Here is a 71,827-nt window from a genome sequence, read left to right as displayed (position 1 = left end):
TGAGGATGGTAAATGCCAGCAACACCCCAGGAAGTGTTTCTAGCCGCATTTCTTCGATTAACAGGGCAAAGTTAGAGCAGCAACAACCAGACAAGGGCCAGGCACTTCCCCTGGGGCAACTGATGTAAACCTGGAAATCAGCCACCCTCGGTGTCACCATTTCATGATGAATCAAATATACAGAGAAGTTCATTGACGGGTTCGGCATCAGAAAGCTAATAAATAAAGCCAGAGTCCCAGGCATATACTGAATGCTCATTGACTGAGAATCAACCTCACCGGATAAGCGCAAAGAAACTCACTTTCCACATCCCTTAAGTATCCTCTCTGGTGGGTATTTGCTCTGTAAATTACATACGACAGAAGAAAAAGAAGAAAATGAAAACTCAGGAAAGTAAACACACTTCTAAACTCATGAATAGTAAAATACGGAAATATCCCTGAGAATCTATGAGACTATCCAAAGAAAATGCAAGATAGGAGGGTAAAAAGGCCATCTGGCAAAGCCTACAAAGTGAGTCCAAAATACGGTTCACAAGGAAACTTACCTTCCAATGCATCCAAGATAGAAGAATAGCAAAAGAAGCTCCCAATTCCTATTGAGGTGAGAACAGTATCAGTAGAAACAGAAGGAAATCAGGCCAAAAAAAAAAAAAAAAAAAAGTTACAGGCCAATTTCTAAACCGCTGTTAGATCTAAAACAAATGAGAAAGTCCTGCCCTAACCAATAAACCAGAACAAACACTGCATTTCAAACACTGGGGGAAGTGGGCGGGGGTGCGCCTGTTCTATGCAGGACCCTTCTAACATACGGGAGAGTCTTTGACCCCTCCTCAGAATTATGCCATCAACTACAAAAAACACAACTCATAGAATTTCAAAGGAGACCAATTACTTAGAAATGCAGCTATCAGGATACTTTAATTTTTCTGATATATTCATAGGCGTGTTGCTGTGGTAGTTTTAAATAATGGCTGAACATTTCTTGCCACTCCTCCCTTTGAGAGGCAGAATTGATGTCCTGTCTCCCCGATCCTGGGTGGATTTGCTGAGCTACCTCATAAAAGACCACTCAGCATCCGCCCTGGAGCCCTGTGCCACCTCAGAATTCCGACTACCCTGAGGCTGCCAGGCTCTAAGGAAGTCAAGGCCATATGGAGACACTACATGCAAGCACTCAATCCCAGCTGAGCCCCATCTTCCAACATCCCAAGCCAGGTATCAGCTGTGAGGGAAAAGCCTCCAAATGCGTCCAGATCCCAGCTGTTGAGTCTTCCGTGCTGAGGTCAGACATCACGGAACGGAGACAAGTGGGCTACCCTTGGCCCTGTCTCAAATCCTGACTATGAGCATGAGAATCCACAAACATAATAAAATGATTATTTGAGCCACTAAATTCTGGTGTAATTTCTGCCATAGTAACAGTGCCTGTAACAGCCACCTCAACACATTAAGTAACAACAATAGCAAGTAGCAAGTCATCACCGGGAACTGTTCCTTGGAACTGTCTTGGGAAGCAGTGACAACCACAAAGGCTATTTGGAGATGTTGTCAGATGACATGAAAACTGCTGTGGTCTCACTGCTAACAATGCCCCATACCCGAGGGGTCTACAGCCTATATTCAACATGGAAGGAAACACCCTATTTTGGTTAGAGGAATGTGATTTATATGTATATATATAAATCGGCCGGGTGCGGTGGCTCACACCTGTAATCCTAGCACTTTGGGAGGCCGAGGCGGGCAGATCACCTGAGGTCGGGAGTTTGAGACCAGCTTGACCAACATGGAGAAACCGCTACTAAAAATACAAAATTAGCCGGGCGTGGTGGCGCATGCCTATAACCCCAGCTACTCACGAGGCTGAGGCAGGAGAATCACTTGAACCAGGGAGGCGGAGGTTGCAGCGAGCCGAGATCGCACCATTGCCTTCCAGTCTGGGCAACAAGAGCGAAACTCCGTCTCAAAATAAATAAATAAATAAATAATCAAAATCAGTATTATAGTTCATAAAGGAAATCCCAAAACCTCCTTAACTGGTTGTTTCTTTCACAAAAGTTACTCTACATACGTGCTCCAAAAATAAGATTTCAAAGACACTGGGGAAAATACTACTACTAAGATATCAAAACCAGGAATTATTTCCTTTTAAACAATTCCAAACTAACTCGCTGTGCCTTTCAAAGAAATTTCCCACAAGAAATATGATTTTATAAGGCCGGGCGCGGTGGCTCAAGCCTGTAATCCCCGTACTTTGGGAGGCCCGAGAGGCAGGCCCGGATCGAGGTCAGGAGGTCGAGAGCATCCTGGCTAACGGTGGAAACCCGTCTCTACTTACTAAAAAAATACAAAAAAAAAACTAGCGAGGAGGCCCGAGGTGGCGAGGCGCCTGTAGTCCCAGCTACTCGGGGAGAGGCTGAGAGGCAGGAGAATAAGTAAACCAGGCCGGGCTTGCAGTGAGCTGAGATCCGGCCACTGCACTCCCAGCCTGGGCGGCAGGCAGACTCCGTCTCAAAAAAAAAAAAAAAAAAAAAAAAAAAAGAAAAGAAATATGATTTTATAAAGCCTGACAAGTTGCTGTTAGGACAACCACCAAAACTAAAAATTGGTTTAATTAGCAACAACAAAAAAATGCCATTTTAACTGACTGTCCTTATCAGAGACAGTCCACTAAAGAATACAAATGGCAAAAAGTGAGATTTGTTAAAGGTTGGGGTGCTTGATTATAAACATAATATAAACCAGGAATGTATTTTATTTAGTAAACCTCAACCTGCCGGTCACTCCCTCCCCTCGAGGCGTTCTGCAACAAAACACCTGCCTAGAAATACAAGGGCGTTTTACCCGAGTGAGCTGAAAAAGCCCCGTTTTTACCTTTAATCTCAAGACAATACGGGTCAGAGGTGAGGAAACTACATCAGCGCCAGTGCGCGCGCCCAAGAGTCCGGTGGACTGATGAGGAAGGGCCGGGACGCAGCCAGAGTCCCAGTTCCCGCCGTGGCGATAGCCAATTTCCCAGCCGCGGACGCTGAAGGCGAGGACTTCACGCCGCTGACCCTCCAGCGTCCCATGTCCTGCGGGCGCTTGGCCGAACAGCCCAACACTGCGCAATCACACTTCCCACTGTGCACCTGTACTCCACCTGCAGCCCCAGAGTCCGCCGGGCTTCCGGAAAAGGGAGGGCGGGCTTCCGTAAACGGTGACCAATTGGAAACGCGATCAGATGTTACTAGGCGGACACTTCGCTTCCAGGCAACACAGTAGGAAGGGAAGCTCTCAGTCAGCCCCAATTAGACGGAGATTTCAGCCAATGGGTGTGCAGGTTCTCTCCACATTAGCCAATAAGAAGCGCTTGGGGCCAACCTGCCTACAACCACAGCAAAAGTTTTCGTGCTCATTTCTGCGTGGGAACGCCTACCCGCCGCGCCAAACCAGAACTTTACAATCACCCTTGATGGTGTTTCCTGCACTTTCTTGGAGATTTGCAGCAGGTGGTGGAGACCCTCCCACCTGGCCCATGCCCGCCGCCCGGTGAACACCAAGACCCAACCTTGTGCACCACCAGTCTTGTTATCAACAAACAGGCTAGTAAATTATAAAAAATAAACTAAAGGAAATGTAGCCGGGCGTGGTGGCATGTGCCTGTAATCCCAGCTACTCCGCAGGCTGATGCAGGAGAATCGCTTGAACCCAGGAGGTGGAGGTTGCAGTGAGCCGAGATCGCGCCACTGCCCTCCAGCCTGGGCGGCAACAGCGAAACTCCGTCTGAAAACAATAAAATAAAAGAAAGGAAATGGGGCCAGGCGCGGTGGCTCACGCGTGTAGTTCCAGCACTTTGGGAGGCTGAGGCGGGCGGATCACTTGAGCTTAGGAGTTCGAGACCAGTCCGGCCGCCAACATGATGAAACCCCCGTCTGTACTAAAAGTACTAAAATTAGCCAGGCGTGGTGGCGGGCGCCTGTAATCCCAGCTACTCAGGAGGAAGAGGCACAAGAATCGCTTGCACCGGGGAGGCGGAGGTTGCAGTGAGCCGAGATCGCGCCTCTGCGCTCCAGCCTGGGCGACAGAGTGAGACTCCGTCTTAAAATAAAATAAAATAAATAAAATAGGCCGTGCGCGGTGGCTCACGCCTGTAATCCCAATACTTAGGGAGACCGAGGTGGGTGGATTGCCTGAGCTCAGGAGTTCGAGACCATCCTGGGCAACATGGTGATACCCCGTCTCTACTAAAACTACAAAAGTCAGCCGGGCGTGGTGGCGCATGCCTGTAATCCTAACTACTTGGGAGACTGAGGCAGGAGAATCGTTTGAACCCGGGAGGCGGATATTGCAGTTAGCCGAGACCGCGACATTGCGCTCCAGCCTGGGCGAGAGGATCGAAACTCCATCTCAAATAAATAAATAAATAAATAAACGGAAATGGACAAAGGAAACATTAATGCATGAAATCAAACAAATGCTTTCGCTGACGGGCTCCGTCTTTGCAAAACTGAACCTAGGACAATGTGCACGTTTCTAACTAGCAATTCCGGAGGACAGAGCTGGGAGGGAGCATGAACTTGATTTTCTGTAATTTAAAAGTCAGTGTTTGCAGGTATTTTCAGTGTTCTATAGTGGGCTTTAGTTCCGGTCGCAGTGTAGCAGGCCAGGTTTCCTTTAGCAACCAGAACAGTTTCCACTAACCCTTGACTGTAATTTTGATGAATGCATAAGTTAAACGTCAAAGAAATGGAGAAACTGGTGCCTGAGTATGAGGGATGGAATGCGAAAACAAACCCATTAAGACCCTGCCTGGGTCTTCTCAGACCCTAAAGTCTGATCGAATATTAGCATTCTTTTTTTCTTTTTTTTTTTTTGAGACGGAGTCTTGCTCTGTCGCCCAGGCTGGAGTGCAGTGGCACGATCTCCGTTCACTGCAAGCTCCACCTCCCAGGTTCACGCCATTCTCCTGCCTCAGCTGTCCGAGTACCTGGGACTACAGGCGACCGCCACCATGCCCTGCTAAATTATTTTTTATTTTTATTTATTTATTTATTTTGTATTTTTAGCAGAGACGGGGTTTCATCGTGTTAGCTAGGATGGTCTCGATCTCCTTACCTCGTGATCCGCCCGCCTGGGCCTCCCAAAGTGCTGGGATTACAGGCTTGAGCCACTGCGCCCGGCCAATAATAGCATTTTTACACATTCACCTCGGCCTGTCTTAAGATTCAGAAACTTTCTAAGACTCTAGAGAAATCTTTCCAGACCCTAGACCCTAGTTAAAGATTAGATGTTGGTTGAATGCAACATTCCTGCTTGTAGGTGCAATCCCACCATAGCATGGAGCTGAAGATGTCTATAAGCACTAGAAAAAAACTTGTAACTTTGAGTTGGTCTGGTGAGTTACTTGGCCCTTCTCCATGTAATCGGCTGCAGAAATAAACTACCTTCTTTCCCAGTCTGTCTGCATCTTTTTTTTTTTTTTTTTGAGACGGAGTCTAGGTCTGTCCCCCGGGCTGGAGTGCAGTGGCGCAATCTCTGCTCACTGCAAGCTCCGCTCCCTGGGTTCACGCCATTCTCCTGCCTCAGCCTCCCGTGTAGCTGGGACTACAGGTGCCAGCCACCATGCCCAGCTAATTTTTTTTTTTTTTTTTTTGTATTTTTAGTAGAGACGGGGTTTCACCGTGTTAGCCAGGATGTCTGTCTGCATCTTATCTCAAGGACTCCTCACGTGAAAGGTGGGTTGGTGGCGGGTTTTTTTGTGAGTTTTTTTTTTTTTTGCGGGGGGGGTAGGTGATGGGTTGACTTTTTCTTTTGGGTTTGGTTTTGACGCTTACAGACCACAGATACATGCAGCTTGTAGGAAGAAATTTTTGTCCGGGCTGTCGCTAGGTCCTTTGGGCCAAGCCATCTAATGGGAGCGAAGCTGACCATTCCCTCAGCGCGGTTCAGATCTAGACGGTCGCTTTAAGGTGTCCACATGGTGGCGTGCAAGTGGGTTGTGGCTTTGAGTGGCAGGTGGGCGGGAAGAAACAACTAAGACAGACCCAGGAGCGCTCCTCAGGCTGGATCTGTCACAGCTGGAAGAAAAGTCTCCCTAACCCATCAGGCGCCAATGGGAAGTGCCTCTGGGCTGTGAGAGGCTGGCGGAGGCGGGACCCCCCACCCAGAGTCCGGGCACAGAGCCTGTTACTGCAGGACGCTGAGGCGTTGCCGTGGGAACCAAGGGCCTTTCGGGTCAGGTCAGAGCCTTTCTCAGACAATTCTTTCGGTAACGGGAGCTCCTGTCCAGCGCACGCCCCTGTGAAGGTCTAGTGTGCCGTCTGCCGCAGAGTCTTCTTTGGTCTGAGCGCCACTTGTTTCTTACATCCCTGCGCTAATCTCGCCGTCTGCTCCTACCTACCCCAGGCATTTGCAGCATGCTGGTCCTGTTTCCTGACAGCCGGGCCATCTCTCCAGCTTCTGGGAGGACAGTTCAAATTACGGAGGAAGGGGCAGGTGCAGGGCAGCAGTGCCGAGGGGAGTAGCGGGGAGGTGGGGAGGCAGGGGCTCATTTTTCTTTGTAGCTCAGATTCCTAAGCCTGTGACTTTGAGAATCGGTGTCTTCCTTACAACGTTTCAATCTCAGGCTGCTGGGGAGAGGACAGGGTTGGAGCCGGATAGAAGCGTGGTGGGGAGAGGGGTGGGTGGAGGGGTAGTGGAGAATGTGTCAGGCGGTGTCTTTATTCCTGGCACCTTACTTTGCCTGCTGGAGTTTCCCAGTCTGTTCCAGGTGCACTCTCCCGACCCTGAAGCGGCCTGAGGGGTGATGTTGGTCGCCAGTGTGTAGCTCCCTCGGAATGGATTGGAATTGGTCCCACAAACTTTTTTTTTTTTTTTTTTTTAGGGAGTCTCGCTCTGTCACCCAGGCTGGAGTGCAGTGGCGCGATCTCGGCTCACTGCAACCTCCGCCTCCCGGGTTCAAGCCATTCTCCCGCCGCAGCCTTCTGAGTAGCTGGGATTACAGGCACATGCCATTACGTCCGCCTAATTTTTGTATTTTCAGTAGAGACAGGGATTCACCATGTTGACCAAGCCGGTCTCGAACTTATGACCCTAAGTGATCCGCCCGCCTCGGCTTCCCAAAGTGCTGGGATTATAGGCGTAACCCACTGCACCTGGCCTCCTCTCCTTTTCCTTCAGGGATTTTAAATGTTTTTCTTGCCTTATTTAATTATACAGGATTGCCTTGACGATTTCAGCTTGAATTAAAATAACATATTTTTTGCCTGTCTTTTTAAATATTTAAACATATTAAAATAATACATGTTCATAATGAAAATGAAACATTACAAATAAATATACAGGAAAGGCAGTATTCCCCCTCCAGTTCCACTCTTGAAATAACCAGTTAACAAGATGACAAACATCTTTCCATGATGTTCTCCAAGATTCATATAAATATTTGCAAGCATACAACTGCATATACAGGCCAGGCGTGGCGGCTCACACCTGTAATCCCAGCATTTTGGGAGACTGAAACGGGTGGATCATTTGAGGTCAGGAGTTCAAGACTAGCCTGGCCCACATGGTGAAATCCCATTGCTACAAAAAATATAAAAATTATTTGGGCGTGGTGGCAGGCGCCTTAATCCCAGCTACTTGGGAGGCAGAGGCACAAGAATCGCTTGAACCCGGGAGGCGAAGGTTGCAGTAAGCCGATATCACATTACTGCACTCCCACCTGGGTGGCAGAGTGAGATTCCATCTCAATAAATAAGTAAATAAATAAAGAGAAAGAAAGAGAAAAAAAAGAGAGAGAGAGAAAGAAAGGAAGGAGGGAGGGAGGAAGGAAGGAAGAAGGAAGGAAGGGGAAGAGAGAGAGAGGAAAAAGGAAGGCAGGAAGGCAGGAAGGCAGGAAGGCAGGAAGGAAGGAAGGAAGGAAGGAAGGAAGGAAGGAAGGAGAAAAAGAAAAGTCCTGTGCTTAGGTCACTAAAATCTATGGTAAGAACAATCCTCTAGAGGTGAAAGTGTAAGAAGGAAAAAAATTTCTGTTAGTCTTTTTTGTTGCACCCCAAGCTCTAAAAAGTACAGCCGTGTGTGTGATAAGTGCTTAGTTAAGATGAAAAAGGCATTAAATTTGTGTATGAAAATCATAAACAGAAATGCATTCTCATTGACAGCAATTGGGTCAGTGAAGTGACTAGGAGCTCCTGAAGTGCTGGGAGCAGGGATTACAGGAGTGAGCCACCGCGCCCAGCCTCATTCCTATTATTTTTATTGATACTATTGTAAATTGATTTCCTTAATTTTGATTTTGTGTTGATTGCATACCTACATAAATATATTTTTTTTTTACCATGATCACTAATTCTATATTGGTGAACAAATTTATTAGCCCTAATACAGTGTACTCTGTGTGTGTGTGTGTGTGTGTGTGTTCCTTGGTATTTTCTTTTTTCTTTTTTTTTTTTTTTTGAGATGGGCTCTCATTCTGTTGCCCAGGCTGCAGTGCAGTGGTACAATCTCAGCTCACTGCAACTTCCACCTCCTGGGCTCAAGTGCTCAGCCTCCTGGGTAGCCGGGACCAGAGGTGCATGCCACCATGCCCAGCTAATTTTTTTATTTTTGGTAGAGACAAGGTTTTGCCATGTTGCTCAGGCTGGTCTCAAACTCCTGGCCTCAAGTGATCCACCCACCTCGGCCTCCCAAAGTGCTAGGATTACAGGTGTGAGCCACAATGCCCAGCCTTTTTTTTTTTTTTTCTAAGACAGGGTCTCAATCCATTGCCCAGGCTGGAGCACAGTGGCACAAACACAGCTCACTGCAGCCCAGACCACCCAGGTTCAAGCCATCCTCCCACCTCCTCATGAGTAGCTGGGACCACAGACTCATGCCACCACTCCTAGCTATTTTTTTTTTCCTTTTTAGGTAGAGACTGGGCAATAGCCCAGGCTGGTCTTGAATTCCTAGGCTCAAATCGTTCTACCTCACTTTCCAAATTGCTAAGATTAAAAGCATGAGCCACTACGCTTGGCCCTGGGTATTTTCTATAGTCAAGATCCTATCATTGCCTAACAGAGGTACTGTTTGTTCTTCCTTTCCAATCTTCATGCCTTTTATTTCATTTTCTTGCTTAACTGCCCAGGAACAACCTCCACTACAAAGCTAAATAGAGATGTAAAGAGTGGACATCTTGTTTCTCATCTTTGGAGAAAAGCTTTAAGCCAGGCAGGGTGTGATGGCTCATGCCTGTGATCCCAGCACCTTGGGAGGCCAAGGAGGGTGGATCATGAGGTCAGCAGATCAAGACCAGCCTGACCAACGTGTTGAAACCCCGTCTCTAGTAAAAATACAAAAAAATTAGCTGGGCATGGTGGTGGGTGACTGTAATCCCAGCGACTTGGGAGGCTGAGCAGGAGAACAGCGGGAACCTGGGAGGCAGAGCTTGCAGTGAGCCAAGATTGTGCCACTGTACTCCAGCCTGGGAAATAAGAGCAAAACTCTGTCTCAAAAAAATAAAATAAATAAAATAAATTTAAAAAATAAAGGCTTTAAGCCTTTTCCCATTAACTATGTTAGTTCTGGGCTTTTGTAGATGGGCTTAAGGTTTGTAGCAGGTTAAGAAAACTGCTTTCTACTCCTACTTTTTCTATTCCTATTTTATTGTTTTCATCCTGTTGCATTTTCAGGAAATGTCTGTTCTGCATCTATTAGAATGATCATGAAGTAGTCGTCCTTTATTATAGGAACAGAATATGCTCCCTTGATTTTCCTTTATTGAGCTAACCTTGCACTCTTGAGATAAATCCCACTTGGTTACAATGTATACTCCCTTTTATATGTTGCTGCATTTGGTTTTCTAGTTGTTTCCACACCTATGTGCACAAGAAACATTCGTCTATATGTTTTTGAGTTTGTCTCATTTTGCTATCATTGAAATACTGCTCTTGAAGAGTACCTTCAGAAGTGTTCCCTCATCGGTTACTTTTGGAAAACTTTGTGAACCACTGGTGTCAATTCTTAGACAAATGTTTGGTAGACTCAACCATGAAAACCACCTAAGCCCAACCTTTTTGTTTTGTTTTGTTTGAAACAGGTTCTCGCTGTCACCCAGGCTAGAGAGCAGTGGTGTGATCATAGTTCACTGCACAATACCATGCCTGGCAAATTTTCTAAAAATTTTTTCGTAGAGAAGGGTCTTGCTATGTTGCCCAGGCTGGTCTTGAACTCCTGATCTCAGGCAATCCTCCTGCCTTGGTCTCCTAAAGCACTGGGATTACAGGCAAGAGCCACTGCACCTGGCCTCCACCTATTTTTTTTTTTTTTTTTTTGAGATGGAGTCTCACTTTGTGCCCCAGGCTGGAGTGCAGTGGCGCGATCTCGGCTCACTGCAAGCTCTGCCTCCCAGGTTCATGCCATTCTCCTGCCTCAGCCTCCGGAATATCTGAGACTATAGGCTCCTGCCACCATGCCCAGCTACTTTTTTCATATTTTTAGTAGAGACGGGGTTTCACTGTGTTAGCCAGGATGGTCTCGATCTCCTGACCTCGTGATCCAATCGCCTCGGCCTCCCAAAGTGCTAGGATTACAGGCATGAGCCACTGCACCCGGCCAGCCTCCACCTATTTTTATAGGAGGTTTTTGGGTTACTGATTTAATCTCTTTATAAGTAAAGAGAGGGGAGGTGAGTAAGTGCGAGGAGACAGAAAGAGAGAAAGGAAGCCAGATTTTCTCTTTTTTCTTTTTTTTTTTTGAGCATCCAGACTTTGTGTGTTTGTGTTTTTTTTGTGGGGGTGTTGGACGGGGGGGTATGGGACTGAGTCTTGCTCTGTCACCCAGGCTGGAGTGCAGTGGTGCAATCTCGTCTCACTGCAACCTCCAACTCCCAGGTTCAAGCGATTGTCCTCCTCAGCCTCCTGACTAGCTGGGACTACAGGTGCGTGCCACAATGCCCAGCTAATTTTTGTATTTTTAATAGACACAGGGTTTCACCATGTTGGTCAGGCTGGTTTTGAACTCCTGATCTCATGATTCACATGCCTCGGCCTCCCAAAGTGCTGAGATTACAGGCATGAGCCACTGTGCTCGACCAAGATTTTTTTTCTTTTTCAGATTTTCTATGTCTTCTTAAGTAAAATTTGGTAGTTTGTATTTCTGTTTGAAGTTCAACATTCATCTAAGTTTTCTAATTTGTCGGCATTCAGTTATTCTTAACTTTTCCTTATAATTCTTTTTATTTCTGTAAGTTCAATAGATATGTTCCTCTTTCATTCATGATTTTACTAATTTGGATCTTCTTTCTATTTTGGTTAGTATATCTAAAAGTTTATCAATTTTCTGTATTTTGACTTGTTGATTTTCTCTATTCTCCTTTTATACTCTATTTCATTTACCTCTGTTCTAATGTTTACCATTTCCTTAGTTCTAGTTATTTTGGGTTTAATTTGCTCTTTCCTTGTTTTTAAGAAAAGTTGGGTTTTAGAAAGTTAGGTTACTGATTTGAGATCTTTACTCTTTCTCAATGTGGGCATTTATGGCTATAAATTCTGTCTTAGCACTGTTTTAGCTATATGCCATAAATTTTAGTATGTTTTGTTTGTTTATCCTATACAAAGTATTCTCTAATTTTCCTTTTCATTTCTTCTCTGTCCCTTTGAATGTTTAGGCTTGTGTTGTTTACTTTCCACCTATTATAAAATTTCCCAAATTTCTGTTACTGTTTTTGTTTTTTGGTTTTTTTTGAGATGGAGTTTCACTCATCACCCAGGCTGGAGTGCAATGGCACAATCTCGGCTCACTGCAAGCTCCGCCTCCGGAGTTCACAGGATTCTCCTGCCTCAGCCTCCCAAATAGCTGGAATTATAGGCGCACGCCACCATGCCCAGCTAATTTTTTGTATTTTTAGTAGAGACGGGGTTTTACCAAGTTGGCCAGGATGGTCTCAATCTCTTGACTTTGTGATCCGCCGGCCTCGGCCTTCCAAAGTGCTGGGATTACAGGTGTGAGCCACCGTGCCTGGCTGGTTTCTCTTTCTTATAATTCCAATTTTACAAATTTCAAGGCTCACCTTTGAGAAAATATCAGTCTTAATTAAAAAAACAAAAACAAAAAAACTGTTAAAAAAAAAAAAAAAAGACAGGTAAGGAGAAAATGCGCCTTTCCTTACTCCCCGGACGTTACGGAAAACACCCTTCAGCCTCGTATACATGTTCGATGAACAGGATCCAATACAGTGCTAAATTAATGATAGTGAACCTTATTTTTCTGCAAAATATGGGCATTTATGTAAATACTTGTAAATATTACAATACCTATGTTTTACAGTATTTAAGCTATCTTTGGAAATATTATTCATACTTACAAGACACCTGGAAATCATATATAACTGCTCATTTTCCCTGAAGTAATCTTGCATCTCTAAATTATTCTTTTTTTTTTTTTTCTTTTTGAGACAGGGTCTCACTTTGTGGCCCAAGCTGGAGTGCAGTGGCGCAAACAAAATTCACTGCAGCCTGGGCCTCCTGGGCTGAAGCGATCCGCCCACCTCACCCCCACAAGTAGCCGAGACTATAGGCGAGTGCTCCCATGTCCAGCTAATTTTTGCAGTTTTTGTAGAGACAGGGTTTTGCCATGTTGTCCTGACTGGTCTCCAACTCCTGGACTCAAGCGATCCACCCACCTCAGCCTCCCAAAGTGCTGGGATTTTACAGACATGAGCCCAGCATAAAATATTAACTCTGGGAGGATATCTTACTTCCTAATTTGTGCCCTCTTGAGTGTTAGATGACGTTTTCAATATCTAAAAGGTGTAAATATGTGACTGTTTTTCACCTCAGGTGGTCCCTGGTACTTCCCTCTCCTCCTAAGATGCACAGATATATGGAAACCCATGTCAAAAGACAAAGTTACAATAAATTGACTTATAGATCTCATGAGCTTTTATTTGGGATTCACAAATGAGGCAGCTTCCATTGTATAAAAGAGAATGAGGGTCCCTGCCCTCATTACACACTGTGGTGGAACAGTGGGTTTTGTGTAAGGTAGGAACAAATAACAGAACTAGAGAAAAAAGAACTGAGGCCTGGTGACACATGTCTGTAGTCCCAGCTACATGGGAGGCTGAGGAGGGAGGAACGCTTGAGCCCAGGAGTTTGAGGCTGCTGTGAGCCATAATCACTCCACTGCATTCTAGCCTGGGTGACAGAGTGAAACCGAGTCTTTGAAACAAATTTTTTAAAATAAAAATAAAAATAAGGATTGGTGAACATCAAGTTATTTAGACTGGAATCTCCTGTTTTCAGGAAAAACAGGTTTGAGATTCATCTGCTCCCTTAAAGTTTCAGTTTGATAATGTGGCATTTAGCATGAATGACTTCATTTTGATTCAGTCTAGTCTGTTGGAACCTAATGCCAAAGCTCAGTCGAAAGCAATACCATACCATAATTTTGGTTTAACACCAACAATTGAGGGAGATTCTATTTTCAAACTAACAGCTGGAGTCTTCGTGTCTCTATTAATTCTCTTCTGCAATGACAAAACTACACACAAATGTTCATACATGAAAATTAGAAACACATACACCAAAAATTTTAAAGTGATTTTCTCTGGGCAGGGGGCATTTGGGGTTATTCTGTCTTCTTCATAACTTCCTTCAGTAATGAAATTTTTGCAATGAACCTGTCTTCATTTCATCATTACAAATAGAACATCAATACATTTCAAAGTATTAAACTATCATTACGGGAAAAGGGTACATTTCTGTCATTATAAGAAACCTAAATAGTAGGCCTAGAATTTAAAAATATCAGCGTGATAGAACCATGTAACATTGTGTCTTCTTGCATAGCCTTTAGCTGTGCCACTTCTACATAATTAGAAACATTTCACTATAAAGATTCTTCCCTTAATTAACAGGGAAATGGCCTTTGCACATTTAATGAGAAAAGATACAGAAAACAGACCACATGATTTTGCGTATATATTAGATGTTCAATAAATGTGGCCTCTCCCCTTCTATTCTTTTCTGAAAAACCAATTAAATGGTCATATTAGATACAATCCTTGCAAAAGGTTTTGTAAACTTCCATTTTTAAAAAATGGGCTGCATAGATAGTTTTTGAGAACTGCGACCTACAACTATGAATCCTGTTGAAGGTGAGATCATAGGCATTTTTCTGTGAATGACAAATTCTTATTATGTTTTGTTTTTCTGATACATGATATACAGCTATTCACAAATTCTTTATAAACATAAATTTTATTATCAATATAATGTCCAATCCCATGGATGTTGTATGATTTTCTTAACCATTCTCATAATCTTGATCATTAGTTTTCTGCAAAACCATTCAAAGGTATAACACTCTGATTCCAGATCTAAAGCTCAAGTCTAAATAATTTGGACGATAGAACCTTGGAAAAATGTAAATGAACAAACATGTATATAGAGCTTCAGGGGGATTGTTGTGCCCTGTATGCCCATAAAAACAGTCAATGGACCCAATGACTAAGAATTCCTATTTTAGGACACTTACATTCTGGCTCACTTCCTTCATTTGCAAGGACACATCACAACTGAGTTCATATTCCTGTTGCTTTTGATCTAAAGAAGTCCAAAACGGAATGATCAAAAACGCCTTAAAATAGTGTTTCTGTTTCCCCCTCCAAGGCTACAGGTGCATAATTTCATACACATAACCAGAAAGAAGTATGGTGGGTGGACTCTCCAATCATCCTTCACTGCAGGTTCTTGGGGTCAGAATTCAAGAAGGCCGGTTTCTTAAACACGTAAATGAAACTCCAAGAACCGGGAGATGGCGGCAGAGTGTACAACCCTTCCAGGAAGGAATCCTACACAAACTCTGCCTGACCAAACTTTACTCAGGCTCTTACACCTTCTCCTGGGCCCATCTGTACACTTCACTGTAAAATCCAAAAATAGCAAAGACCCCTTCTAAGCCAGTTTAGCAGGAACCCTCTGCCCCCGTATCTTCATCCCCCACCATCCCCCAGGTGATGATGTCTTATCACCCAGGTCTCTCTCTCCAAAAAGAATCCCAACAGGTGCGTTTATCCAGAATCCTACTTATCCCAGACATTTCCTCTCAGTATTTCGTCTTTCAGTGATCCCTAACCTGCTCCTTGACTATAAGTTCCCACTCCTTCATGCTGAATTTGGGGTTGAACCCAATCTCTTGTACCCATTGCAAAATCTCACTGCTGTGCTTTCAATACCTATCACGATGATCCTGAATCAAGTCTTCCTTTGCATGCTTTAAGAAGTTTGACTGAACGGCCGGGCGCGGTGGCTCAAGCCTGTAATCCCAGCACTTTGGGAGGCCGAGACGGGCGGATCACGAGGTCAGGAGATCGAGACCATCCTGGCTAACACGGTGAAACCCCGTCTCTATTAAGAAATACAAAAAACTAGCCGGGCGACGTGGCGGGCGCCTGTAGTCCCAGCTACTCGGGAGGCTGAGGCCGGAGAATGGCGTGAACCCGGGAGGCGGAGCTTGCAGTGAGCTGAGATCGGGCCACTGCACTCCAGCCTGGGCAACAGAGCGAGACTCCATCTCAAAAAAAAAAAAAAAAAAAAAAAAAAAAAAAAGTTTGACTGAATATTTTTTCTTTAACAGAGTCTATCACATCGTTTTTAGGGCAATTCCTGCTCTAAGCTTCCCATCCTATGTTTCTTCTCACTGGGAACCTTCATCTAAGGCTCAGTATCTGATTTCCCGCTTCCATCATTTCTCTGTGGCAGTCATACTAGGCTCAGAGGAGACAGGGAAACTGAGACCCTGGACCCACGGGTCAGTGACACCACAGAGCTACAGCAAAGCAGGCTTTGCAAAGGACACTCACTCTATGTCCCAGTCACACAAGAAACTCACACACCCTTCTCAGTCCCCACGTCACAAAGGAGACGTTCCCCACCTGTCTCCCTAGAGATGAGCCCCCTCCGCAGCTCTAACACCCCCGGGCCCTGAGGAGGCGGGAGACAAGCCTTGCCCGCGACCGAGGCATCCTGACTCTGAGCGCCTCCTGCAGCTCCACTCTCACCGCCACACAGGGTCCCACGCGGGCTGCGGGCTACGGGCTGCGAGCTGGGGCTGCAGAGGCTCCAGCAGCGACCCGTTCCGCCTTCTTCCTCAGATGGGACCAGGTCACCCGCAGCGCAGAGGTCAGGGAGGCGGAGCCAGAGGTCCGAGATTTCTCGGTCGCCGGTGGAATATGTAGTCCAAGACGGAACAGTCAGGACCGCAGGCACCTCTGAGAAGTGAAGTCCAGAGTCCTAAAACCAACCAAAAATACAGCAGTGACCACGAAGACCGCGCGCCCCGCCCACCGCCCGAGCCCCGGAGACTTCTGGGAGTGGCCGCCTGACCTAGGAGTACGCATGAGCAGATCGGCCAAATGCTGGGGCCCCTGACTTGATGCCAAGGATGGAGTCATTGCATTCTCAGGGCCAGTAGGAGGCGAGTCTGGGTGGAACCTGACCCGGGTAAAAGAAAAATGCTAGGTAAATGGACTCACGTCCTACAGAAGTGACTTAAGTCCTATCACATTCTTCAGTACATTATGTTCTTCACCTTTGGACACGAATACATAAGATTAAAAATTTTATTTAAAAACATCCGAATAAATACTTTCATTATTTTTGTTTTGGAATAGGCTTATTTTTGCTTTGTTTTTGTTTATGTTTTCAGACGGAGTCTCACTCTGTTCCCCAGGCTGGAGTCCAATGGCGTGATCTCGGCTCACTACAACCTCCCCCTCCCGGATTCAAGTGATTCTCATGCTTCAGCCTTCCGAGTGGCTGGAATTATGGGCGCCCGCCACCATGCCCGGCTAATTTTTGTATTTTTAGTACAAACGGGGTTTCACCATGTTGGCCAGGCTGGTCTCGAACTCCTGACCTCAGATTATCCGTCCACCTCGGCTTCCCAAAGTGCTGGGATTACAGGCGTGAGCCACCACACCCGGCCAATACCTGAAATATTTTAAGAATCCTGAAAATCAATAAATGAGAATGCAAAAAAAAAAAAAAAAAAATACAGCAAAGACATCATTCAAAAGCACAGTAAGGAAAACACAATTGGCCAATAAACACATATGAAAAGATGCTTGACTCACTTGTAATCAAGGTAATAATTTTTTTTTTTTTTTTGAAAGAGGGTCTCACTCCAACACTCAGGCTGGAGTGCAGTGGCATGATCACGGCTTACTGCAGTCTCGATTTTCCAGACTCAAGTGATCCATCCACCTCAGCCTCCCAAGTAGCTGAGACTGCAGACGCATGTCACCACACCCAGCTAATTTTTGTATTTTTTGTAGATATGAGGTTTTGCCATGTTGCCCAGCCTGGTCTCGTACTTCTGGGCTCAAGCAATCCTCCTGCCTTGGCCTTCCAAAGTGCTGGGATTACAGGTGTGAGCCACCGTGCCTGGCCCAGTGTAATAAATATTGAAACTTATAGCAGAGGTCGGGAAATATGAACATTCATATTCAATGATCGAAGGGATTCAAAACTGGAACAATGGTGGAGCCACAATTTGGCAATAAGCAGTGAAGCTGAATGTGTATACAGCCTGTAACGAACAATTTCATTTCTAGGTAATACCTTAGATTCTTTTTTTTTTTTTTTTTTTTTTTTGAGACGGAGTCTCGCTGTGTCTCCCAGGCTGGAGTGCGGTGGCGCGATCTCGGCTCACTGCAAGCTCCGCCTCCTGGGTTCACGCCATTCTCCCGCCTCAGCCTCCGAGTAGCTGGGACTACAGGCGCCCGCCACCACGCCCGGCTAATTTTTTGTATTTTTAGTAGAGACGGGGTTTCACCGTGTTAGCCAGGATGGTCTCGATCTCCTGACCTCGTGATCCGCCCGTCTCGGCCTCCCAAAGTGCTGGGATTACAGGCTTGAGCCACCGCGCCCAGCCTACCTTAGATTCTTTACTCTTTAAGGAAATCAGAAAATACACAAAATGATATTCAATATAGCATCTTTATTACCACAGAAACTCTTTATGTCCTTAATCATTGTTTAATATTATATATAAGCATGTTTAATACAAACATCAAGGATCAGGCTGGAATCTTTTCAATTCCATAGAAAAGCACTAACCATCCATTAAAGCAGGTAGCTACTTTCAGAGCATGATGTGAGCGGCAAAAAGTTGCCCTGACTTACTACCCCCCAACACAACCACTCACCATAATGTCTAAAATTATACCCTTGAAGACATTTATTATGGTTATGGCAGCATCTACCAAAGCAGTTCCTATTGCAGATATTGGGACTGAGAATCCCAATCACTCCAATTATTTTGAGTGTATCAAAAATAAATTTGAGATACACTCGGTTAAACAAAAATGTCTTTACTAAATCTTTGACAAACTGAGCATATATACTTCGAATTCCTCAAAAGTAGATTTTTTTTTTCTTTTTTTTTTTTTGAGACTGAGTTTCACTCTTATTGCCCAGGCAATTGTGCAATGGCACAATCTCGGCTCACTGCAACCTCCGTTTCCTGGGTTCAAGCAATTCTCCTGCCTCAGCCTCCCAAGTAGCTGGGATTACAGGCACCCACCACCATGCCTGGCTAATTATGTACTTTTAGTAGAGACGGGGTTTCACTATGTTGGTCAGGCTCGTCTCGAACTGCTGACCTCAGGTGATCTGCTTGCCTTGGCCTCCCAAAGTGTTGGGATCACAGGCGTGAGCCACCATGCCCGACCAAAAGTAGATGTTTTATGTTTTGCTTCATTTGCCTATTTTCCCAAGAAATCTTTTTTTCAAATACCATCAAGAATTAGTGTTCCTTGAAGCAAACTTCTGGAGAATGTTGAATTTAGGGGTCAAATACAGGCCTTCTGGAGGTATTTGGTGCTTGGGAAAAGAAACACTGACCTATTAGCAAAGATAGATTTTGTAATAAATTCTAAATAAACTTTATTTAGAATTGTGAAAAACAGAATCTTCATAATGAAAGTGGTCTAGATTTTGCTTTCAGAAGCTATCTTCATCTAATTTTTATTAGGATTATTTTAGCTGTGCAGAACTAATTGGTAACATTTTTAGGATATTCCTTAAAGTTTTTATAAGTATCAGATTTTTTACTTAAACAGGGACTTCACACACACACACACATTTTTTGTTAATCGATTTGGGTTCTACAGTGAGTTAATTATAACAACATATTCCTTTGGGGGGGAAAATGTAATCCTTCTACATTTTTACTTGTATTGGAATTAATATACATGTTTGTGCATGTGTGCATGTATAGTTTTACCATATTTTGTTTATTTATTTTTCAGACTGGGTCTCACTTTGTCACCCAGGCTGGAGTGCAGTGGCGCGATCTTAGCTCACTGCAACCTGTGCCTCCTGGGTTCAAGCGATTCTCCTGCCTCAGCCTCCCCAGTAGCTTAGACTACAGGTGCCTGCCACCATGACAGGCTAATTTTTGTATTTTTAGTAGAGATGGGGTTTTGCTATGTTCGCCAGGCTGGTCTCGAACTCCTGACTTCAAGTGATCCACCCACCTCGGCCTCCCAAAGTGCTGGGATCACAGGCATAAGACACTGTGCCCAGCCTAGTTTTGCCTTATAATTTAAAAAATCTCCTTGATATAATCTAGAATTGTGTCTTTTATCATCAATACTCTAAATGTATTATCTTTCATTTTCTCTTCCTTGACTATAATGCCAAAATCTAATCACTATTAACATTGAATCAAGTCTAATATTCTTTATTCTCTTAATTTCTACTTTCTACTGTACTTGACTGTTCCTTTTTTTTTTTTTTTTTCTTTTTTTTAAGACAGACTCCTGCTCTGTTACCCAGGCTGGAGTGCGGTGGCATGATCTCAGCTCACCGCAACCTCTGCCTCCTGGGTTCAAGTGATTCTCCTGCCTCAGCCTCCCAAGTAGCTGGAATTACAGGCATGTGCCACCATGCCTGGCTAATTTTGTATTTTTAGTAGAGACGGGGTTTCTCAATGTTGGTCACGCTGGTCTCAAACTCCCAACCTCAGGTGATCCACCCACTGTGGCCTCCCAAAGTGCTGGGATTACAGGCATGAGCCACCGTGCCTGGCCACTTGGCTGTTCTTTACTTGGGTTGGTTTTATTTTGTTGTTTCCTTTTTCTTGACGGAAATACTTATTCATTCCCTCAACACATTCATCTGTGTGACAGGCCTGGTGTTGCTGCTGTGGGTAAGTGAAGAATACGAAGACTGTATCCACAAATAAGATTGCCTTACCACATTACAGGGTATTAATTTCTCACTGAACAGAACTTTGATGATATCTGATAAGGTTAGATGTGCAGGCATCTCACTGTCATTCATTTCTACATATTCTATAATTTTGGTTTTCATTTTAAACATTTTATTATTGAAATTTCAAACACATACAAAAGTAGAAATATTAGAGCAATAAATCTCCACGAACAAACCACTCCACTTAAATTATCAACATGTTGCCAATTTAGTTCCCAGCTCTCTTTGCCAATTATTTTTCTTTTGCTGGAATATTTTAATCCAAATGTGTCAATCTTCATTTCATAGTATGTATCTCTAACACATAGGATCTTTTATTTTTTATAATCACATTGACATCATCCCTAACCAAATTAATATATGTAAATGTCATTTAATATTAATCCATGTCCACACTTCCCCCACTGTCTCCAAAACGGCTTTTTATGTTTTGTTCAAACCGGCTCCAAGTAATGCCAACATTACTGAATTTAGTTGACATGTCTCTTTAAGTCTCTTTTAATCTGTTAACGGTTGCCCTTCCGCTTGTATTTTCATGCCACCTGTTAGTTGAAGAAATCAGGTAATTTGCTCTGCAGAGTTTCACACATTCTGGATATGTTTGGCTTCTTCCTGTGGTGCCCTTTAAAGCCAGCCCTCCATATTTGCAGATTCAACCAACCTCAAATAGAAAATACTCAAAAAAAGAAAAAAAAAACAATAAAAATAAAAATACAATAAAAATAATACAAATTGCAAAATACAGTATAACAACTATTTACATAGTATTTACATTGTGTTAGGTATAAGTCATCCAAAGATTATTTAAAGTATACAGGAGGATGTGAGTAGGTAATATGCAAATACAGACAATGCCATTTTATACAAGGGACTTGAGCATCCTCAGATTTTACCATCACTGGAGGATCCCGGAACCAATTCCCCATGGATACCAAGGGATGACTATACACTATTCATCTAGTCCCCTTGTTTTTTATTCCAGCAATAAGGCTTTGTAGATGGTGGTATTGACTTCTTATTGCACTATGTCAGGAAGTGTGTGTGTTGTCTGATAGACCTATTTTTATTAAGGTTAAAATAGATCAAAGGGTTTAGAGGTGGCCAGCTTGATAAATCCACCATAAAAATCTCGCTATAAAATGTTTCACCTATTAGTTGCAGTACCCATTGAAGATCGTGTCTTCTGGACCCATTATTCCATTAAGGTCTAGAAAATGGTGATTTTTCGGCCGGGCGCGGTGGCTCAAGCCTGTAATCCCAGCACTTTGGGAGGCCGAGACGGGCGGATCACGAGGTCAGGAGATCGAGACCATCCTGGCTAACACGGTGAAACTCCGTCTCTACTAAAAAATACAAAAAACTAGCCGGGCGAGGTGGCGGGCGCCTGTAGTCCCAGCTACTCGGGAGGCTGAGGCAGGAGAATGGCGGGAACCCGGGAGGCGGAGCTTGCAGTGAGCTGAGATCCGGCCACAGCACTCCAGCATGGGCGACAAAACAATCCTAAGAACAAAAAAAAAAAAAAAAAAAAAAAAGAAAATGGTGATTTTTCTAATCCTATAATTCCTTCTGGATTTATTAGACTTCTTTAAAAAAGAAAAACCCATTCAATTTTTTTTTTTTTTTTTTTTTTTTTGAGACAGGATCTCACTCTGTCACCTAGGCTGGAGTGCAGTGGCGCGATCTCAGCTCACTGCAAACTCTGCCTCTTGGGTTCAAGTGATCCTCTCACCTCAGCCTCCCAAGTAGCTGGGACTACAGGCGCGTGCCACCATGCCTGGCTAATTTTTGTATCTTTAGTACACACAGGGTTTCACCATGTTGACCAGGTTGGTCTCAAACTCCTGGCCTCAAGTGATCCACCCACCTTGTCCTCCCAAAGTGCTGGAATTACAGGCATGAGCCCCTGCCTGTGCCAGGCCAAATCCACTTGAATCTGATGAACTTCTGGTGACCCTGAAATTTGGTTCACATGGGAAAAAGAAATGAAATATCAATTTTTCCTCCGATTTATTGATTTCAAGAATAATGAGTTGGGCTGGGTGTGGTGGCTCATGCCTGCAACCCCAGCACCTTTGGAGGCCAAGGAGGTAGGATCACTTGAGCCCAGAAGTTCAAGACGTGCCTGGGCAACATAGTGAGACCCTTTCTCTAAAAAAAAAAAAAAAAAAAATTAATTAGCCAGGCACAGTGGTGCACACCTGTAGTCCCAGCTACTCAGGAGGTTGAGGTGGGCCCAGGAGGAACAGGGTACAGTGAAGTATGCTTGTGCCACTGCACTCCAGCCTGGGGGACAAAGTGACACTCTGTCTCAAAAAATATATATATAAATTGGTGCTCTAGCATCTTCCATAGGTGACCAAATTATGCAGCCACAATCAAGTAAACTATCAAATTACTGGTGGGATCACATCAAAAACTCAACTTGAAACAACTCCTACTGGTTGAAGATACAGAATGATGTTTTCTTTCTTTTCCACAGCAGTTTTATACACACACATAAATATACACAATAATATGAAATTCCTAGGTGGTTCATTTCTTTTAAGCCACATTTTTGATAGTTCCTAATTAATTTTGAACTGTGGTCAGACAACAGGGATTGTAAGCCTTTTGCTTTTTGGAATTATGGGAAAATCATTTCCTGTTTCCCTCTAATTCTTCAACAGCTGTACTACTAATGACCTCACATTCATGAAATTCACAGGGTTTCTTTTTGGCATGAAATTTCTAATGCAGCTCAAGTGCTGAAGAACTTCCTACATTCACTATAATCTAGATTTTACCTAGAATAAATTATGTTTAATAATTTCTGAGAGGTGACAGGAGGCATTTCTACATTTATTATATCTACAGATCTTCCTTGTATGTGAATTCACTAATACTAATGACAGTAACAATTATAGATAATATTTACAGAATACATGCTATATGACTGTGATTCCTCCAAGTATTAACTACTTACTCCTTGCAACAATCCTATTCCACAGTGTGGCAGGCTGACTCTAAAAAGGCTCCCCAGTGATCCTGTCTTGAGGACTTGTTCACACTCTTGTATCATCCTCTTCTCTTGAGTGTGGGCTATCCTAGTAACTTATTTCTACCAGTAGAAGGTGAGGGAATGTTACTTCCATGATTAGATAACACATGATTGTAACTTCCATCTTGCTAGCAGACTCTCCCTGCTTTTGGCTTGCATGCCTTGATGAAGCAAGCAGCTATGCTGATGAGACTATTGTGGCCAGGAACTGCAGTCAGCGTTCAGCCAACAGCCAGCTAGAAACTGAGAATCTCAATGCAACAGGCCTCACGGAAATACATTTGGGTAACAACTGTGTTAGTATGGATGTGGATCCTTCCCCAGTTGAGCCTTCAGATGAGACCTCAGCCCTGGCTGAAATCTGTAGCCTTGCAAGAGACCCTGAAGCAGAGGACCCAATTAAGTCACGCCTATACTTCTGATCCAAATTGTAAGATATAAATGTATGTTATTTTAAGCTACTACGTTTGTGGTAATTTATTACACAGCAATAAATAACTAATACATATAAGTACTATTATTACCATTTTACAAGTCAGCAAAATGAGGCACAGAAGCTTAGTATCTTGTCCAATAAATCACACTGGTAATAAAGTGGAGAAAGGGAGATAATGACAGATAAGGCTAAAGATTTTCCTACATTCATTACGTTATTCTCATAGGAATTTGCTGAAGATAAACCATGTTTAAATGGTGTTGGAAGGCTTTTAAATCAACATATTCTTTCTCTAATATAAAATTTATTATGTTTGGAATTAAGCATGGAACACATTTTCTCAAAAATGAATTTTCTGATGTTCTGTAACATCATATACATTTGAAGGCTTTCTTCTATTAAATTCCATTATGAATCTTCTGATGTTGAGTAAGGTGTGAATGCTGTCTAAAGGCCTTCTTACACTCCTTACACTTGTAGGGTTTCTCACCAGTATGAATTCTCTGGTGTTGAGTAAGAAATGAATAAAGTCTAAAAGCCTTACCACATTCCTTACATTCATAAGGTTTCTCACCAGTGTGAATACTCTGATGTTGGGTAAGTTGTGAGAGCAGTCTAAAAGGTTTTCTACATTCCTTACATTCATAAGGTTTCTCACCAGTGTGAATACTTTGATGCTGAGTAAGTTGTGAAAGCAGTCTAAAGGCCTTTCCACACTCTTCACATTCATAGGGTCTCTCACCAATATGAATGCTCTGGTGTGAAATTAGCTGTGAGTAACTACTAAAGGTCTTCCAACATTCCATACATTCATAGGGTTTCTCACGAGTATGTATTCTCTGATGGCGAACTAGTTGTTGTCTTAATCTAAAAGTCTTCCCACATTCCTTACATTCGTAGGGTTTCTCACCAGTATGAATACTCTGATGAACAGTAAGTTGTTGGCATATTCTAAAAGCCTTCCCACATTCCTTACATTCATAGGGTTTCTCACCAAAATGAATTTTCTGATGTACTCTAAGGTCTGGACCACATACGAAGGCTTTCCCACATTCCTTACATTCATAGAGCTTTTCAGCAGTATGAAGTCTCTGATGGCGTGTAAGGTGTGTACACTGTCTAAAGGTCTTTCCACAGTCCTTACATTCGTAGGGTTTCTCACCAGTGTGAATTCTCTGATGTCGAGCCAGTTGCTGATGTACTCTAAAGGCCTTTCCACATTCCTTACATTCATAGGGCTTTTCACCCGTATGAAGTCTCTGATGTTGAGTAAGTTCTTGGAGCACTGTAAAGGCCTTCCCACACTCCTTACATTCATAGGGTTTCTCACCAGTGTGAAGTTTGTGATGTCGAATAAGATGTGCACGCTGTCTAAAGGCCTGCCCACATTCTTTACACTTATAAGGTTTCTCACCAGTATGAATTCTCAGGTGTTGACTAAGTGTTGAGCGACGAATAAAGGTCTTCCTACACTCCTTACACTCATACACCTTTTCTCCATTATGAACGATCTGATACTCCGTAAGAAAATTGTGCCTTTTGTAAGTGGTCATTTTTTCAGAGGTAATTTTCACTTGCCCAAAATATTCCTCTTGTTGTTGCTTTTCCCCCTCAATCTTGCTTTTGCATTCCCAATCATTCCTAAAAACAGAACCCTGAAGGCTATAGCTTTTAATTCTTTCCATTATATCCCATTGAAATGAATATATTTCATAAATGTCCTTTTCTGGAGATAAAGTATTGGTCCTATATCTGGATTCCAAATCTGAAAGAAAACAAGAAAGCAAATACATACTGTTTTCCTGTTCCAGAAAGGAAAAAACAAAGAACAAACAAACAAAAAAACTTCTGTAAAGAAATAAAAGGCACTAAAATAATGCCTGTTACAAGCTGAATGGATGAGACAGATCTCAAACATACACATTTCTGCCACAATCTTACATATGTGTACCTAAAAAACTTTATCTTCTACAAAAGTATACACTAAAAAATTACTGCGTTCAGAGGAAAAATAGGCCCGGAGCAGGAGAGCAGGAACACTTAATTCTATGCATCTTTTTTTTTTTTTTTTTTTTTTTTTTTGAGATGGAGTCTTGCTCTGTCACCTAGGCTGGAGTGCAGTGGCACAATCTGCGCACTACAACCTCCGACTCCCAGCTTCAAGCAATTATCCTGCCTCAGCCTTCCTAGTAGCTGGGATTACAGGCACACACCACCAAGCCAGGCTAATTTTTCTGTGTGTATTTTTAGTAGAGACGGGGTTTCACCGTGTTGGCTAGGCTGGTCTCGAACTACTGATCTCAGGTGATTCGCCCGCCTCAGCCTTCCAAAGTACTGGGATTACAGGTGTGAGCCACCATGCCCAGCCAATTCTATGCATCTTTAATCAGTAGAACACTAATAAATAAACTAGTTGACATCTAAAGGGATAAACTAAAAGGCAGCTCAGCATGGCTAAAATCCACTTCATGTGTATTAAAATGCACAAAAATAAAGAAGCAATGCTAGACTTCAGGTCCTGAGACACTGCACATGAAAATAAAGCCCAGAGCCAGTGAGGACGTCATTAAGGTGGGAGTAAGGTAAACTGAAGCCTGTCTTTAGATAAGAGGCCATGCAAGGTTGATGGTACATTCCTCTGGGGAGGGAGCCCTGGGTGCAGACATTTATTATTAATTTTCTTAAAACAGAGGTGAAAGGGCTCCTGATAATAAAGCATCATATGGAAGGCCTTTGTCTTTCCTACTGAACATTATAAATATACCTCTACTAAGCTAGCTCCACTGGACTAGGACAATTACTCATGAGCCAATCATCTTCTACATTATACACAATTCTTTTGTCACTATTCTGCTAATGTGTACCATGGGACAGATTGCAGTCTCATCATTTTGAAAAAGGGCAAGGGAAACATAGCAAATAGAGTCCAGGAGTGCAGGCAGGGCTGGTGATTAGGAAAGCAAGTCAAATCAGTGAAGGCCTGATTTAAGTGTGGAGAAGAATCACCTAGAGATTTGTTTAAACTATGCAGATGTGTTTTTAACTGACTGAAACCATCTTAGGACAAAGTCCTGGGCAAGTAATTGTTTTGTTCTTGTTTACATTCTCCAAGAAATTATTGGGATGCTGATCAATATTTGAGTCTTTCTATTTAAATGTTTTCAATGCTATCTCTTTGCCATTAGAATAAAATATAAATACCTGAGCATAAATAATAAAGCTGCTGCTTGTCAACAAATCTCTTCTCCCATTTATTCTCTCTGTCCATAGCATACTGGGCCTCTTTCAACGCACAAAATGCCCCACAACTGTTCCAAATAAATAGGACTCTTCACAGGCTGCTCCTTCTTTGAGGAATCCTCTGACACTGCATGGTTGGCTGGTTTTCATTCTCAGCCTCAAATCAAAATCACTTCTTCACAAAGGCTAGTCCTGCTGGCCCTATTTAAGTCTATGCACTTTACGCTTGTCTTAGTCCATTTTCTGTTGCTTATAACGAAGTATCTGAAAATGGGTAATTTATAAAGAAAAGGAATGTATTATTATTATTTCTACTCTACTCTGACAGATTAAGGAGTTTATTTCTTAACAATTATGGGGGCTGAGAACTCCAAAGTTGAGGGACTGCATCTGGTGAGGGCCTTCTTGCTGGTGAGGACCCGGAAGAGTCCCAACGCAGTGCACAGACCATCAGTGGGTAATGGGGGCTGAGTGTGCTAGCTCAGGTGTCTCTTTTGCTTCTTACGAAGCCATGTGTCCCACTGCCATAATAACTCATTAATCCATTAAGCCATGAAAGCCCTTGTAACCCATTCACCCCATATATGTCCCACCCATGGGGATTAAGTTTCAACATGAGTTTTGGAGGAGACAAACATTCAAACCATAGCAACACTCTTAGCAAACTCTCTTTTCTTTTCTTTTCTTTTCTTTTTTTGAGATGGAGTTTCTCTCTTGTTGCCCAGGCTGGAGTGTGAAGGCACAATCTCAGCTCACTGCAACCTCTGCCTCCCAGGTTCAAGTAATTCTCCTGCCTCAACCTCCCCAGTAGCTGGGATTATAGGCGCCCACCACCAGGCTCGGCTAATTTTTCTGTATTTTTAGTAGAGACAGGGTTTCACCATGTTGGCCAGACTGGTCTTGAACTCCTGACCTCAGATGATCTGCCCACCTCGGCCTCCCAAAGTGCTGGGATTACAGTGTGAGACACTGTACCCGGCCATGCACATTCTTTTTCATATTTATAACTCTTTCTCCGATTTTTGAATATGTTGATTAATTTTCTCATATTATTCTGTTAGCTTAGTCTGTTAAGTGTTATCCTTGAGTTACCCCTGGGGCAGAAACAATCTCTATTATCACCATTAATTAACAAATCCCAAATACATATTACCAGTTTAATTCTCATAATTATATAGTCATTAATTAATATGTTTATCTGCCTCAATCTTAATACCAGAGGTCCCCAACCCCCGGGCCACAGACCAGTCCATGGTCTGTTGGGAACTGGGCTGCACAGCAGAAGGTGAGCAGCCAGTGAGTGAGCATGACCGCCTGAGCTCCACCTCCTGTCAGATCAGCAGTGACTTTAGATTCTCATAGGAGCGTGAACCTTACTGTGAACTGTGTATGCGAGGGATCTAGGTTGCACACTCCGTATGAGAATCTAATGCCTGATAATCTGAGGTGGAACAGTTTCATCCCAAAACCACCTACCATCTTCTCCCGCCCCAGTCCATGGAAACATTGTCTTCCATAAAACCGGTCCCTGGTGTCAAAAAGGTAGGGACTGCTGCTTTATACCATATTATAATGATTTACTTATCTCCGCTAGAATTTATACTATTACTTATCAATTCTACACTTACTCAAACTTCTGTTGACTAGGTGCAGTGGCTCACACCTATAATCCCAACACTTTGGGAGGCCGAGGGGGGGCAGATCACCTGAGGTCGGGAGTTTGAGACCAGCCTGACCAACTTGGAGAAACCCCGTCTCTACTAAAAATAGAAAATTAGCCGAACGTGGTGGCAAATGCCTGTAATCTCAGCTACTCGGGAGGCTGAGGCAGGAGAATCGCTTGAACCCGGGAGGCGGAGGTTGGGGTGAGCCAAGATCGTGCCATTGCACTCCAGCATGGGCAATAAGAGTGAAACTCCATCTCAAACAAAACAAAACAAAACAAAACTTTTGTTCCTTCACATCCTTCCCTTGTGTGGTGCTATCCATTCCCATGTAGCCAACGCAAGTTAAGGTTTTTTTTTTTTTCAATCATGCTAACATTGAAAGGCTTATGAAATCCTGAGCAAAAAGTCATGGTAAATATCAAGTACAGCAGAATGACTATCAAAAATGGAAGGGCGTCTGGGGTCACCTGAATGCATGAGAGTAAAAATAAAGGCTATGTTGGATGTGGGCTCGAAGATCATGATCCAGATGGGGTACTTTCATGAAGAAAATCTAAAATGCTGAATGAAGTAAGCAAAGACATGGGTTGAGACAGTATAGGAGAGGAGGAGAATTTTTTTTCGGTGACTACAGTATAAATGTGTAAAACTGGTGAAATGACCCAAAGAACAGTTTGTGATCACTGTGAAACAAAATAGGAAAAAACAGAATGATGAAACCAAAAGACATCTTCACTTCAGATTTTAAAACTCTTTCCTAAATATAGAACAGTAATACTGAAAAATACTACATTATAGAGAACCTATGAAAATAGCTACAGATCTTAGAAGAACATTCATAGATACATTTAAATTCTTAGAGCAATAGAAATGAAGGAAAATATGAGTATCCCACTCAAAAGTTAGACAAAGAACAACAAAGTATACTGAGGAACAAAGAATGAGGAAATAGATTAAAATGAAAGCAGAATTTCATTGATTAGATAACAGAAATGAAAGTCACATATAAAAAAATCCAGGTTGGCCAGGCATGATGACTTATGCCTGTAAATCCAGCACTTTGGGAGGCTGATGCTGGAGGATTGCTTGAGCCCAGGAGTTCAAGACCAGTCTGGGCAACATGGTAAAACCCTATCTCTACAAAAAATTAGTCAGGCATGGTGGTGCTTGCTTATAGTCCCAGCTACTCGGAAGGCTCAGAGAAAGAGGATCATCTGAGCCCGGCAGGCAGACATTGCAATGAGCCATGATTATGCCACTGCACTCCAGCCTGGGTGACAGAGCGACAACCTGTCTCAAAACAAATAAACAAAAAACCCAGGTTGTTTGGAAAACAAAAACAAAAACAATCAGTGGAACACAACCATTAGCTAAGATAACAAGAGAAAAAGGAAAGCATTCAAACAAAATAAAAAATGGCCACTAGCTATTCAGTGACAACTCACCATAGAGCTCTTTTTTTTTTTTAAGACACAGTCTCACTGTCACTAGGCTGGAGTGCAGTGGCACAGTCTCGGCTCACTGCGACCTCTGCCTGCCAGGTTCAAGCGATCCTCCTGCCTCAGCCTCCCGAGTAGGTGGGACTACAGGTGCGGGCTACCATGCCCAGCTAATTTTTTGTATTTTTAGTAGAAACGGGGTTTCACCATGTTGGCCAGGATGGTCTTGATCTCTTGACCTCATGATCCACCTGCCTCAGCCTCCCAAAGTGCTGGGATTACAGGCGTGAGCCACTGCGCCCAGTCACTCTCACATTTTTTGTACATCTTGTTGGCAGAAGCACTACCTACCTTTGTTCTGGGATATCTTTTCAAGAATGTTTCTATACTATAACAAACGGCCTTGCAAGGTAGAGATAATATCTCTCTCTAGATCAATAGGCAGGTTTGCTTGCTTGCTCAGGATAATAAAGGTAATGTCTCCTTCCAAGCTAAGGCTACGTACACTTATTGCCCATGATGAATGATTTGGGTTCTCTAAGGTCAGTGTTCCTTTTCTATAAGGCAGCTCACTGCATGATCAGGAACTATCTAGACCCATCCATATTAGCCTCATGGGACTTGCAAGAAAGGAGGAACTGCTGGCTGTGCTGACAACAATCAAATCCTTTGTCTCTGACTGAGAGTGTGTGTTTCCTGCCAGCATCCATGACACTATGGCAAGCTACCTTGTCAGCCTGCAAGTAGGGTGAAGTTGTAGAAATAATATAGTTCTGGACACCAGTAAATAACAAAACAGAGTATTTTGAAAATCGTAATGGACTACTATGACAACCAAGGCTGATTACTAACAAAGTATAGAAAAAGTAATCAAGGCTGGGCACAATGGCTCACGCCTGTAATCCCAACACTTTGGGAGGCCGAGGCGGGTAGACTGCTTGAGGTCAGGAGTTTGAGACCAGCCTGGCCAACATGGTGAAACCCTGTCTCTACTAAAAGTAAAAAAATTAGCCAGGTGTGATAGCAGGTGCCTATAGTCCCAGTTACTCGGGAGGCTGGGGCAGGAAATCACTTGAAACTGGGAGGCAGAGGTTGCAATGAGCCGAGATTGTGCTACTGTACTCCAGCCTGGGCAACAGAGCGAGGCTCCATCTCAAAAAAAAAAAAAAGAAAGAAAGAAAGAAAGAAAAAGAGCCGGGCACAGTGGCTCAAGCCTGTAATCCCAGCACTTTGGGAGGCCGAGACGGGCGGATCGGAGGTCAGGAGATCCAGAGACCATCCTGTAAGCTAACACAGTGAAACCCGTCTCTACTAAAAAATACAAAAAACTAGCCGAGGCGGCCAGGAGTGGTGAGCATGCACCTGTAGTCCCAGCTACTCCGGAGGCAGGAGAATGGTGTGAACCAGGGAGGTGGAGCTTGCAGTGAGAGCTGAGAGATCCGGCCTGCACTCCAGCCTGGGTGACAGAAGCGAACTCCATCTCAAAAAAAAAAAAAAAAAGAAAAGAAAAAGAAAAAGTAATGAAAGACTCACTCCCAAAATTATTTTGAAGATTATCAAAATTTGAGAAAGCACTCAATTATATTTAAAGTGGCCCAGAACATTTTATAAAACCTAAAACTCCAAGTTATCTTTGAATATAAAAATGAAATCAGGCTGTGCGCAGTGGCTCACGTCCTGTCATCCCAGCACTTTGGGAGGCTGAGGTGGGCAGATCACCACCTGAGGTGTTTAGAGACCAGCCCTAGCCAACATGGTGAGAAACTCTGTCATGCTAAAAGAAATACAAAAATTGGCTGGGTGTGGTGGCACACACCTGTAGCCCCAGCTACTCAGGAGGCTGAGGCAGGAGAATCACTTGAACCTGGGAGGTGGAGGTTGAGGTGAGCCAATATTGTGCCACTGCACTCCAGCCTGGGCAACAGTGATTAAAAAAAAAAAAAAAAAAAAAAGAGTCTTCTTTCTCTTTGCCCACACATATTCCCTTCAAAAAGTTAATTTCTAATCCCTTTCTTTGGTCACCAGACAGGCACCTAGAATAGGCAAAGCCTACAGAACAGAAATATAAGTAGTTGGGTGCCATGCAATAATACTACAGGGATTTGAATTAAGGATCGACATATCATTTTAAATGAAATTGTGTAACTGGCTTTTAAGTACATTTTTAAAGGACTGGGTAGGTACTTGAGTCGATACTTCTGTTTGACGTGTTCAAGCTACAAATACACAAATATATAGTTGTCATTGATAAACCTGGGAAGCTGACCCCTTTAGTCTAGGTTGGCCTTCATGAGATCAGAATGCCCAGCTCCTATTTATCAGGGTAACACCAGCTGACTCCCTGATATGAAGGTTCTGGAGGATGTCTTATCAGGACAGTTAGGGAGGTTAGGATTTTTTGTTTGTTTATTTGTTTGTTTGTTTGGAGATGAAGTCTCACTCTGTCACCCACGCTGGAGTGCAGTGGTGCAATCTCGGCTCACTGCAACCTCCGCCTCCTGGGTTCAAGTGATTCTCCTGCGTCAGCCTCCCAAGTACCTAGGATTACAAGCATGTGCCACCACGCCCGTCCAATTTTGTATTTTTAGTAGAGACAGGGTTTCATCATGTTAGCCAGGCTGGTCTTGAACTCCAGAGTCAGGATTTGACCCCACCTGTGCTGCAACCTTCAGGGACCTCCTGTAGGAAGTGCTGTACCTGCTTTGGAAGAAGCAGCTCTCAGAGGAAATAACAGCAACTGGTTCCTCCCCAGGATATCCCAGAAGCAAGAGGTGGAACTTAAGCTGGCTTGTATTTTTTTTAATCAATGCTCTGACTCTGTATCTCAGTGGAAAATTCTATTCAACAAGAAGAGGGTCGGGCATGGTGGCTCACACCTGTAATCCCAGCACTTTGGGAGGCCGAGGTGGGTGGATCACCTGAGGTCAGGAGTTCAACACCAGCCTGGCCAACATGGTGAAATCCCATCTCTACTAAAAATACAAAAAATTAGCCGGATGTGGTGCCACGTGCCTGTAGTTCCAGCTACTTGGGAGGCTGAGGCAGGAGAATCACTTGAACCCAGGAGGCAGAGGTTGCAGCGAGCCGAGATTACGCCATTGCATTCCAGCCTGGGCTATAAGAGGGGAACTCTATTCCAAAAAAAAAAAAAGAGGAAGAACATAATTTATTCTCCTCTAGAACTAAAAAAGGTTGTATTTTATCAGAATAATATACCAGTTTAATTAACTTCTTTAATGCTCTTTGAAAATGTGAACTTACAGGCTAGGCACTGTGGCTCATGCCTGTAATCCCAGCACTTTGGGAGGCCGAGGCGGGTAGATCACCTGAGCTCAGGAGTTTGAGACCAGCTTGAGCAACATGGCAAAACCCCATCTCTACTAAACATTAGCCAGGCATGGTGGTGTGCACCTGTAATCCCAGCTACTCGGAAGGTTGAGGCAGGAGGATCACTTGAACCTCAGGAGGCAGAGGTTGCAGTGAGCCAAGATGACATGACTGCGCTCTCGACCAGGGTGGCAGAGCAAGACTCTGTCTCAAAAAAAAAAAAAAAAATATAGATATATATATATATATATATATATAAAATACACAATTTTTATATTATATATTATATATAAATACAAATGTTGAAATGAAAATTAAAAATCTAACAGGTAGCTTTTTTTTTTTTTTTTTTTTTTTTTTTTTTGAGGCCAGTCTCGCTGTCTCCCAGGCTGGAGTGCAGTGGCATGCTCGGCTGCTGCAAGCTCGCCTCCAGTTCACGCCATTCTCACGCCTCAGCCTCCCAAGTGCTTCGAACTACAAGCGCCCAGCCACCGCCCGGCTAGTTTTGTATTTTTAGTAAGAGCCGGGGAGTTTCACCATGTTAGCCAGGATAGTCTCGATCTCCTGACCTAAGTGATCCACCACCGGCCTCCCAAAGTGCTGGGATTATAGGCTTGAGCCACCGCGCCCGGCCACAGGTAGCTTTAACAACAGGTTAGACTTAGCACACGAGAAGACTAGTGAATAGAGGCATGGATTTGAAGAAGATACCAAGGTTGAAAGGAATAAAAAAGAACAACAGATAGGCTGAGCGCAGTGGCTCAGGCCTGTAATCCCAGCACTTTAGGAGGCCAAGGCGGGCAGATTGCTTTGAACTCAAACTCCACAAGCTTGAGACCAGCATGGCCAACATGGTGAAATCCTGCCTCTACTAAAAATACAAAAAAAAAGTAGCTGGGTTTGGTGGTGCTTGAGCCGGGGAAGTGGAGGCTGCAGTGAGCTGAGATTGTGCACAGCACCCCATCTGGACAACAGAGTCACACCCTGTCTCAAAAAAAAAAACAAACAACAAAAAAAACCCCAAAACCAGAAAAGAATGTAAAAGATACATGGAACAACATTAAAGTGTCTAACATATGTGTAACCCACACAGAGAAAAGAACAAAAATGAGAAACAAACACTATCCGAAGATATAGTAACCAGAATTTTCCCAAACTGACAAGACATCAAACCCAAGATTTAAAAAAATTCCCAGCTGAGCCTCGTGACTCAGGCCTGTAATCTCAACAATTTGAGAAGCCAAGGAGGGAAAACTACTTGAGGCTAGGAGTTTGAGACCATCCTGGGCAACATAGGGAGACCCATCTCTAAAAAAAATACAAAAGTTCACTGGGTGTGGTGGTGTGCACCTGTGGTCCAAGCTACTTGGGAGGCTGAGGTAGGAGGATCACTTGAGCCCAAGAGGGTGAGGCTGCTGTGAGCTAAAATCGTATCACTGCACCCCAACCTGGCCATCCAAGCAAGACCCTGTCTTTAAAACAAACAAACAAACAGAAAAAAAACTTCCTAAATACTTCTAGCAGATAACACCACAATATCCACCACACTATAAAACTACACCACAATATAATTGGGATTTTTATATTTCACTGCAATATAAAGGTAGGCACACCACAGTAATCTGTTAAAAAAAAATTCTAAAAGCAGCTAAAGGGAAAAAATACCTGTAAAACAATTACCTCTGAAGGAGTTACAATGTAAGTGACAAACTACTACTCAATGGAAATAATAAAAGACAGAAGACAAGGAGGGGATATTTGCTAAGAGAAAATAACTGCCAACTCAGAATTCTATTCTCCACAAAAATAAAGACAAAATTTTGTACCCTGTAAAAATTAAGATGAACGGCCGGGCACAGTGGCTCATGCCTGTAATCCCAGCACTTTGGGAGGCCCGGTGAGAGGCGGTCAGAGGTCAGGAGAGATCAAGACCATCCTGGCTAGCGTGGTAAAACCCGTCTCTACTAAAATACAAAAACTTAGCGGCGAGGCGTGTGGTGGCGGGTGCCTGTAGTCCCAGCTACTCAGGAGGCTGAGGCAGGGAGAATGGTGTGAACCCAGGAGGCAGAGGCTTGCAGTGAGAGGGCGAGATCGTGCCACTGCACTCCAGCCTGGGGACGGAATGAGACTCCGTCTCAAAAAAATTAAAGGCGAAATAAATATATATATATATATTTTTTTTTTTTTTGAGACGGAGTCTCGCTCTGTAGCCCAGGCTGGAGAGCAGTGGCCGGATCTCAGCTCACTGCAAGCTCCGCCTCCCGGGTCCACGCCATTCTCCTGCCTCAGCCTCCTGACTAGCTGGGACTACAGGCGCCCGCCACCTCTCCCGGCTAGTTTTTTTGTATTTTTTAGTAGAGACGGGGTTTCACCACGTCAGCCAGGATGGTCTCGATCTCCTGACCTCGTGATCCACCCGTCTCGGCCTCCCAAAGTGCTGGGATTACAGGCTTGAGCCACTGCGCCCGGCCAATAAATATATTTTCTAATAAAACCTAAGAGAATGTATTGCCAGTGGGCACAATAAAATAAATACTAAGTAAGTTATTTGGGTACACAGAAAATGGTTCCAGATAAAAGCAATGCAATGCAGAAAATAATAAGGTGCACTGTAAAAGGTAAATATGTGGTCAAATGTAAACAAACATTCACTACACATTACAATTAGAAATTAATGCCCTGTGGGGATTAAAATGTGGAATTAAGATACATGACAACGTGGCTGGGTACAGTGGCTCACGCCTGTAATCCCAGCACTTTGGGAGGCTGAGGTGGGGGGATCACCTGGGATCAGGAGTTCAAGATCAGCCTGGCCAACATGGCGAAACCCCGTCTCTACTAAAAAATACAAAAATTAGCCGGCATGGTGGTGCATGCCTGTAGTCCCAGCTACTGAAGAGGCTGAGGTGGGAGAATCACTTGAACCCAGGTGGCAGAGGTTGCAGTGAGCCAGAATCCCACCGCTTCACTCTAGCCTAGGCAATAGAGTGAGACTGTATATCACAAAAAAAAAAAAAAAGAAAGAAAGATATATGACAACAAATGCACAAAAAACTGAGGACACATAAAAGGAATTAAACTACTATTAAGGGTTGGGTACAGTGGCTCACACCTGTAATCACAGTACTTTGGGAGGCCGAGACAGGAGGATCATTTGAGCCCAAGAGTTCAAGACCAGCCTGGCCAACACAGTGAGAACCCCATCTCCAAAATAAAACAAATTAGCCAGGCATGGTGGTGTGTACCCGTAGTCCTACCTACCCAAGAGGCTGAAGTGGGTGAATTGCTTGAGCCCAGGAGTTTGAGGTTGCAGTGAGCTATGATCACACTACTGCACTCCAGCCTCAGTGATGGAGTGAGACCCTGCCTTTATAAATAAATGAATACTTTTTTTTTTAATTCTATTAAGAGCCGGCCGGGTGTGGTGGCTCATGCCTGTAATCCCAGCACTTTGGGAGGCCGAGGCTGGTGAATCACAAGGTTAGGATATCGAGACCATCCTGGCCAACATGGTGAAACCCCATCTCTACTAAAAATCCAAAAAAAAATAGCTGGGCGTGGTGGTGGGCACCTGTAGTCCTAGCTACTCGGGAGGCTGAGGCAGGAGAATGGTGTGAACCCGGGAGGTGGAGCTTGCATTGAGCTGAGATCTTGCCACTGCACTCCAGCCAGGGCAACAGAGCCAGACTCTGTCTCAAAAAAAAAAAAAAAAAAAATTATATTAAGATCCCTACAAGTTTGAGAAAGATATAAAGAAGCTACTTGCAGGTTCGATGCAATAAGTAAATAATGTATTTGTTAATCTCTAAGGCAACCACAAGAAGAGAACTAAATGTATGTAAAACGATCATGTTATAAAAGGAAAAACTAGAATAAAAATGCTTGATTAATCCAAAAAAGGCAGGAGAATGAAAAAAGGAAGAACATATTGAGCAAACAGAAAAACACTGGGAAGACAGCAGATTTAAATCCAAATATATAAGAAAATTAATGAAATGTAGACGGATAAAATACATCAATTAATAGACAAAAATGGCTGGGCACAGTGGCTCACACCTGTAATACCAGCACTTTGGGAGGCCAAGGTGGGAGGATCCCTTGAGGCCAGGAGGTTTAGACCAACCTGGCAACACAGTGAGACACTGTGTCTACAAAAAATGCTTAAAAATTAGCCATGTGTGCTGGTGCGCACCTGTAGTCCCAGCTACTCAGGAGGCTGAGGTGGGAGGATCACTTGAGCCCAGGAAGTTGAGGCTGCAGTGAGACATGTTCATGTAACTGTCCTCCAGCCTGAGGCAACAGAGAAGACCCTATCTCCCAAAAAAAAAAAAAAAAAAAAAAAAAAAAAAGAAAAAGAAAAAGATCTTCCTTACCAACACTGTGGAGGATAGGATGCTGTTTCCATTGATGGGGGCAGCCTAGTGCAGGCTGTTGCAGTCCATGCGCGGTAAGGGAAGTATTCAGAGAAGAGCAGCCCAGCATGTACCAGGCAAACCTATCAGGAATCTAACATTTTCTTTCAACCTCCCACTAGTACCATTCTCAGCAAAACCAGTATCATCTTCAATTTGAACAAATGAAATAGCCTCCTAGTGGGTCTTCCAACGATCCATCATGCCCTTATTCAATCTATTCTCTGTAGAGTGATATTTAAAAATCAGCTCATGTAGGCCGGGTGTGGTGGCTCATGCCTGTAATTCCAGCACTTTGGGAGACTGAGGCAGGTGGATCACGAGGTCAGGCGTTCGAGACCAGCCTGACCAACATGGTGAAACCCCATCTCTACTAAAAATACAAAAATTAGCTGAGTGTGGTAGTGTGTGCCTGTAATCCTAACTACTCGGGAGGCTGAAGCAGGAGAATTACTTGAACCCAGCTCAGCAGTGAGCTGAGATCACGCCACTACACTCCAGTCTGGGCAACAGAGCGAGACTCCATCTCAAAAAAAAAAAAAAAAAAAAACCAGCTCATGTTACTCCCCTGCTCAAAAATCTCCAGCAGCTTTCTACCACACTTAAAATAAAAAATGTCAGATGCAGCTGAGTGCAGTGGCTCATGCCTGTAATCCCAGCACTTTGGGAGACTGAGGTGGGAGAATCACTTGAGCCCAGGAGTTCAAGACCAGCCTGGGCAACATAGCAAAACCACCGTCTCTACAAAAAAATACAAAAATTTTCCAGGGGTGGTGGCATGTGCATGCGCCTGTAGTCCCAGCTACTTGGGAGGCTGAGGCCAAGGTGGGTGGATCACCAGGTCAGGAGTTCAAGACCAGCCTGGCCAACATAGTGAAACCCTGTCTCTACTAAAAATACAAAAATTAGCCAGGCGCGGTGGCAGGCACCTATAATCCCAGCTACTCTGGAGGCTGAAGTGGGAGAATCGCTTGAACCCGGGAGGTGAAGGTTGCAGTGAGCCGAGATCGCGCAACTGCACTCCAGCCTGGGCAACAGAGCGAGATTCCATCTCACACACACACACACACACACACACACACAAAGTCAAATGCGTTGCAGTGAGCCGAGATCGCGCAACTGCACTCCAGCCTGGGCAACAGAGCGAGATTCCATCACACACACACACACACACAAACAAAGTCAAATGCCTTCTCCTATGATATACAAACCATTACATGATCTTGCTCTTGCCTAACATTATCTTGTTTCTATACCTTTCACTTACCTTTTGAATAAGCATCTGAATCATCTTGGGCTTCTTGCAGTTCCTCAAACATACAAAGCTCCCCTCTCCCCACCTAAAGCCTTTGTATTTGCTGTTCTCTACCAGGAATGTCCTTGCTTTAGATATTCATATGGCCTGGGCTCTTTTTTCATGTCACTACTCAAGTATCACCTCCTCAAAATGTCCTGACCACCCTATTTAAAATATCCCTCTCTACTTGCCGACTTCCATTCTTGCCCAGGCTGGAATGCAGCAGCGGGATCTCGGCTCACTGCAACCTCCACCTCCCAGGTTCAAGCGATACTTCTGCCTCAGCCTGCTGAGTAGTTGGGACTACAGGCGTGTGCCACCACGCCCAGCTAATTTTCGTATTTTCAGTAGAGACAGGTTTCACAATGTTGGCCAGGCTGGTCTCGAACTCCTGGCCTCAAGTGATCCTCCCGTCTCAGCCTCTCAAAGTGCTGGGATTACAGGTATGAGCCACTGCGCCTGGCCCTTCTTACTTTTCTTTTTTTTTTTTGAGACGGAGTCTCGCTCTGCTGCCCAGGCTGGAGTGCAGTGCAGTGGCCGGATCTCTGCTCACTGCAAGCTCCGCCTCCTGGGTTCACGCCATTCTCCTGCCTCAGCCTCCCGAGTAGCTGGGACTACAGGCGCCCGCCACCGCGCCCAGCTAGTTTTTTGTATTTTTTAGTAGAGACGGGGTTTCACCATGTTAGCCAGGATGGTCTCGATCTCCTGACCTCGTGATCCGCCCGTCTCGGCCTCCCAAAGTGCTGGGATTACAGGCTTGAGCCACCGCGCCCGGCCTCCTTCTTACTTTTCTTAATCCTTGTCGCTACCTAGTGTTATGTATTGGTGTACTTGTTTACTTAATGTCCTTACTCCTATTAAGATGGAAACATGATTGCTGGGACGTATCGGTCTCATTCACATCTGCTCCACTAGCGTCCAGCACAACACCTAGTTCCGACTAGGCACTCAAGTACTTGCCAAATAAATGAAGGAATATATTTCTAGCCAATGAAAGACATATCAACCTAATCATGATAGAAGCTGGAAAGAAACTGGGTCCTAAATATGGACTGAACTATGTTCCCCAAAATTTTAATGTTGAAGCCCTAACTAACTGTATTTGGAGATGGGGCTTTTAGGAGGTAATTGAGGTTAAATGAGGCCTAAAGGTGGGGTCCTAATCCACTAGAATTACTGGCCAGGTAATTTAAGGAGAGGAAGAGGGCCAGGTGCAGTGGCTCGCGCCTGTCATCCCAGCACCTTGGGAGGCTGAGGTGGGAGGATCACTTGAGCCCAGGAGTTCAAGACCAGCCTAGGGAATACAGTGAGATCTCTGTCTCTACAAAAAATGTTTTTTAAAAATAGCTAAGTGTGGAGGCATGTGTCGGTAAACCCAGCTACTCAGAAGGCTGAGACGGGAGGATTGCTTGGGCCCAGGAGTTGGAGACTGCAGTGAGCTGTGATGGTACCATTACACTCCAGCCTGGGCAACAGAGTGAAACCTTGTCTCAAACAAAAAAAAAAAAAAAAAAGGAAAAAAAAAGGAAGAGAGTGGCCTCTTTCTCTCTCTGTGTCATATGAGGACACAGCAAGAAGACAGCTGCCTGCAAGCCAGGAAGAGAGACTTCACCAGAACCCGGCACCCTGATTTCGGACTTCCAGCCTCTAGAATCGTGAGAAAATACATATCTGGTGTTTAAGCCACCCAGACTATGGTATTCTGTTATGGCAACTTAAGATGACTAATACAGATTTAGATAGAGATGAAACTGTAGTCACTGATTCAAAAAAAGGGTAGCCCCTCTCTTTGTCAAATCTTTTCCCCTTTCTCCTCAACAGCATCTTTAAAAAAAAATTTTTTTTTTTTTTTTTTTTTTGTGACAGAGTCTCGCGCTGTCGCCCAGGCTGGAGTGCAGTGGCTGGATCTCAGCTCACTGCAAGCTCCGCCTCCCAGGTTTACGCCATTCTCCTGCCTCAGCCTCCTGAGTAGCTGGGACTACAGGCGCCCGCCACTTCGCCCGGCTATTTTTTGTATTTTTTAGTAGAGACGGGATTTCACCGGGTTAGCCAGGATGGTCTCGACCTCCTGACCTCGTGATCCGCCCGTCTCGGCCTCCCAAAGTGCTGAGATTACAGGCTTGAGCCACCGCGCCCGGCCTAAAAATTTTTTTTATTTTAAAATAATTACAGATCCAATGGAAGTTGCACAAAAATGTACAGAAAAGTCCTGTGTAGACTTCACCCAGCCCCTCCCAGTGTTAACATCTTAGGCAAGTATAGTACAATATTCAAATCAAGAAATTCATGTGGCCAGGCGCGGTGGCTCATGCCTCTAATCCCAGCACTTTGGGAGGCCAAGACGGGTGGATCACCTGAGGTCAGGAGTTCGAAACCAGACTGGCCAACATGGTTAAACTCCTTCTCTACTAAAAATACAAAATTAGCCGGGTGTGGTGGCACATGCCTGTAATCCCAGCTACTTGGGGGGCTGCGGTGGGAGAATCACATAAACCCGGGAGGTGGAGGGTGCAGTGAGCCGAGATCCCGCCACTGCACTCCAGCCTGGGTGACAGAGTGAGACTCTGTCTCAAAAAAATAAAAATAAAAAAAGAAAGAAATTAATGTTGGTATATTCCATAGAGCTTACTTAGACTTCACCAGTTCTATGTGCACTCGTGTGTTTATGTGCATAGCTCTATGCAATTTTATCACAGGTAGCCTGCTAAAACCACCACCACAAGCAAGATACTCACCCGTACCATGACTGCAAGACTTCCTTGTGTTACCCCTTTCTAACCCAAACCATCCTCTCCTCCCTACATCCCTACCCTTGGAAACCACTAATTTGTTTTTCCATGTCTATGTTATTTTGCAAATATTACATACGTAAAGTCATGTAGTGCATAACCATTTGTGATTGATTTTGTCACTCAGCATAATTTCCTTGAAATTCACCCAAGTTGTTGCATGTATCAAGAGTTTATTCCTTGCTGTTGCTCAGTCTATTCATGGTATTGATGTGCCTTTCACTCAGTTTTAATTGGGCTACTTATCATTTTAGCACTGAGTTGTATATACACTAGATACTGGTCCCTTGTCAGATACGTTTTACCACTATTACTCTCCCAGTCTGTGACTTACCCATTCATCTTCTTATTGGTATATTCTCATGAGACAAAGTTTTCAATTTGGATAAAGTCTAATGTATTCATTATTTATTTATTTTGAGACAGAGTCCCACTCTGTCACCCAAGCTGGTGTGCAGTGGTGTGATCTTGGCTCACTGGAACCTCCACCTCCCAGGTTCAAGTGACTGTCCTGCCTCAGCCTCCCGAGTAGTTGGGATTACAGGCACACCACCACGCACGGCTAATTTTTGTATTTTCAGTAGAGATCAGGTTTCTCCATGTTGGCCAGGCTGGTCTCAAACTCCCAAAATCAGGTGATCCGCCCGCCTTGGCCTCCCAAAGTGCTAGGATTACAGGTGTAAGCCACCTCGCCCGGCCTGATTTTTTTATTTTTATGGTTATTGTTTTCACTCAAGAAACTTTTGCCTACTGCCAAGTCATAAGTTGGGATACTCATCACTGTCCTGTTTCCCTCTAAAAACTTTATGATTTTAGCGTTTATATGTAGGTCTAAAAACCATCTCAAATTAATTTTGGTATGAGGTAAAGGTTGAGAGGTTTGTTTATTTGTTTCCCCAGTTATTCTAGTACTATATGTTGAAAAGACTTTCTTCTCCCCATTGGAATGCTTTGGCATCTTTGTCAAACAATAAATGACCCTTTAAGTGTGTGCATGGCAGGGTATGTTTCTAGGACCTCTGTTCTGTTTTGTTCGGTGATCTTTGCCAATATCATACTGTCTTGATCACTGTAGTTTTAATAAATCCTGAAGTTTGTTTGTTTGTTTTTTGAGATAGAGTCTCACTCTGTCACCCAGGCTGGAGTGCAGTAGCGCGACCTCCCTGCGCCTCCCAGATTCACGTGATTCTCCTTCCTTGGCTTCCTGAGTAACTGGGACTATAGGCACGTGCCACGCCAACATCGGGTAATTTTAAATCCTGAAATATCTTGATGTCATGTCATCTAAGTCCTGTAATATGTTCTTATGTTTTCAAGTTGCTTGGGATATGCTAAGTCATTTGTTATTTTGTATAAATCTTAGAATCTGCTTGCTAATTTCTACCAAAAAAAAAAAAAAAAAGCCTGCTAGGATTATGACTGGAATTATATTGAATTAATAAAATTGAAATTTTTATAATACTGAGTCTTCCCATTCCAAAAATGATTATTTCTATTTATTTAGGCCTTATTTAATTTCTCTTAGCAATGGTCTATGGTTTTTAGCATAGATGTCTTGCATATGTTTTATCAAACTCACTTCTTAGTATTTTATGTTTTTTGACACTCCCATAAATTGTTATTTACTTTTCCTTTTTTTTTTTTTTTTGCTTCTAATATATAAAACACAACTGATTTAGCTATTTATTTATTTATGACTCAGAGTCTCACTCACTCTGTCACCTAGGGTAGAGTGCAGTGGTGTGATCTCAGCTCACTGCAACCTTCACTTCCCAGGTTCAAGCGATTCTCGTGCCTCATCCTTCCCAGTAGCTGGGACTACAGGCTCGCACCACCATGCCTGGCTAATTTTTATATTTTTAGTAGAGATGGGGTTTCACCATGTTGACCAGGCTGGTCTTGAACTCCTGAGCTCAGGTGATCCACCCACCTCGGCCTCCCACAGTGCAGGGATTCCAGGCATGAGCCACCATGCCCAGCCCTGATCGATCGATCGATCTATCTATCTATCTATCTATCTATCTATCTATCTATCTATCTATTTTATTTTTTGAGATGGAGTCTTGCTCTATCATCTGAGCTGGAGTGCAGTGGCATGATCTTGGCTCACTGCAAACTCTGCCTCCTGAGTTCCACCAATTTTCCCACCTCAGCTCCTGAGTAGCTGGGATTACAGGCATGCACCACTACATCCAGTTAATTTTTGTATTTTTAGCAGAGATGGGATTTCATCATGTTGGTCAGGCTGGTCTTGAACTCCTGACCTCAAGTGATCTGCCTGCCTTGGCCTCCCAAAGTGCTGGGATTATATGTGTGAGTCACTGCACCCGGCCTGATTTTTTAACATTAACTTTATAGCCTGTGACCTTATTGTGATTTTTCAATTACTATTTCAAATAGTTGTTGTCTTGATTCCTTAGGACTTTCTATGTACACAATCATGTCATCTCCAAATGCAGACTTACGTCTTCCTTTTTTGATCTTTATGTCTCATTTCTTTTTCTTATTGATAATGGATTTTTATAGTTTATAGTGTATTTTTTTAATAGGTGCCCCTTACCAGATTGAGGAAGTTCCCTTCAATTTCTTTTTTTTTTTTTTTTTTTGAGACTGAGTCTCGCTCTGTCGCCCAGGCTGGAGTGCTGTGGCCGGATCTCAGCTCACTGCAAGCTCCGCCTCCCGGGTTCACGCCATTCTCCTGCCTCAGCCTCCCGAGTAGCTGGGACTACAGGCGCCCGCCACCTCGCCCGGCTAGTTTTTTTTTGTATTTTTTAGTAGAGACGGAGTTTCACCGTGTTAGCCAGGATGGTCTCGATCTCCTGACCTCGTGATCCGCCCGTCTCGGCCTCCCAAAGTGCTGGGATTACAGGCTTGAGCCACCGCGCCCGGCCCAATTTCTTGTTTGCTGAAAGCTTTTTATCATAAATGGATGGTGGATTTTGTCATATGCTATTTTTACATATATGAAGATGACTGCTCTGGTTTGAATGTTTGTTGCCTCCAAAACTTATGTTGAAAATTAATTCCTAATGGCAATATTGAGAGTGGGGTTTTTAAGAGGTGACTGGGCCATGACGGCTCTGCTCTCATGAATGGATGAACCTATTCAGGATTGGTGAGTTAATCAATTAATGGGTTATCACAGGATTGGGACTGATGACTTTATAAGAAGGGAGGCCTGAACTAGCACATTTGCATGTTCAGCCCCCTTGCCATGTGATGCCCTGCAAAGCCTCGGAATTCAGCAGAGTCCCCAACAGCAAGACGGCCCTCACTAGACACAGCCCCTTGACGCTGGACTTCTCAGCCTCCAAAACTGTAAGAAATAAACTCCTTTTCCTTATAAATTACTGAATTTCAAGGTATTCTGTTATAAGCAACAGAAAATGAACTAAGATAATGATCATATGGTCTTTCACTTTTTCTGTTAATATGGTGAATTAACAGGTAGAAAGAAACCCTACTTAATCATCATTTTTGTATATCATTATATTTGATTTGTTAATATTTGGTTAAAATTTTTGTATCTATGTATGGAAAAGATATGGGTTTATGCTTTTTTTGTAATTTCTTTTTCGGGTTATGGTATGTTATGTTGGCCTCATAAAATGCATTCCTTTTCTGAAGGAGTTTGTACGATACTGCTGCTACTTCTTCCTTAGATATTCAATGGAATTCACCAGTGAAACCATCTGGGGCTGGCATTTTCTTTGTGGAGATTTCTGATAACGAATTCAATTACTTTAATAGAATAAGGGTATTCAATTTCTTTTACATCTTGTGTCAGTTCCGGTAAGTTGTATTTCTCCAGAAATTTTAAAATTTAAGTTATCAAATTTACTGGCATAAAGTAATTCATGGCATTCTCTTATTATTCTTTTTTTTGGAGTAGGGGTAGAGTCTCACTCTGTCACTCAGGCTGGAGTGTAATGGCGCGATCTTGGCTCACTGCAACCTCTGCCTCCCAGGTTCATGCGACTCTTGTGTCTCAACTTCCAGAGTGGCTGGGACTACAGGCACCCGCCACCATGCCCAGCTAATTTTTGTATTTTTAGTAGAGACAGTGTTTTGCTGTGTTGGCCAGACTGGTTTGGAAACCCTGACCTCAAGTGTCCAGCCTACCTCGGCCTCCCAAAATGCTGGGATTACAGGTATGAGCCACCATGCCCGGCCTCTTATTATTCTTTTAATGGCTACTGGATCTAAAGCGAAAATCCCTCTTTCATTCCTGATATTAGTAATTTATGTTCTTTAAAAAAAGAGAACATAAATTACTAGGTGTTTACCATCTTTGTTGATCTTTTCAAGAAATCAATTTTTGGCTTTATTAATTTTATTTCTTTTCTATTTTGCTGATCTCTGCTCTTATATTTAATTATTTTTTTCTTCTATCAGGAATAGTTATTCTCTTTAAAGTGAGAGAGAAATATGAAAGATGAGAAACAGTGTTGCAATCAAGGTCAATAGAAAGTTCCTTTGCTAGTCCAGGCTTAAAAGATCTTAATTTGCTTCAAGTCCCAAGCCCTTCCTCCATAGGCCACGGACTTTTTGAAGAGAGATCCCAACATCTCAAGGGTGTGCCTCCACCCTAGTCAGTTTAGCTATTACCTGCAGTAATGATTTCTCAATGCCTGCTCAGCCCTCACTCACCAGGGCAGTATCTTCTTGTCCCTTCCCTTACAACCATCCCGGGTTCCTTCCCTTCTTCATCCAATAAGGTAATCACATCTGGTTTAGAAATGGAAGGTCCTGCTTAAAAGAAAAATGTGACATGAAATTATATACCTGAAAATCTTTAGATTCAGATTTGGTTAAATTTATAATTAACTATAAATCAATATGACACTTTATAAAGCCTAAGAGCAAAGAATTGCAAGGCAGTTGAAGAATGCTCATATTAAGGTAACTTGAGGGTCACAACAAATAGCCTGTATGAGGTTAAATTAATTATACTAAGGCCATTATATTAACCATCTGGTCAAGAACAGGCCTTAATATAATTTAACCTCACACAGGCTCTGTTGAAAGGCAGTATTGTGTAGAGGGAAGAACACAGACTGGGTCCAGACTGTCTGGCTTTACATCCTGCCTTTGTTTCTGTGTTACCTAGCAAATTATTCCTTTTGTGTCTATGTTTTCTCAAATAAAATGAAGATAATAGTATCTTTTCATAGAGTTGTTGTGAGGATTAATTAATAATGAACAATGCTTAGAATAATGTTTAAGCCCAAATATATGGTGATGTTTATTAACATATACACATAATATATGTATTAGCTATTAGCTATTTACTGTTATCATTTTGATGAGTGCATAATAAAAGGTTTATTGAGACATTCTCAGATCTCTTCTAGGATATTCATTCAATGTTAAAGGCCAGGCTTTTAGATTTTAATTTTCAATTACGAAGTAGGTAGAACTGAATACGTCTGTTATAGGAAACAGAATGTGTTTCAGGGTTTTTTCTGTTTGAGACGGAGTCTCGCTCTGTCACCCAGGCTGGAGTGCAGTGGCGCGATCTCAACTCACTGCAACCTCAGCCTCCTAGCTTCAAGCAATTCTCCCTGCCTCACCCTCCCAAGTAGCTGGGATTACAGGCACATACCACCATGCCTGGCTAATTTTTGTATTTTTAGTAGAGATGGGGTTTCACCACATTGGCCAGGCTGGTCTCGAGCTCCTGACCTCAAGTGATCCACCTGCATCGGTCTCCCAAAGTGCTGGAATTACAGGCATGAGCCACCATGCCTGGCCTTGAGGGGTTGTTTTTGGGATGGAGTCTTGCTCTGTCACCCAGGCTGGAATGCAGTGGTGTGATCTCAGCTCACTGCAACCTCCCCCTCCTGGGTTTAAGTGATTCTCCTACCTCAGCCTCCCAAGTAGCTGGGATTACAGGCATGCACCACCATTCCCGGCTACGAGTTCTTTTTTTTTTTTTTTTGAGACCGAGTCTCACGCTGTCGCCCAGGCTGGAGTGCAGTGGCGCGATCTCGGCTCACTGCAAGCTCCGCCTCCTGGGTTCACGCCATTCTCCTGCCTCAGCCTCCTGAGTACCTGGGACTACAGGCGCCCGCCACCGCGCCCGGCTAATTTTTTGTATTTTTAGTAGAGACAGGGTTTCACTGTGGTCTCGATCTCCTGACCTTGTGATCCGCCCGCCTCGGCCTCCCAAAGTGCTGGGATTACAGGCGTGAGCCACCGCGCCCGGCCCGGCTACGAGTTCTAAACAACCTTTCTGGATCCATCTCACACTATCTATGTTCTACAGACTCCTTTGGTTTTTAGAGAAACTCAGAAACCCTATGTCTAGGTATTCTACTTGCAGATGGACTAGAAAGTACTGTGAAGCATTTATGTCAATTCCAAGCTCCAATATATGGTGAAGTCTGGTTTCTTGAACAATGCTTTTGCCATATTCAAATCCATTCCCTTGGATACTAAGGAAATCAGGAATTACAGAGTCTGAAGGAAGCCTGAAGGGCATAGCTGACTGGACATGATGAAATGGAGAGGCGTAGTTCCAACCTAACAAAGCTTAAATCATTCCTTTGGGAACAGAAAGTGGAAGTTTTAGATCGTTTTTCTAAATATAGTCCTGAAATTGACAGCAGAGAAAGTTAATATCATTTGGGATAAACAAACTTACCTAATGAAATGAAGTTGCTATAGTTCTCCCACATCACATCCCTATATAAGTCCCTCTGAGCAGGATCCAGGAATTCCCATTCTTCCTGTGAAAAGTCTATGGCCACATCCCTGAATGTCACTGAACCCTGAAAAAACAAACTCAGTTATTACTTGTGAAAATAAATTAAATACTTTTACAATGGAAAGAGGGGAGATTGAGGATTGCATTGCAGAGAGGGGTAACATGGCATGCAAACAGCACTGGGCTGAAAACTTGTGACATGAGTAGGGGCCAGTAAGAAAATCAGTATTTCTGAAGCATTGAGCCTACATGTTCTTAAATAGTCCTGTGGCTACAGATATGACGACATTTTCATCCAAACATATCTAGAAATGAGTATGTAACCCAAAAAATCCTAATTAAATGAAATATTGCACACAAGCCTTTTGAATACTATGTGCCTCCACCATAAATTCTTTAAAAATATGAGGTCTTGAGGCAAAGTACAGAGGCTCATGCCTATAATCCCAGCACTTCGGGAGGCCCAGATGAGAGAATCAGTCGAGCCCAGAAGTTCAAGACCAGCTTGATCAACATTAGCAAGACCCTGTCTCTACAAAAAAAGAAATTTAAAAATTTAAAAATTTTAAAACAAGAAATATGAGGTCTTGGGCTTTCTTTTTCCCTTTAATGATCATTTAAAAACATTGATAAAAATTTATCTCACATGTGCTACAAAATCTCTAAGAAGATAGATTCAAATTCATCACAAACTCGGGTTTTATTATAAACACTTTCCCTTTTATAACCAATTCTTTAGCAAACTTTCAAAAATTTGTTTGATGGCAGTCTACATTTTTAATATATTAGATTCTTTTTTCTTTAGATATTTTAATTCAATAAAATCTTGAAAGTCTTCCCCAATTCTCAATGTCTACAATATCTAATCCTTACCGATGTGAATCATCTTCTTGCTTGTCACCATCTATCATCTCTTGAACATCGTTTTTTTGTTGCTGAGTTACAGGATACTGAATCATGAAGATATCATAAAGATATCACCGGGACACCAGTATCAATCATTTTCTTTTTTTTTTTTTTTTTTTTGAGACGGAGTCTCACTCTGTCGCCCAGGCAGAAGTGCAGTGGCGTGATCTCAGGTCACTGCAAGCTCCACCTCCCGGGTTCACACCATTCTCCTGCCTCAGTCTCCCGAGTAGCTGGGACTACAGGCACCCGCCCCCGTGCCCGGCTAAATTTTTTTGTATTTTTAGTAGAGATGGGGTTTTACCATGTTAGTCAGGATGGTCTCGATCTCCTGACCTCGTGATGCACCCGCCTCGGCTTCCCAAAGTGCTGGGATTACAGACGCGAGCCACCACACCTGGCCCCCTGTATCAGTCATTTTCAATGAAGAGTCATTTTGCTCCCCAAAAGATATCTGGCCATATCTGGAGACAACTTTGGTTGTCACAATTGGAGGAAAGGGTGTGAGCGTTACAGGCATCTAATGGGTAGAGGCCAAGGACACTGTTAGACATCCTACAATGCACAAGACGGCCTCCTACAATACAAGACTCTCCAGCAAAATGTTAATAGTTCAGGCCAGGTACAGTGGCTCATGCCTGTAATCCCAACACTTTGGGAGGCCAAGGTGGGCAGATCACTTGAGGTCAGGAGTTTGAGACCAACCTAGTCAACATGGTGAAGCCCTGTCTCTACTAAAGACATAAAAATCAGCTGAGTGTGATGGTGGGAGCCTGTAATCTCAGCTACAGGAGGCTGACGCAGTAGAATCACTTGAACCCAGGAGACGGAGGTTGCAGTGAGCTGAGACCACTGCACTCCAGCCTAGGCGACAGAGTAAGACTCGGTCTCAAAAAAAAAAAAAAAAGTCAATAGTTTCAAGGTTGAGAAATCCTGCTTTAGACCAGCACATCCTGTAAAAATACACAGTGGACCTCGTTCCTGGCATTCTTCTCCGCAGGAGGAAATCTCCATTGATTGATGTATCTATTTGCAGTCCTATTCTGATCACATCCTATTCACCCTATTGGTGAAGGAGGGATCCCTGCCCTAAAAAGTACAAGACAATCAAATAGCCCACGCCGGACAGATGAGATTGACAGCAATTTGTTAGATGCATATATTCAGAGCCTGAGAGAGGACATCATACATCACGCAGGGGCACAAGGGGGTTGCATTCAAGAACAGCATGAACAAGCAGGGGTGTGGGAGGCAGGCTTTACAGTAATAACAAGGTGAGGTGTTCCCTGGTTCCTGTAGTGGTATGTGATTGGCTTGTTTGAATAATTCCATAGGCTAGGAGGGAGGTGAAACCCATTAGGTTGAGGACCATGAGGGGTGTAACTTGTCCAGCTCATAGGGGAACTAGCTGAGTAGGAAGCCTTTCCCGCTGTGGGTGGGCATGTCGGGTAAGAGCAGGGAAACTCAGGGTTAGGCCTTTAGGGTCTTGACAAAGGTGTCAAGGCACACATGAAAGTTTAGGCCTTACCTTATAAGGCCCAATTACATCCCTACCCAATTCACCTAACCCTAAAAGCCTTCCATAGCATAGGGTCTCAACATACAAAAAAACTAAGGTCAGTCAACACTAAATCCTATCTTATATACTTGAAAAACTCAGATCTGTGGAGAAGTTTAGAGTTTTCCCCACAAGCAATCAGATAAGACCAAAATCTCTCTGTCATCAAATCACAGATGTTAAGGAAAGCTCAAAATAGGGACCTCCCACTTAACATCAGTAATCAATTCCTGAAAATCAGACATTTTAACGATTAATCAGGTACCTATTTTTCCATAACGTATTTTCTATTTTCTTTCTTTTCTTCCTTCCTTCCCTTTTCTTTCTTTTCTTTTTCTTTTCTTTTTTCTTTTTTTGACAGGGTCTCACTCTGCTGCCCAGGCTGTTGCCTAGGCTGGAGTACAGTGATGTGATCACAGCTCACTGCAACCTTGAATTCCTGGCCTCAAGCAATGGCCTCCCAAAGGAGGGATTACAGGCGTGAGCCACTACACATGGCCTCCCATTATGGTTTTTTTGTTTTGTTTTGTTTTGTTTAATTTTATTTTTTTCTTGAGACGGAGTCTCGCTCTGCTGCCCAGGCTGGAGTGCAGTGGCCGGATCTCAGCTCACTGCAAGCTCCGCCTCCCGGGTTCACGCCATTCTCCCGCCTCAGCCTCCCGAGTAGCTGGGACTACAGGCGCCCGCCACCGCGCCCAGCTAGTTTTTTGTATTTTTTAGTAGAGACGGGGTTTCACCGTGTTAGCCAGGATGGTCTCGATCTCCTGACCTCGTGATCCGCCCGTCTTGGCCTCCCAAAGTGCTGGGATTACAGGCTTGAGCCACCGCGCCCGGCCCCTCCCATTATGTTAAATCAGAGCATTATAAAGTGTTGTATGTCAATTCCATCCCTCCAACTAGCTTCGCACATTTTCCTCCAATATAGAACTACGGGACACAGTGGGTCAGTGCACATACAAACATCTTTTAGTATTTTTAGACAGAGTCTCACTCTGTCACCCAGGGTTGGAGTGCAGTGGCAGATTCAGCTCACTGCAAGCCCTCCCAGGTTCACATCATTTTCCGCCTCCCAGTAGCTGGGACTACAGGGCACTGTCACACCGCTAATTTTTTGTATTTTAAGTAGAGACGGGTTTCACCCATGTTAGCCAGGATGGTCTCATCTCCTGACCTCGCGGATTCACCCGCCAGCCTCCCAAAGTGCTGGGATTACAGGCATGAGCCACCGCACCCAGCCTGCTTTTAGTATTTTAATCATCTCTTTTACTAAATTCATTTTTCTCACTTGCTTTGTTTCTTTCTCCACAATTTTCTTCAATACTTTTCCAAACTTTTAGGAACTCATTTTACACTAGACAAAAACGAGGGCTACATGTGAAGCACAGTATGGAAAATTGTTTCCAACAAGAACGTAACAGCAGGAATAGGTGACACTCAGGATGGTGCTCTGTTACCTCCTCAGTCACTAGCAGCACCAGGTACACATATGCCCTTGAATGACAGTTACACACATTTCAAAACATCTGCAGATGGTTCCATTGGTCTAACAACTGTATTTGGAATATAACAAGATTCTTCCTGGATGTTATTTTTGTTCAAAAAAAAAAAAAAAAAAAAAGCATTGGATCAGGAGCGGTGGATCACACCTATAATGCCAATATTTTGGGGGGCTGAAGTGGGAGAATCACTTGAGCCCAGGAGTTCGAGTTCAGCTTAGGCAATATAGTGGGACCCCATCTCTACAACAAATTTTAGAAATTAGCCAGGAGTGGTGGCACGTGCCTGTAGTCCCCAGTACTCAGGAGGCTGAGGTGGGAGGATCACCTGAGCCTGGGAGGTTGGGGCTGCAGTTAGTTGGGATCATGCCACTGCATTCCAGCCTGGGTGACCAAGTGAGACCTTGTGTCAAAAAAAAAAAAGAAAAAAAAAAAAGGCTAGGTGTCATGGTGGATGATGTCTCATGCCTGTAATCCCAGCACTTTGGGAGGTCAAGGCAGGTGGATCATTTGAAGTGAGGATTACAGGCGTGAGTCACCGTGCCCAGCCATGGAGCAGGTTCTTGGATGAAGCTCTGGTAAGCAGGAAGTTTCAGAATAAAAAATGAATCTATATACATGATACAGAAATTGACAGTATTTCGAAAAGGACAGAGAAACATTAACTTACATGGGCCATGGTTTTAGAAGTGCAAAAACTGGTCAGTCCTTTTCGAGATTTCTCTGTTGGAGAACTACGGAGTCCTGATAAGCCAGAGCTGAAAGAAAAAAAAGAAACCATGAAATAAGCTGCGCCACAGAGCTCCCAAAATGATGTACGTCATAAATATGAAAACTTTTTTCTCTTCCATTCCTTCTCCCAAACTACTTCCATTGGCTCTTCCAAAATACTACCTACCACTATGCCCATCCTATGCTATACCCACATAAACTGGGGAAAAGTATAGGGAGTCTAAAGAAATACAAGCTCTGGCCAGGTGCAGTGGCTCTCGCCTGTAATCTCAGCACTTTGGGAGGCCGAGGCAGCTGGATCACCTGAGGTCAGGAGTTCGACACCAGCCTGACGAACATGGAGAAACCCCGCCTCTACTAAAAACACAAAACTAGCCGGGCGTGGTGGCACATGCTTGTAATTCCAGCTACTTGGGAGGCTGAGGCAGGAGAATCGCTTGAGGCAGAGGTTGCAGTGAGCCGAGATTGTGTCATTGCACTCCAGCCTGGGCAACAAGAGCGAAAGAAGAAAAGAAAAGAGAAGAGAAGAGAAGAAAAAGAAAAGCTCTGAAGAAACAGGTGACAAATGATGAACTTGGTGTAGAAGACTAGCTACTTCTGCAAGAGGATTTCTGACCAGGTCGCCCTCTGGCAATGTGGATCTGGTCCAGGCACTGGATTACTCAGATTTGTTCTGAGCAGCTCCTCCTCATTCTAGGACAACTTTTCAGGACTGAGATGGGCCCTGAATCCTGCCCCTAGAATCCTGCCTGAACTGCCTAAACACAACAACTAAAAGACCACACAGATTGAACCTGGCAGCTTCCACCAATGTGAGGCTACCCTTGCCTTCCCCAGCCAGGAAGCTCACCACTCCAGTTTTCCAATCAGGGCCTCCCATACCATGACATCCTTCACCACTCCTTCTCTTTTATTTACCTTTTTTTTTTTTTTTTTAAAGATGGAATTTCACTCTGTTACCCAGGCTAGAGTGCAATGGCACGATCTCAGCTCACTGCAACCTCCAGCTCCTGGGTTCGAGCGATTCTCCTGCCTCAGTCTCCCGAGTAGCTGGGATTACAGGCGCCTGCCACTATGCCCCGCTAATTTTTGTATTTATAGTAAAGACAGGGTTTCACCATGTTGCCCAGGCTGGTCTCGAACTCCTGACCTCAACTGATCCGCCCGCCTCAGCCTCCTAAAATGCTAGGATTACAGGTGTGAGCCACCACACTCAGCCTAAAAGCCAGTTTCTCTTTCAACTCAGGTATTTGTCTCTGAAGCAAGGATTTCTACTTCACCAGGAGAAATCTGATCATCAGCAATTCACAATTCACTAAAAAAAAAAAAAAAGGAATAACTAACAGTAGATTTTGTTTTGTTTTTCAAAAACAGGGTCTCACTCTGTTACCCAGGCTGGACTGCAGAGGCATGATCTTGGCTCACAGCAGCCTCCCACCTCAGATTCCCAAGTAGCTGGGACTATAGGTGGGCACCACCATGCCCAGCTAATAATCTTTCAAAAAATATTAAATCTCAGAAGATAGCAAAATAGTTCTCTCCATCTATGGGCCACCTGCAGAAACACCAGTTTGAGCAATTATCCATGAACAAAAATGCCTTCACAATAGCTAAGGCAACCAGGTGAGAGATCGCAGTACTGGGTTGTAGCACAGTAATAAGAAAAGCAGGGCCGGGTGCAGTGGCTCACGCCTGTAATCCCAGCACTTTGGGAGGCCGAGGCGGTTGCATCACGAGGTCAGGAGATTGAGACTATCCTGGCTAACATGGTGAAACCCCGTCTCTACTAAAAAATACAAAAAAAATAGGTGGCGTGGTGGTGGGTGCCTGTAGTCTCAGCTACTCAGGAGGCTGAGGCAGGAGGATCACTTGGGCCCAGAAGTTCAAGGTTGCAGTGAGCTATGATCATGCCACTACACTCCAGCCTGGGCAACAGAGTGAGATGAAAGGAAAGGAAGGGAGATAAGAAGGAAGGAGGGAAGGAAGGAAGGAAGGGAGGGAGGGAGGGAGGGAGGGAGGGAGGAAGGAAGGAAAAAGAAAGAGGAAAGAGAAAAAAAGAGTAGCAAAAAAACTTTCCAAACCTGAGGAAAGGTAAATATCCAGGTATAGCCCCAAGTTAGAAGGAAGAAAATAATAAAGATTAGGGCAGAAATAAATGACACAGACTAGAAAGCCATTAGAAAGAATCAATAAAATTAAGAGTTTTTGGGTTTTTTTTGAAAAAAGAAAAAAAACCCCACAAAATTGACAAACCTAACTAAGCTATACTAACCAAGAGAAAACAGAAAATATTGAAAATATTCAAATAAAACCAGAAATGAAAAAGGAAACATTACAACTGATACAACAGAAATACAAGAGACTATTATGAACAAATACACACCAGGAAATTGGATAACCTAGAATAAATGATTAATTCCCTGACACATACAACCTACCAAGATTGAATTATGAAGAAATAAAAAATCTGAACAGACTGGGCACGGTGGCTCCTGCCTGTATTCCCAACACTTTGGGAAGCCAGTCATTATGACAAACAGTATGGAAAGGCCTCAAAAAATTAAAAACAGAACTACCATATGATCTAGCAATCACACTACTGTATATATTCAAAGGAAATGAAATCAGAATGTCAAAGAGATCTCTGCACTCTCACATTTATTATAGTATTATTCACAATGGCCAACACATGGAATCAACCTAAGTGTCCATCAATGGATGAACGGACAAAGAAAATCTGCTATGTATATAAAATGTAATACTATTTAGCTATGATAAAGAAACAAAACCTCTAGCCGGGCGAGGTGGCGGGCGCCTGTAGTCCCAGCTACTCGGGAGGCTGAGGCAGGAGAGTGGCATGAACCCGGGAGGCGGAGCTTGCAGTGAGCTGAGATCCGGCCACTGCACTCCAGCCTGGGTGACACAGCGAGACTCCGTCTCAAAAAAAAAAAAAAAAAAAAAAAAGAAACAAAACCTGTCATTTGTGACAACATGGATGAACCTGGAAGGACGTTATGTTAAGAGAAATAAGCCAGAAACAGAAAGATAAACACCACATGATCTCACTCATAAATGGAATCTTAAAAAGTTGATCTCGGCCAGGGGTGGTGGCTCACGCCTGTAATTCCAGCACTTTGGGAGGCCGAGGCAGGCGGATCACCTGAGGTTGGCAGTTCAAGACCAGCCTTACCAACATGGAGAAACCCCGTCTCTACTAAAAATACAAAATTAGCTGAGCATGGTGGTGCACACCTGTAATCCCAGTTACTCGGGAGGCTAAGGCAGGAGAATCACTTAAACCCGGGAGGTGGAGGAGGTTGTGGTGAGCTGAGATAACACCACTGCACTCCAGCCTGGGCAACAAGAGCAAAACTCTGTCTCAAAATAAATAAATAAACAAACAAACAAACTTGATCTCATAGAAGTAGAGAGTAGAATGGTAGTTACCAGAATCTGGGCAACATAGCGAGACTTCATCTCTACAAAAAAAAATTAAAAAATTAGCCAGGCATGGTAGCATATACACCTGTAGTCTCAGTTACTCAGGAGGTTGAGGCAGGAGGATGGCTTGAGCCTGGGAAGCAGAGGTTGCAGTGAGCTGAGATCATGCCACTGCACTCAAGCCTGGGCAACAAAGTAAGATCCTGTTGAAAGAAAGAAAGAGAGAAAGAGAGAAAGGAAAAGAAAGGAAAGGAAAAGAAAAGAAAAGAAAAAAATGAGTGTTAAACAAAATGTACCTTTTTACAAGGACTGCATTGGGAGACCTCAAAGACAGATGATGTCCTATATCAGCAAGGTCGTGGGGATGCCGACACTAAGTCAGTCCACATTTAGAGCTATGTGAAGCAGCATTTCAACCCTGTAAACTCTGAATCGAAGCTCCACTTCCGACACTAAAGGGACTGTTTGTATCTGTACATAAAGATTATGAGTCTCAGCTACTTGGGAGGCTGAGGCGGGAGAATGGCGTGAACCCGGGAGGCGGAGCTTGCAGTGAGCCGAGATCACGCTACTGCACTCCAGCCTGGGAGCACAGCGAGACTCCGTCTCAAAAAAAAAAAAAAAAAAAAAGATTATGCAGAGCTATGGCCAGGGCCGCTGGCCCACGCCTGTAATCCAAGCACTTTGGGAGGCTGAGGTGGGCGGATCACCTGAGGTCAGGAGTTGAAGACCAGCCTGGCCAACATGGTGAAACCCTGTCTCTACAAAAATACACAAATTAGCCGGGCATGATGGCAGGTGCCTGTAATCCCAGCTACTCGGGAGGTTAGGGCAGAAGAATCGCTTGAACCCGGGAGACGGAGGTTGCAGTGAGCTGAGATCGTGCCATTGCACTCCAGCCTGGGTGACAGAGGGAGACTCTGTCTCAAAAAAAAAAAAAAATTTATGCAGAGCTATGCTGACAGCATGGTTTATAATGGATTAAAGCTGAAAGGAACCTAATTTTGGAATGATTCAATAACCTGTTGTTTATCCATACCACTGAAAATGATGCAACTATTAAAAATGATGTTGCCTTAATTTTGAATGGGTGAAGCCAGTGTGTTTTAAAAAAAGAAAATACCAGCATGTGTAGTGTGAAACTATTTTGACAGAAAAAAAAAAAAAATCATGTTTTCCTAGCAGGACCAGTTAAAATGTTTACAGTCACAGCCAGCAACACGCATCACCACATTAAATAGCGTGAGCCTGAAATACCCAAATACTCCAAATAAGACTTTCCCGGCTCAAGTTTTTCTTTCAGTCTTCCCTTTAACTGAGAAAAAAAGCTAAGGATACTGTAAAAACAGATGCTGTTTTTCCTGAGTGGCTTTTTTTTTCACTTCAGCTTCCCATTCATGAACCAACGCTATGATTTAATTTGCCCATGTGTGTTGGAGTATGGCCTAGAAAAGAATGGCAAAAAGTCCCTGACTGATGTCTTCTAAGCACTGAAGGCAGCCCCATGCTGCTTCCTTTTACATCTTCCGGACAAACAGGTTTATTTTGCGTCTGAACCAGTTCTTTTGGCTAAGATGCCTATGAAGCCCTCCAGCAGATGTTGGGTCTCCTTGACCAACTGGTCTCACTTTGCATATAACATCATTAAAATAAAAACTGTAAGGCATACATCTGTATGAAATCCAGTTACCTCCATAAAGACCCTATAGCTTCAGTATAATCTGGACTAGACAGTGCGTGCCATCATCAGATTGATATCTATCAGATTGATATCTCTTCCCTTCATCATGAGATTGCTGAATAAAGCAGAAAGGATTTTTTTTTTTTTTTTTTTTTTGAGACAAGGTCTCGCTTTGTCACCCAGGCTGGAGCGCAGTGGCACGATCTCAGCTCACTGCAACTTCCACCTCCTGGGTTCAAGCGATTCTCGGCCTCCCGAATAGTTGGGATCACAGGCGTGTGCCACTATGCCCAGCTCATTTTTGTATTTTCAGTAGAGATGGGTTTCACTATTTTGGCCAGGCTGGTCTCAAACTCCTGACCTCGGGTAATGCACCTGCCTTGGCCTCCCAAAGTGCTGGGATTACAGGCATGAGCCACCGTGCCCAGCCAGATTTTTTTACGATGATATTTGGTATACTGTTGTAATTACCAATATATGCTTTTTTTTTTTTTTACTGCATGATATTAGGTTACTTTCCAGTTCCCCCATATGAAATGGTGAGAACTACAGTTTCTACCTGAAAGAATTGTTATGAGAAATAAATAAGATACTACATATAAGGCACTTAGAATAGTAAATAAGCATTTCATAAGTCAGCTATATTACTAAAGATGAAGAATACTACATATGCTTCTCGCCACAATTATTTTTAGAATTCTTCCCAGCACTTTGGGAGGCCAACACAGGCGGATCACTTAGGTCAGGAGTTCAAGACCAGCCTGGCCAACATGGTGAAACCCTGTCTCTACTAAAAATACAAAAATTAGCCAGGCACGGTGATGCATACCTGTAATCCCAGCTACTTGGGAGGCTGAGGCAGGAGAATGGCTTGAACCTGGCGGGGGGTGGTTGCAGTGAGCCAAGATCGTGCCACTGCACTACAACCTGGATGACAGAGCAAACCTCTGTCTCAAAAAACAAACAAACAAAAAACATTCTTCACAGCACTGCTGTTGATAGGCAATCCTTCTTGATGATCAACAGTTTACAAAAAGAGGGTACACAGATAAGACAAATGTGGTAGGATACTAATTTTTGGATATGGGTGATGAGGAAAATATTAAATTACAACCTAACGGTAACAAATCTACTGAGCATTTATTATGTGCCAAGCATTAGCTAAGGGTTTTGCATATATTAATTCCTCTACTTAGAGCCATCCTATATCGTAGGGTCTATCATTATCCTCATTTTGCAGATGATGAAACTATGGCACAAAGAGATGAAATAAATTGTCCCAAGCTCAGGCAGCTCTAAGTGGCAGGTTGAGGACTAGAACCCCACTACTTTAGCTCCATAACCCAGACGACTGTCACTATACTAAACCGCATCTCATGAGACCTGATAAATACGTGGCCTGAAACAAACTCACCCTGTCAAAAACTTCAAACCACTTTCCAAATTTCTACTGTCTTCCCTTCCCTTCTAATAACCCCTTCCCTTGTTAACACAGACCTCTCCACTAAAAATCCTATCATATTATCACTCCTTAAAAGCCTCAAAAGCAGAAAAGATCCTGTCGTCAAACCACCTCCTTACCTTTCCCTGCTTTTGAACTCAGGGTGGTGGGGATCAAAGAGACCTAGTGTGTCATTCCATCTAAACTGTAAACTCCTCAACTAATCACCATCGAATGAAAGTTCTGCGTGGTGGCTCATGCCTGTAATCTCAACACTTTGGGAGGCTGAGGTGGAAGAATTCCTTGAGTCCAGGAGTTTGAGATCAGCCTGTGCAACATAGGGAGACCTCATTTCTACAAAAAATTTTAAAAATTGGGCGTGGGGCCACGTACCTGTGGTCTCAGCTACTCAGGAGGCTGAGGTGGGAAGATCACTTGAGCCAGGGAGGTCCAGGCTGCAGGAAGCGAGATCACTTCACTGCACTCCAGCCTGAGGGACAGAGTGAGACTTTGTCCCCCCTACTCTCCCCAAAAAAAAAAAAAAAAAAAAAAAAAGTAAGTAATAAAATAAAGTTCTGGTCGGGCGCGGTGGCTCACGCCTGTAATCCCAGCACTTTGGGAGGCCGAGGCGGGCGGATCACAAGGTCAGGAGATCGAGACCACGGTGAAACCCCGTCTCTACTAAAAATACAAAAAATTAGCCGGGCGCGGTGGCGGGCGCCTGTAGTCCCAGCTACTCAGGAGGCAGAGGCAGGAGAATGGCGTGAACCCGGGAGGTGGAGCTTGCAATGAGCCGAGATCGCGCCACTGCACTCCAGCCTGGGCGACAGAGCAAGACTCTGTCTCCAAAATAAATAAATAAATAAATAAATAAATAAATAAATAAATAAATAAAGTTCTACAGTTAGCTTCTCTTCAGGAGGTTTACTTTCAGACCATCCAAATGATTAGAAAGAGGCAGCTCATAAGAGAAACTAAATTACTGCCAAATGCTCACGTCAATACCTACTGGAAGCCGGGCGCGGTGACTCATCCCTGTAATCCTAGCTACTGGAGAGGCTGAGGCAGGAGAATCCCTTGAACCCAGGAGGCGGAGGTTGCAGTGAGCCCATCCTGTCACTGCACTCCAGCCTGAGTAACACACCCAGACTCCGTCTCAAAAAACAGACCCAGAGTCCATCTCAAAAACAAAACAAAACAAAACAAAAACCTACTGGAAAGGGGTAGGAAGTTGGAATCTACCCTGATCACCCCATCATTCACTGGGAAGGAAGGACAAAGCACCAGATCAGTGGACAGGACATTTCAGGAGTTAAAGCCTAACCAGCCGAAGATTAACGGGAACAAGCCCGCATAGTCCGACAAAATCGTATCTATTGACTGGTAGAAAGGGAGAAAATTCCACAGGAAGGGCTGGAATAGGATGGACGAGAGAGAGGGGAAAAGCTCTTTTTGTAAACGGTTGAGTTCCAGCTGAAGGATTCTAAGGAGGATCTAATGACAGCTGCGATCTGGAACGGCTGTTGTTTCCGAGGTGAGATTATGAAAGGCAGGAATTAATGAGATATTGAATGCAATCATGAGTGTAATCAAGAGGGTATCCCCAGTAATAGAATGAAAACAGCAAAGCAAGTCTAGAACATCACTGGTAAGAAAACTGTAATCTCTCAAAGAGGGAGTCATTATGCCATTTTACAACTACTGCACCATCTGGGAAGAAATCATGTTTTCTATTAATTTTGCAACTGGCGTTATCTGTCTCTTCCTTCCTAGCCTGATTAATGACAGAGCTGCTTCATTGTTCAGTCCGAGCTGATTTTCACCCCTTCACAGAAGAGGAAAGCAAATGTCCCCACGCCCAGAAAAATAAAAATTACACTTCATGGAACAAAAAGGAAACACTCATCTGGATGTTGACTTGTGTATATGCAATAGTAATCATTTCCTCCTCTCCCCGCTGCCTTCCTAAAGAACAGCAGGATTGGGAAAGGAGACAGGAATCTTGAGACCCCAGGCCTTTCCTGCAGCCGGCCTTGGCTGATCAGGACACACCCCCGCTAGCGCACTTGCTCCCTCCGTCTACTGCGCGCAAAACCCGATGGAAATAACAGGGAGCCTGGAATAAAGCTGACCCTTTCCCGTATCAGAGAGAAAGGCCAGGTACACGAAGATGGGGCTGGAATCTGTCTCCGAGTTCCCCGCAGTTTCCATGGGAGGGAGCTCGGGTAAAGCTGTGCAATCTGCAGTCCTTCTTCAGACTGCGTCTTTTTGTTTGGGGGCCTTCATTCACTCCGGGGTTCCTGCATCTAACTCGGAGCCATTCCGGGCCGCTGGACCTGCGCGGCTCTGAAGCGGTAAGGCAGAGGACGCAACAGGGCACCCGGCGCCCAGTCAGCGGCACAAACTCCACAGCTACGGCCTCCTGGCTCACACAGAGGTCCGTGCCGCCCCCGCGCCGCCCCCGCGCCCATTGCCTGGGTGCACGCGACCAACTCACCTCTCGGAGCCGACACCAGCAGGGAAGCCGGAAAGAACTGCGCGCGGAGGCCTGTGGGAAATGTAGTCCGCCGATGGGAGGGACTGGTTCCAGCCTCAACAGGCTGCGCGGAGTGCGCATGCGCGGGCGCTGGAGCTTTGGACGCTCGGGGCAGGAGGGCTTACCAGGCTGCCTGGGGCTGAGGCGAGCTCGGGCTTGAGTTTGTTTTTGTCGCTGAGGAATACTTTATTTATTTATTTTTTTCTTGAGGCAGGGTCTCGCTCTGTCGCCCAGGCTGGAGTGCAGTGGCGTGATTAGTTACAGCTCACTGCAGCCTCGACCTCCGGGCTCAAGCTACCCTCCCACCTGAGCCTCCAGAGTAGCTGGGACTGCAGGCGCGCGCCACCACGCCCAACTAATTTTTTAAATTTTTATAGAGACCAGAGCTCCCGATGTTACCCAAGCCGGTGTCGAACTCCTGGGCTTAAAAGATCCTCCCGCCTGAGCCTCCCAAAGTGCTGGGACTACAGGCGTGAGGCACCAGGCTCAGCTGCGGAGGATTTAGAAAGAAGTTTTGGCACCAGCAGGTGCCTAATACGTGTACTAAACACCTAGCAGTTACTCACTGCATACACCCAAGCAAGGTGTGGGCACACATCAGGCATGTAATGAAAATACTCTCAAAGCCCACCAGAACCTGGAGCAGGACCTAGACCCAGAAAGGTCGCTCGTGCTCACTGCGCTCTCCCTTTCTCTCTCTCTCTGTCTCGTATCTCCTGCAATTGTGAATGTGTCGTTCTACTAGAAATACAAAAAATTAGCCGAGCGTGGTCGCGCGCGCCTGTAATCCCAGCTACTCGGGAGGCTGAGGCAGGAGAATCGCTTGAACCCGGGTAGCGGAGGTTGCATTAAGCTGAGATGCGCCATTGCACCCAAGCTTGGGCAACAAGAGCAGAACTCCGTTTCAAAAGAAAAAGACTAACTGGAGAGGTCTCAGATAAGATTGAATTTGTCCTGCCCTGCGTTCCTTCAGGAAAGAAATGGGATAAGCCCACCAGGGACCACCCTGAGGCATCTTCTGTATCCCAAATTCTTTGATATATTAGTTAATACATGAAATACTTTGTTCTTTCCTTAAGAATATAAAACTTTAGAAGATATTTGAAAATGCCTAGGCTGGCCGGGCGCGGTGGCTCAAGCCTGTAATCCCAGCACTTTGGGAGGCCGAGACGGGTGGATCACGAGGTCAGGAGATCGAGACCATCCTGGCTAACCCCGTGAAACCCCGTCTCTACTAAAAAATAACAAAAAACTAGCCGGGCAATGTGGCGGACGCCTGTAGTCCCAGCTACTCGGGAGGCTGAGGCAGGAGAATGGCGTGAACCCGGGAGGTGGAGCTTGCAGTGAGCTGAGATCCGGCCACTGCACTCCAGCCTGGGCGACAGAGCAAGACTCCGTCTCAAAAAAAAAAAAAAAAAAAAAAAAAAAAAAAAAAAAAAAAAAAAAAAAGAAAATGCCTAGGCAATCTTGTTTCATTTTGCAAAGAATAGGATATGCATGAAATAGGAGATAAATGAAAAATCTGAGCTACTATAGAACCCTAAGAAGGCGGCAGGCACGGTGCCTCACGCCTGTAATCCCATCACTTTGGGAGGCCGAGGCAGGTGGATCACCTGACGTCAGGAGTTCGAGACCAGCCTGGCCAACATGGTGAAACCTCGTCTCTACTAAAAATACAAAAAAATTTAGCCGGGCATGGTGGCGCACACCTGTAGTCCCAGCTACTCGGAGGCTGAGGCAGGAAAATCGCTTGAACCTGGGAGACGGAGGTTGCAGTGAGCCAAGATCGTGTCACTGAACTCCAGCCTGGGCGACAGAGCAAGACTCCATATCAAAAACAAACAAACAAACAAACAAACTAAACTACTAAGAAGGCTGAAGTCCCAAAGTATTTTTTAAATTCAAAATCACAGTCCTATGTACCTGTTTACAATTAAATTTATGTAAGGAAATCAACATTCCATTAAAAAAAAGCAATAAAAAGAATTATTAAAATATCTCCTCCATATTCTCTTTCTGTTTTGACTTTTTTTTTTTTTGGAAACAAAGTCTCACTCTGTCACCCTGCCTGGAGTGTGGTGGCACCATACTGTCTCACTGCAACCTCAGCCTCCCAAGTTCAAAGGATTCTCCTGCCTCAGCCTCCTGAGTAGCTGAGATTACAGGTGCCCACCACCACGCCCAGCTAATTTTTTGTATTTTTAGTAGAGACAGGGTTTCACCACGTTGGCCAGGCTGGTCTCGAACTCCTGGCCTCAAGTGATCCGCCTGCCTCGGCCTCCCAAAGTGCTGGGATTACAGGCTTAAGCCACTGCACCTGGCCTTGTTTTGACTAAGTTTTGAGGCCTTCTGACACTAGGGGCTAAATTCTTCACACCCTCTCTGGTGAGGAGACTGCTGGTGAACATAACTAACTGTGGGTCATTTTCCTTGTCCAACAGCACCAGAGAATTAACGCCTGACTTCACTGAGGTACAATGGAGGGATTTTTGGAAAGGGCCCTGCTCTGTGTCAAATGATGGCGCACTTAGACCAATATCATGCTCACTGACCTTCTGAAATAGGATTTTCTTCAGATTGTTTCTTTTCTCATATTGTTCAGTTTGAAAAAAGCGGTTTGAATCTTCAATTCATCATAATCATGCAGAATAAGAGCGTTTCTTTCAGAGAGTTTCGTTTCTTTTCTCAGTATCTAAATCTGTACTATTAACATTTTCAGTTGCCTCTCAGACATCTGCAGTTTCTTAGTAGAAAAAAAAAAAAAAAAACCCACGTGTCAAATGCTCCATCATTTGACACAGAGCAGTGTCCTTTCCAAAAACCCTTCCATTGTACATCTAAAACCTGTCATTCTAACCTTTTTGTTGTTCTTATTAACAGGTCATGGACAGGCACAGTGGCTCAAGCCTGTAATCCCAGAACTTTGGGAGGATGAGGCAGGTGAATGGCTTGAGCCCAGGAGTTTAAGACCAGCCTGGGTAACAGCTGACTCTACAAAAAAGTACAAAAATTAGCCAGGCATGGTGAGGCACATCTGTAATTCCAACTACTCAATTTTTTTCATATTTATATTTGTGTGTGTATATATATATATACACACACACACACACACCCACCCCTATATATGATTTTACTAACTTTGAAATCATAAAAACTAAAGGTGCCTCACCAGGAATTAAATCCATGTGATTTCTCAACATATTTCTGGAGCCTTCGTTTATTCCAAAACTATATCTTGTGGATGTACTTTACATTAAATTTGCATATTTTGAAAGTGGCCCAACATGTACCAAACCTTGTGTTTTAATCATTTGTGGTAATATCGTATAATTTATGACCTCAACTTTTGTTAAATACCTTCATGACAAAGGCACTATCAGAAGCTGCTGCAAAACCTCATACCATCAGCACTGGTGAAGGAGAAGGAGAAAGCTGTTGCTTTCTGCTTTCTTCTGTCTTCCTAATCTTGCATGAGTTTATCTCACTGGAAGAACATAGATCACATCTGGAATTCTAGAGGCAAGAGGGTCTAAAAACTGTAGTGCTGAGGCTTCCAGCCTCTGTAGCACAAAAAAGAGCCTGGGGCACAGTAGAATACTTATAACAAAACAACAACAACAACTGATATCCAACACACTTGGTTTTTTAAAAACAATTTTTTATTTTTATTTTTGGAGACAAAGTTTTGCTCTTGTCACCCAGGCTGGAGTGTAATGGTGTGATCTCAACTCACTGCAACCTCTGCCTCCTAGGTTCAAGCAGTTCTCCTGCCTCAGCTTCCCAAGTAGCTGGGAATGCTACAGGTGCGTGCCACCGTGCCTGGCTAATTTTTTTTTTCTTTTTTTTGGTATTTTTAGTAGAGACAGGGTTTCACCATGTTAGCCAAGCTGGTCTCGAACTCCTGACCTCAGGTGATCCACCCACCTCGGCCTCCCAAAGTGCTGGGATTACAGCCATGAGCCACCACGCCCGGCCGGTTTTTTAAACAATTTAATATCATCATTTAAAATTTGGCTTTTTTCTCAAAATTTCTCAAAAAAAAAAAAAAAAGAAAAAAAAATCGTGTTGCTTCTCCAATGCTTGAAAGATATTCTACATTTTCTCCTGAAGCCCTTCTTGCTTTCCCTTTTATGATTAGATCACTCATGCATCTGGAATTGATTTATGTATTGTGAGGTAAGGGTCAAGATGAATTTTTTATCAGAACAGATACACAACTGATCCAGTGCTTTTTATTGAAAAGACCACCATTTCCCAACCACATGGCCGAGGAAACTTTATCACAAATTAGACAACCACATATATATATATACAGAGAGATATTTCAGGGCTCTTCATTTTGTTCCATTGGTCTATTTGTTCATTCTTGCTCATTCTAACATACATGAATGAACATTCTTGTTCATTCTAACATACCTGCCTTAATGACTACAGTACAACTTGTCACATTGACAAACTCAAGGAGAAAAACATCGTATCAATGAGCCAAAAAGGCATCTGACTATATTTAGCAGACATTTCTAAAAAAAAAAAAAAAAAAAAGTTAAACAGGAACTGAGACAACTGAGCCACAACAAAATCTATTTATCTCAGACCTAGAGTAAACATTACACCAAGTAATTTTCATTAAATTGGAGAAAATGAACAGATGCCTGCTATCACCATGAATACTAAACCTTGTTCTGGAGACTCTATTACAATAACAATCATTTTAAAAATAATCACTATAAATATTTAGGATAAAACCAAAATTATATCTATTTGCACTTGACACATCTGATTGCCTAGAAAACCAACAGTCTAGTAAAAAATAAAATTTAAAAGATTATTAGGTAATAATGAAAGCTATGACTGTATCCACATTTAACGTATTCATATGACAGTATCAACATAAAAACAATATGGGAGAAGGTAAGTCCATTTATAATAAAGGACTACTATCTAGAATTTTATTTTATTTTATTTTATTTATTTTTTTTTTTTTGAGACGGAGTCTTGCTCTGTCACCCAGGCTAGAGTGCAGTGGCCGGATCTCAGCTCACTGCAAGCTCCGCCTCCTGGGTTCACGCCATTCTCCTGCCTCAGCCTCCCGAGTAGCTGGGACTACAGGCGCCCGCCACCTCGCCCGGCTAGTTTTTTTGTATTTTTTAGTAGAGATGGGGTTTCACCGTGTTAGCCAGGATGGTCTCGATCTCCTGACCTCGTGATCCGCCCGTCTCGGCCTCCCAAACTGCTGGGATTACAGGCTTGAGCCACCGCGCCTGGCCAGGAGAATTTTATTTTTTAAGAATCCTATAATTCTTATATTTTAAAAGCTTTTTTAAAGGAACAGGCAAAGACATAAATTGGCAAGTTACAGTGTTGAGCCAATATGCAGATGTGAAAAGATGCCCAACTCACTATTAACCAGGAAAATATTACTATGCATACCAGAAGTAAGGATATAAGGAAAACATATTTCACTGGTTGAAGGGATTGTGAACTGGGAGCATACTGATGCTCTCTACTTCTATGACAGTATCTAGTGAGGTTGAAAATAAATATTAACTATGACTGAGCAATTCTACTTTTGATAAATACCTTAGAGAAACTCTTGCTTATGTACAGTAATAAACACAGACCTGTTCAATAAGGTATTTTTCACAGCAAGAAATTGCTTCTCACCTAAATATTGATCAATAAGAAAGTTTAAATACATACAGTGTAAATATAAGAGATAGGGCCAGTGGGCTTTCTATTCTATTGAAAAGTATCATTCAAAAAAACCAAGCAGTTGGTTACAAAGCATGATGGGAGTTGCTTTCCTCACCATACAAGTAACCATACATCTGCCATAATGCTGACATTTTCATCTTTGAAGTCCTTTTGGTTATGGCAGCATCTGCCAAAGTAGAATCACATCTGCAATAGGTATTGGGAATGGGAGTTCTATGGTGAAGTCTGAATTACACTGAGTTAGATAAAATAAAACTCCATTTTCTTTCATTTTGATAGGCACTTAATATGACTTTTTCCCCCAAGAAATATAGTATACAGAGCTCTCACACGTTTCACAAAATCATTTCCTTCAAGTAGGATTAAGTACTAGTGTTCTGTGGAACAACTTTTCAGAAATTCTGAGTAAATGTACTGTCTCCAGAAGACCTCTCTTAATGTGAAAATGTTACCTAAGAGGAGAAACACACTGTCCTATTAGCAAAACCTAATTTTACTATAGCACTTAAAATAGTCTTCTTCATGTTACATTTTACTGTTTACAAATTAAAAGCAATTTGAAATCTTGGGTGGGAAAGATTTATTATTCTAGATGATTAATGACTAATCAATGACATCTGCCCAATCTGAGCAAACTGGACTTGGAGGTACAAATCTTAATCTATGAACAGAGTGACATTACAGAGATTTGATTAAAAATAAGGAGTTATGGTCATACTTACTTTTGTGGAAGGTGCTGTGGTTTGAATGTATCTCCCAAAGTTCATTTCCAAGTTTTTGGGAGAAACTTGATCCCTAATGCAACAGTATTAAGAGGTGGGACTGTTAAGAGGTGATTAGGCCATGAGGGTTCTGTCCTCATGAATGGATTAATGCTGTTACCACAGGAATGGGTTTGTTATCACATGAGTGGGTTTCTTATAAAGGGTGAATTTGGCCCCTTTTGCTGGCTTGCTGTCTCTCTCACCCCCTCTCTGCCCTTCTGCCATGAGATGACACAGCAAGAGGGCACTCATAAGATGTCAGCCTGTCAATCTTGGGCTTCTCAGCCTCCAGAACCATGAGTCAATATTTTTCTGTTTGCTGTGAATTACTGAGTCTGTAGTACTCTGTTATAGCAACACAAAACAGACTAAGACAGAAAATTGGTACTGGAAAAGTGGGGAGTTGCTATAACGAATACCTGAAAGTGGCTTTGGAACTAGGTAATGGGGAAGAGCTGAAAAAGTTTTGAAGTGAATGTTAGAAAAAGACTATTGCTGTGGGTGGAATGTTAAAGGGTGATTCTGGTGAGGGCTCAGAAGAGCTGTATGGAAAGTCTGAAACTTTTTAGAGATTACTTCAGTGGTTGTGATCAGAACGGTGATAAATATAGGGATGGCAAAGGCAATTCTGATGAGGTCTCAGCCGGAAATGAGAAACAAGGTAATGGAAACTAGAATAAAGGCCATCCTTACTAGAAATTAACAAAGAATTTGGCTGAATTTGTGACCATGCCTTGGGCTTTATTGGAAGGCAGAATTTAAGACCAATGAACTGAATATCTGGTGGAAGAAATTTCTAAGCAGAATACTGAAAGTTACGTGTTTTCTTTTAACTGCATATAGTAAGATGTGAGAGGTAGAAATGATTTAAAGATAAAACATAATTAAAAGGCAGAACAAAAAGATATGGAATTTGCAGGCTGCCCATTTATAAAGTGAAAAGGTGTGTTTAGGAGAGCAAACCAAGGTTGTATCTCCAGAGACTGCTGAAAACATTATTATAAATAGAAGGAACCCAGGAGCTATCAAGACGGTGGAAGAATGACCCCGAAGGCATTCTGGCACTCTTTGAGGCTGCCCCTTCCATCACAGACAGCATTCACTGGCTCATGCTGCCTCATGCCTCTGCTTCCCACATGCCAGTAGCGTGCCCCTTGGCTGCCGCAGCCATTGGTTCCTGCTGGCTCAGGTGTGGCTCAACCTGCCACTGGGCATAAACTGTAAGCTTGTGGTGGCAGTATCCATGTGGTGCTAATTTGGCAGGAGTGCAGAATGCAAGAGTCATGGGGGCATGGCTTCCTTCACTTCGATTTCAAAGGATGCCTTGGGTAGCGTGGGGGCCCAGTCAGACTTGTCCATGGAACCACTGCAGAGAGTCCCCACTAGGACAGTGCCTAATGGAGTGAGGCCATCCCCAAGACCCCAGAACTGAAGACCTGCCAGTGTGAAACTCTAACCTGTGACAGATGCTGTGTGGCATGAGCCCAGCAAAGCCATGGGGGCAAGGACCCACCCCAGTGTGTCCAAGTAGGTCATGTAGTTAAGGAAGAGTCTTCTGAAGCCTTAAGAGTTAATGTTGTTTGGCCGGGCACGGTGGCTCATGCCTGTAATCCCAGCACTTTGGAAGGCCAACGCAGGTGGATCACCTGAGGTCAGGAGTTCAAGACCAGCCTGGCCAACATGGCGAAATCCCATCTCTACTAAAAATACAAAAATTAGCTGGGCATGGTGGCAGATGCCTGTAATCCCAACTACTTGGGAGGCTGAGGCAGGAGAATCACTTGAACGTGGAGACAGAGGTTGCAGTGGGCCGAGATCATGGCACTGCACTCTAGCCTGGGTGACAGAGTGAGACTATCTCAAAAAAGGAGTTAGTTGTTTGCACTGTTGGGTTTTGGACTTACTTGGGACCAGTTATCCCCTTTTTCTTCCCTATTTCTTTCAGAATAGGAATGTCTAGGCTATGCCTGTCCCTCCGTTGTGTTTTGGGAGTAAGTATCTTGCTTGATTTCATAGACTAACAGCTGGAGGAAAATTTGCCTGAGGATAAATCATGCTTTGTCTCACCATATCTGATCTAGCTGAGACTGAACTTTTGAGTTTGTGCTGGAAAGAGTTAAGACTTTGGGGCAATCAGAATGGGGTGTATGTATTTTGCACGTGAGAAGAACATGAATTTGGGAGGCCAGAGAAGGCACGTTATATTTGAATGTGTCCCCCAGTGTTCACCCCCAAGTTTCAGGGAGAAACTTGATCCCCAATGCAATAGTATTAAGAGGTGGGACCTTTAAGAAGTGATTGGGCCATGAGGACTCTGCTTTCATGAATGGATTAATGCCATTATCACAGGAGTGGGTTCCTTATCAAAAGATGAGTTGGGCTCCCTCTTGCCCTCTCTCTCACCCTCTCTGCCCTTCTGCCATAAGATGATGGAGCAAGAAGGTCCTTATCAGATGCCAGCCTTTTAATCTTGGAATTCCTACCCTTCAGAACTGTGAGTCAATTTCTGTCCATTGTAAATTACCCAGTCTGTGGTATTCTTTTTTTTTTTTTCTTCTTGAGATGCAGTTTCGCTCCTGTTGCCCAGGCTGGAGTGCAGTGGTGAAATCTCAGCTCACTGCAACCTCCACCTCCCAGGTTCAAGCAATTCTCCTGTCTCAGCCTCCCGAGTAGCTGGGATTACAGGCATGCACCACCACGCCTGGCTAATTTTGTATCTTTAGTAGAGATGGGGTTTCGCCATGTTGGCCAGGCCGATCTCAAACTCCTAACCTCAAGTGATCCACCAGCCTCAGCCTCCCAAAGTGCTGGGATTACAGGCATGAGCCATCATGCCCAGCCAGTATTCTTTTATAGTAACACAAAACAGACTAAGAAAAAAGGTAATAATTTTTGTGTTGAATTCCTATTTTTATATGTATTGTTCATTCCTTTTGTAAAGTCAATGAAACTAAGATAAATGAG

The 71,827-nt window shown here is 43.6% G+C and overlaps 1 protein-coding gene and 2 long non-coding RNA genes across 12 annotated transcripts in view; all 3 read right to left on the bottom strand.

The window, feature by feature from the left end:
- Positions 1-3,675, bottom strand: part of LOC116271661 — an 11,178-nt gene extending 7,503 nt beyond the window's left edge. For 2 of the 8 annotated variants that reach the window (XR_004180311.1, XR_004180314.1), the window contains exons 1-2: positions 2,875-3,675; positions 549-596 (exon numbers count right to left, since the gene is read on the bottom strand). This is a non-coding gene — a long non-coding RNA (uncharacterized LOC116271661). Of the gene's footprint in view, positions 1,742-1,859; positions 2,271-2,874 lie in introns of those variants that run through there. The other 6 variants (XR_004180310.1, XR_004180312.1, XR_004180313.1 and 3 more) reach the window with 6 other exon arrangements.
- A 16,657-nt stretch (positions 3,676-20,332) lies between these two features.
- Positions 20,333-22,373, bottom strand: LOC108583275. The gene is made up of 2 exons (XR_001897713.3): positions 22,105-22,373; positions 20,333-20,916 (listed from the first exon to the last, which is right to left on the bottom strand). It is a non-coding gene; the product is annotated as an uncharacterized LOC108583275 (long non-coding RNA).
- Positions 22,374-22,380: 7 nt separating this feature from the next.
- On the bottom strand, positions 22,381-62,439 carry ZFP14 (ZFP14 zinc finger protein). Of its 3 annotated transcripts, none has more exons than XM_031659584.1 (5): positions 62,346-62,439; positions 53,224-53,311; positions 48,531-48,657; positions 46,535-46,636; positions 22,382-25,478 (listed from the first exon to the last, which is right to left on the bottom strand). In XM_031659584.1, exons 2-5 carry the CDS (start codon positions 53,230-53,232, stop codon positions 24,112-24,114), a joined length of 1,605 nt encoding a protein of 534 aa, XP_031515444.1. In that variant the 5' UTR covers positions 53,233-53,311; positions 62,346-62,439; the 3' UTR covers positions 22,382-24,111. The 3 variants fall into 3 exon arrangements, with proteins under 3 accessions (XP_031515443.1, XP_031515444.1, XP_031515442.1); XM_031659582.1 differs by having other exon boundaries at positions 46,535-46,633; positions 62,346-62,425; XM_031659583.1 differs by lacking the exons at positions 48,531-48,657; positions 53,224-53,311; positions 62,346-62,439 and adding an exon at positions 26,915-27,217 and having other exon boundaries at positions 22,381-25,478; positions 46,535-46,638.
- Positions 62,440-71,827: the final 9,388 nt, after the last annotated feature.

Source organism: Papio anubis, chromosome 20, assembly GCF_008728515.1.
Source record: "Papio anubis isolate 15944 chromosome 20, Panubis1.0, whole genome shotgun sequence".
In the NCBI taxonomy this organism is placed as follows: Eukaryota; Metazoa; Chordata; class Mammalia; order Primates; family Cercopithecidae; genus Papio; species Papio anubis.
Note: the sequence above shows the minus strand (reverse complement) of the source record. Positions and strands in the feature narration are given on the sequence as shown.

Excerpts from the sequence above, each read along its gene's own strand:
- ZFP14 (XM_031659584.1), bottom strand. Across the intron at positions 46,637-48,530 it reads TAGCAACTTCATTTCATTAG|CAGGACCTTCCATTTCTAAA; the intron begins GTAAGTTTGTTT and ends TTTTCTTTTAAG. Across the intron at positions 25,479-46,534 it reads GACAAGAAGATACTGCCCTG|ATTTGGAATCCAGATATAGG; the intron begins GTGAGTGAGGGC and ends GTTTTCTTTCAG.